Source organism: Nicotiana tabacum, chromosome 13 (assembly GCF_000715075.1).
Source record: "Nicotiana tabacum cultivar K326 chromosome 13, ASM71507v2, whole genome shotgun sequence".
NCBI lineage: Eukaryota > Viridiplantae > Streptophyta > Magnoliopsida > Solanales > Solanaceae > Nicotiana > Nicotiana tabacum.
Window position 1 is genome coordinate 102,527,506 of NC_134092.1, and position 72,089 is coordinate 102,599,594.

Sequence of the window (72,089 nt, forward strand, 5' to 3'; positions counted from 1 at the left end):
TAGACTAATACGTCTCAACTTTTGATTGCATATCAGATTATTGACTATACTTAATATAGTAATAGTATATTTTAACAACAGCTGGAATGATTGGTATCAGTTGTGGCCACAATCTTTTAATATATAACACATTTATCAATCACTCCGCCATTTTCAAGCATTTGTATGCTATTTATTCATACGCCTATATGATATGCAAATTATAGCACCTCCATTCATGAAACAAATCCAACTTGCAATGGATTTTGGTCATGTTCATCGGTTGGTTCATATCATTATAGACCAACATATTAATACATTCGTTCATGAACGGTCATGTTTATACAAAATATATAAACACACTTTTCATGAAAAGTCACAAGCTTCTAGGTGATACCCTTTCATAAAGAGCTAAACATTATAAATATTCAAGAAAGAACAAATTATTTCTGGAATGACACCTAAACAACTTTCGAATTTGTAGTTTCATCACTAGTCATCACTAAGACTGAACGAGTAATGAATTCACCAACTACCGTATCAATATCCTTAAGGATTCATGGAGTTCGAAGAATCATATCATCTAATTCTTCTAGATAATATATACATCCCGTCTAGCATTAGCTTTTGTTATGCATAAGCTAAATGCCCCCACATTTCACATGTTTCATGTGCCTTTTCTATCAACATATAATCCATATATAAACAAACAATGACTACATAATTTAGAGTATTCTTAATGTAAATATACTAGTTTGAAACCATTTGACAATATTTTCTAGTCAAATTTCGCATGCCATTGTTTGAGTGTTTGTTTTAGTCCGTAAAGTGACTTAACAAGTCGATACACCTTCTTTCTTTTCCAGGAACCACGAACCCTTCAGGTTGTTCCATATAAATCCCTTCCTCCAAATCTCTATTTAAGAAGTGCTGTCTTTTACGTCCATCTGATGGATTTTAAGGCCATACACAGTGACTAACGCTATTACCATCTGAATAGATGTAATTCTCGTTATGGGTGAGTATGTGTCAAAGTAATCAAGACCTTATCGTTGTCTTAATCATTTGGCAATCAATCTTGCCTTATATTTGTCAATAGTACCATCAGCTTTCATTTTCCTTCTAAAAATCCACTTAGAACCCAAAGGTTTATTTCCTGGAGGAAGATCAACCAATTCTCAAGTATGATTACTTAATATGGTTTTTATCTCACTATTGACTACCTCTTTCTAACATTGTGCTTTCGCGCAAGACATTACTTCTTTAAATGTTTGAGGTTCACTTTCCAACAAGAATGTCAGAAAATCGCGTCCAAAGGAAGTAGTTGTCTTTTGACGTTTACTACGACTTGGATTCACCTCATTAGGTGTACTTTCCTTTTCTTCTTCCCGAGGTCGCTTAGATATTTTACTAGACAACTCATATTCCTTTTTATTTAGATAAATATTCTCAAAGAATTCAGCATTATCTGATTCGATTACCGTATTAATATGAATGTCGGGATTTTTTGATTTATGAACCAATTGTCTTAATCCTTTGGCAATCAATCTTGCCTTATATTTGTCAATAGTACCATCAGCTTTCATTTTTCTTCTGAAAATCCACTTAGAACCCAAAGGTTTATTTCCTGGAGGAAGATCAACCAATTCTCAAGTATGATTACTTAATATTGATTTTATCTCACTATTGACTACCTCTTTCTAACATTGTGCTTTCGCGCAAGACATTGCTTCTTTAAATGTTTGAGGCTCACTTTCCAATAAGAATGTCAGAAAATCGCGTCCAAAGAAAGTAGTTATCTTTTGATGTTTACTACGTCTTGGATTCACCTCATTAGGTGTGCTTTCCTTTTCTTCTTCCCGAGGTCGCTTAGATATTTCACTAGACAACTCACATTCCTTTTTATTCAGATAAATATTCTCAAAGAATTCAGCATTATCTAATTCGATTACCGTATTAATATGAATGTCGGAATTTTCTTATTTATGAACCAAAAAATGATATGCCTTACTATTTGTTGCATATCCTATGAAACCACAATCAATAATTTTCGGTCCGATCTTTACCCTTTTGGATTTAGGAACTTGCATTTTAGCTAAGTACCCCTATACTTTAAAATATTTAAGTTGGGCTTCCTTCCATTCCATTTTTCATATGGAATGGATTGCGTCTTACTATGGGGGAACTCGACTGAGTATACGGTTATCTGAAAGAATAACTTTCCCCCCACAAGTTCTGTGGTAAATTAGAACTTATCAACAAGACATTCATCATCTCCTTTAACGTTCTATTCTTTCTTTCCGCAATTCCATTAGATTGCGATGACAAAGGGGCGGTCGTTTGGTGAATAATTTCATATTTCAAACATATTTTTTCAAAAGGAGATTCATATTCGACGCCCCTGTTACGTTGTAGAGTCAACTACAAGAACTGTTGTTTGTGTCACGACAGAGCCAGAATTAATAAATGGTGAAGTTTTTTAATCTTCAAACCAATCTGACACATTCAGAATTAATAAACGGTAAAATTTTTAATCTTCAAACTAAGTAATATGTGACACAATCAAATTTAATAAACGGTGAAGTTTTTAATCTTCAAACTGAATAATAAATTGGAGTAGAAAATCACTAAGATTTTAATCTCCAAAATGAGTATAAAGTCACTTAGACTTTAATTTCCGACAAATGAGTAGAAAGTCACGAAAACTTTAATCTCAACGAACGAGTAAAAAATACGCAAATTTTGATCTCGAAGCAGGAGTAGAAAATCACGAAGATTTTATTCTCCATAACGGGTGTTGAAAAATCAAGAGAATAATTTTATTTTCAAATAGTTTTCCAACTAAACCATTATAACACTTTAAACCGTTTGATCTCTCTCCCTAATCAAACAAATATATGTACACCTTTATATATATATTATGTTCATGATTTCAAAACTATTTTCAAGTATTTAGTGTAAGCCTAATTCATACTTACAACCTTGAAAATTCATACTTACAACCTTGAAAATAATCTTCCAAGATCATCACAAAGTTATCATCTACTAACATTTATTTCAAATGAATATCATCAATTGAAATATTACCAGACCACAAAGGTTAGAAATTCATAAACACATAAACAATAAGTAGAGTAGAAAATGTAGAACGGGATTTGATACTACTCCCTTCTTATCGTTGCATTGGAATCGACTTTGTCTTCCGTCACAATTTGTCAATTCCTTTTCAAGGAGAATTGATGGATTCTCTATTCCATCTTTCATGTTTAAGCCATCATTATGGACTTCACAATAATTTACATCTATTTTCTTTGAGAACCCATTATTTGCGACGTCAGTAATGGGATGGTTCATTGATACACCTGCGAGGAAGACATGGTATACAACATGCCATTCAACTTTATAAAATTCAAGATTTAAAAAAAAAATCTGAAACTTATCTTAGACTGATTTTTCCGGATGAATTCCCTTCTTTGAGTGAAATATTTTCCACAGAAATTGCACCATGTAAACCATGGGTTTATTTCTCTTTCACTGTAACTGGTAAGTAAAACCATAGATAAGGCTAAATGGAAGTGATGTTGAAGCACCGTTTCCAGTTTTTCATGAACATGCCGTTAGTAGTCTCGATATGGCATGGGGCCACTCTGTCACTTTAAGATGTACTCTATACAGAGAAGAGTAAATATATTTTGTAATTGTTCATGTCAAACGACTTTAATTCAATTATTATATCAAACCAAAATGATGACAGAGAAGCAGCCTTTGGTACAAGTGATCCACAAAACCACAAAACTTGATGCAATTTAATTTACTCAACAAATGATCATGATGCAAATCGATCAAGTAGATTGCATTCTATGACTTGCATTGGACACATCGTTTCATTATCATCATTGACCAGATTTTACAACATCAATTAAACAACAGGCAGAATTAGCCAAGTACCATTCGACAGTGTTCGCTTGTTCGTTTATCTCCACGGCAAACAAACAACCATAATTTTCTCATGAAGCCGTTAGAAAAAATAACAAGTTAAATTCCTTAAGATTGTTGGTAATAATCTGTATTCAAAATCAGAAAATCATGTAAAGTAAAAGAGAAATAGAAATGCATAGGAAGAATAAAATTAAATCCGAGCCCACTATCACAGTGTATCCTTAAGGAATTTAATCCCCTCACTGTTGCCCAAGGTATACGGATTAATTCCTCCCAGGATAGAACGGAATAACTATTCTGTGATAGCGGCACTTCAAATCACAGAACTTCAGCGAACTCAACAAACGAAGCAAATCACACTTGAAACTTATGTTTATTTAGAAAATAATGCAACAGTGTAGAAAAGAGGGGAGAAGTTTTCAGATTTTCCATATCTGAAAAATGAGGTCAAGCCTCTAAATTTATAGACAAAGGAAGGATGAGATGGAGAGATGCAATCCAAAAGGTGCCTCTTCCATTTCTCATTCACACCCTTTAAAGAAAAAATGCAACAAAGATTTACATGTTCATTAGTCCTTTTGAGAATCTTGGTTAAAACTTGTTGTTTTGGATTCAATGTGTGCTTCATGTATGTGCCATTGGCTTTTCTTTATGAAACTTATGTCCACAACATGCTGATTGAAAATGCATGTTTGTTTTCACGTGACTTGCTCTCACAAGCTTATACGGCCCATTAAAATTACTTGGTTGACATTCCCAAAATGATAAGTTTGTCAAGTCCTAAATTCTTAAAAGAAAAAGATGTCAATTCTTTAAGCGTGTCTGATTTTAAATGTTATGCTGCTGTTAAATTATTTGTTCTTAATATTTTTATGGCAATTTTTATCTGATACTCTTGACATCTAATCGTGCCTTTTGTTTATCAACATAAGATATTTGAAGATGGATGTTGGACAATTGTTGGGAAGATTGCAAGGATAATATTGATTTACTTGCATCGGCATCTAAAAAACCTATCCTCTAATTGAGTTCAAAATAAAATTATCCTGCTATACTCACTTTTGATAAAAGAAAAAATTGTCTTCGTTTGAAACATACAATGAGTGTCGATTATGTACATAAATATTATGAAGAGCAAAAAGACTCGAACATGTATGACGAGCCAATGAATATAACAAAACCGGAATTCTTTCATGCTCCTTTGTGTCTACCATATTTTTGAAGTAATATTTTCTTAGGATAAATTATATTTAATGCAGGTACGGATGTTAGTTTAATATAATATTCACTGATTAATGAACCATTACAACGTTTCACCTATAAGGGGTGTTACGGTCTTACGGTCCGATGCTACCTTATATATTGGGTGAAATTCAAAATATAGTCAGATTTACAAGTGGTAATCGAAAAATAGCCACAGTTTCAAAAGTAATCGAAATTTAGCCATTTTTCATGTAAAGATAAATCTGAACAAAAACATTATTCAAAATCCAAAAAATATTCCAGCATAATATATTGGAGTTCGAATTTTACATGTGAACTTCCAGCATTATATATTGGAGTTCCAGCATAATATACTAGAAGTTCATACACAAGTGCTCCAATCTCCAGTATATTATGCTGGAACTTTCCGTGTGCTGGAGTTCCAGCATAATATGCTGAAAGTTCATACACAGGTGCTTCAATCTCCAGTATATTATGCAGGAACTTTCCGTGTTGCAACAAAGTAATGTCTATTTTTCAATGACTTTGCAAACACTGACTATTTTTCAATTACCGGTCCGAAAATTGGCTAGCCCGTGCTATTTTAACTTATATATTCCATCTTTTATGGACCATTACAACGTTTCACCTATAAATGGTTAATTATGCAATCGCCTTTCCTCCGTTTGCTTCGTTACATTTTCCATTTTTCTTCCATTGCCTGACTTGAAAATCTCACCTCCACTAGGCAACTATTCATCTTTTAGCCCATCGATGATGTTCAGAGTAGGAGACAAAGAAAACTAGACATATCCTTCTAAGTCCTAAGATTGTGTGCTTATAGTTGATAAATCTTCATGAGAGATCAAGCCTTCAAGGTATAACGTTCATATGTCTCAAAATTGGATTAACTTCATACTAAATTTTCTAATGTGTAAAAACTTCTCAAGTTTGTTCCATAATGGAAACTAGAATTCAAAATATGGTCGTAGAGTGGCAAGTATACGTAGAGTGGCAAGTATGCTCTTGAAAATATACTTATTAGCACAATAGAAAAGGGTAAAATGATACCACTATTAGAGCAAATACGCAAAAGAAATAAAAATGACATTTTAACTAAAATGTTGTCATGTTTATTTCGCTATTTAAGAGTTTTTAACCAATATAATCCTTATTGTTTCACCTTACTATAATGAAAGTTGAGGTGAAATTGTCACGACCCAATTTCTCCAATAGGCCGTGATGACATCCAACGTCGCCGCTAGGCAAGTCAACGGTGAACTAACTACGTGATTACTCCTTTTAATAAGTTTTCAAGTAATCAAATTCCATTTATTAAGAGATTTAAGAAGTAGAAAGTTTAATAAATAACACGAAAGCAACAGAGTGCAATCATAGATGTATAAGTACTCCAAAACTATAAAGTCTACTAGGATGTGTGCCAAGACCTGGTGTCACAAGTGTATGAACTACTAGTAGAATATACAAAATACTAAGTTACTGTATGAAATAAAGTAAATAGAAAGTAAGTACAAAAGAAAGACTTCGGATGCTGCAGAACTGGATCGGGAAGCAGCTCACAGCTAAGTCTCGGAGTATCAGGAGTGCGCGTCGGGATAACCACCAGATGTACCTGCCTCAGAACCTGCACGGTTAGTGCAGAAGTATAGCGTGAGTACATAAACAACATGTACCCAGTAAGTATCAAGTCCAACCTCAAAGTAGTAGTGACGAGGGATCGACATCGACACTTACTATGGGCTAAAAATAAAGAAATACAAAAGTTCTAGATAAGCATGGGTTATGTAAATAATAATAATAATAATAATAATAATAATAACTCAATAACAAATAGGAAAATAATTAATCCTTTCACAACTGATACATCCCGAATCAATTTTTGTCTTATATACTTTAACCTCTCAAGTCTGAAAAAAATATCAAATATAATCAAACTCTCATGTATTATCACGTACGATTATGCCGAGGTCGTACGACCAGATCCAGAATAACGCGTACACTACCGAGGGTCATGCGGCTTGAACCATAGATGCATCTATCTACTGCCGAGGCGTTCGGCTCGCTCCACAAGAAGAGATGATACTTTATGAACATCCGATTTAGAAGTTATTACAAGGCTAATATGCAAAGAAACACAATTTCTATTAACGGTCAAGTAACCCGCCAAAACTCAAGTAAGTGAAATTTGATATTTTATAATTCCTTTATCAAGTTCCAATATAGTTTAGGCATATTAATTAACAAGTAGGGTACAAGCATTAAAAGTATTTCATGATTCGGGTCTTAAACTATCCGGACATAAGCAAAATTAGTAGCTACGCACCGATTCTCATCACCTCGTACGTACGTATCCCCCACAATTAGAAGCAAATAGCAATCTGAATCACCTATGGGGCAAATTCCCTCTTACAAGGTTAGACAGGAGACTTACCTTATCTCAAAGCTCGCTTTCCGGTCTCAAAATCACCGTAAAGCCTCAACTCGGCGCCGAATAATCTGAAACTAGATAAATATTATATAAATAAATAAATATACGCTCAAAAGATAATGATTTAGCTATTAGAGTAATTACCCAACCCAAATTGGAAGATTCTTAAAATTCACCCCCGGGCCCACGTACCCGGATTTTCGAAATTTTTGAAGAAAGTTATTACCCATGACCTCACGAACTCAAATATATAATTTTCACTCAATCCCATAACCATTTTCGTGGGTAAATCCCATTTTTATCAAAACCCAGGGTTATTCATCTAAACCCATAATTCTCACAAATTTTCATGTTAAAATCTATCCATAATCTATGTATTTAACTCACACTGGATAGAAATTACTTGCCTCAAATAGCTAGGTGGAAACCCCTCTCCAAAAGCTCCAAAATCGCCCCAAAAAATCAAATAAATGAGTCAAAACAATGGTCTAAGTCCGTCTTAAACAACCTCACTGCCTTCACTGATTTCGCTTTTGCGGACGGTCTCCCGCATCTGCGGAAGTTAGGTCGCATCTGCAGTCTACAGGCCATGTCCCAGGTCGTTTATGCGATCGAAATCCTACACCTGCGCCTTCGCAGATGCGGCCCTTGCCCCCCTTCTGCGACCACAAGACAACCCACTCCCTTGCGCTTCTGCGCCCCTGGGCTCGCTTTTGCGTCCAAAAGCTCGCAGATGCGGGCACACCAGAACTAGTGCACCAGTAGCCCTTTGAGCTCTAAATCGATTTGTGCATCATCCGGATTGTACCCGAGGCCCCCGAGGCCTCGTCCAAACATACCAACAAGTTTGTAAACATAAAACGGACTCGCTTGCACCCTCGGAATACGGAAAACAACATTAAAACCAAGAATCGCAATCCAAAACCAATAAAATCAACTTATGAATTTCAAATTCTTCCAACTTACTCTGAACGCGCCGATTCATACTTAAATTACTCGGAATGACACAAAATTTTGTGTGCAAGTCTTAAATCACCACACGGAACTGTTCCTAGGCTCGGAATCCCAAACGTACCTCGATAACACCAAAATCTACTCTAACCCAAATTTAAAGAACTTTAAAACCTCCGATGTGCCAACTTCCAATATTAAGCGCCGAAACACTCCCGGGTCATCCAAAATCAGATCCGAACATACGCCCAAGTCCAAAATCATTATACGAACCTATTGGAACAGTCAAATCTCGGTTCTGAGGTCGTTTACTGAAAATGTTGACCAAACTCAAACTTAGCCTTTTAAAGCCAAGTTAAGGAATCAAGTTTTCTGATTTCAACTCGAACCCTTCCAAATCCCAACTAACCATCCCCGCGAGACATAGAACAGTAAAAGTACATACGGGGAGTCTTATTTAGGGGAACGAGGATCTAGAAAGTAAAACGACCGGTCGGGTCGTTACATTCTCCATACCTTAAATAAACGCTCGTCCTCGAACGGGTCTAGAATCATACCTTGAGTGCTGAATAGGTGTGGATATCTGCTCCGCATGTCCTCCTCGGCCCCCCAAGTCGCTTCCTCGATTGGTTGGCCCCTCCACTGAACTTTTATCACATAAATCTTCTTAGACCTCATCTGGCGAACATGTCTGTCAATAATGGCAATCGGCTCCTCCCCATAACCCAGGCTCTCATCTAGCTGAACTGTGCTGAAGGCTCTCATATCTCCAGAGCATAGACACGTGGGAAACCGGATGAACTCCTGATAGACTGGGAGGCAAAGCAAGATCGTAAGCAACCTCCCCAACTCGTCTCAATACCTCAAATGGACCTATGAACATTTGTCTCAACTTTCCCTTCTTTCTAAACCTCATGATTCCCTTCATCGGCGAGACCTTCAAGAGAACCTTCTCGCCCGCCATAAATGATAAATCACGCGCCTTCTGATCCGCGTAACTCTTCTGTCCGGACTGTGCTGTGAAGTCGCGCCTAAATCAACTTTACCTTTTCCAAGGCATCCTTTACTAAATCAATACCATATAACTTAGCCTCGCCATGCTCAAACCATCCGATGGGAAAATGACATCATCGACCATATAAAACTCAAATGGAGCCATCTCGATGTTGGACTAATAACTGTTATTGTAAGCAAACTCAGGCAAAGGCAAGAATCGATCCCACTGCCCTCCAAAGTCAATCACACATGCTTTGAGAATATCCTCCAAGATCTGAACCGTCCGCTCAGACTGCCCATCGATCTGCGGATGAAAGGTTGTGCCGAGCTCTACCCGAGTCCCCAACTCGCTATGTACTGCCCTCCAGAAATGCGAAGTAAACTGAGGGCCTCTATCTGATATAATAGAGACAGGCACACCGTGCAACCGAACAATCCCCTGAATGCAAATCTGGTCCAACCTCTATGAAGAATATGTGGTCACAACCGGAATGAAGTGTGGTGACTTGGTTAACATGTCAACAATGACCCAAACTGCATCAAACTTCCGCAAGGTCCGCGGCAATCCAACTACGAAATCCATAGTAATGCGCTCCCTTTTCCACTTAGGTATAACCATCTGCTGGAGTAGGCCACTTGGCCTCTGGTGCTCATACTTAACTTGCTGTCTATTTAGGCACCTCGCTACATACTCAACTATATCCTTCTTCATCCGCCGCCGCCAGTAATGCTGCATGAGGTTGCAATACATCTTCGTAGCACCTGGGTGAATAGAATACCGAGAACTGTGTGCCTCCTCTAGAATCTTTTCCCTTAATCTATCAACATTAGGGACACATAGGCGACCCTGGAGTCGCAGAACACCATCCTCCCCGATGGTAACCTCTCTGGCACCACCTTGCAGTACTGTCTCTCTAAGAACCAATAAGTGCAGATCATCAAGCTGACGAGCCTTGATCTGCTTGAATAGTGAAGACCGGGCGACAACACATGCAAGAACTCTGCTGGGCTCTGAAATATCCAACCTCACAAGTCTGTTTGCCAAGGACTGAATGTCCAAAGCTAATGGCCTCTCCTCTATTGAAATGGATGCCAAATTGCCCATACTCTCTTCCTTTCTGCTCAAGGCATCTGCAACTATATTAGCCTTGCCTAGATGGTAAAGGATAGTAATATCATAATTTTTTAGTAACACAAGCCACCTGCGCTGCCTCAAATTGAGATCCATCTGCTTGAACAAATGCTGCAAGGTGCGATGATCGGTATAAACCTCACAAGACACCCCATAAAGATAATGCCTCCAGATCTTGAGAGCATGAATAATCGTGGCCAACTCCAAATCATGTACAAGGTAATTCTTCTCGTGGGGCTTCAGCTGACGTGAAGCATATGCAATGACTCGCCTCTCCTGCATCAATACACAACCCAAACCAACGTGCGAAGCGTCACAATACACTGTATACATCCCTGAACCGGATGGCAACACTAACACTAGTGCTGAAGTCAATACGGTCTTGAGCTTCTGAAAGCTTGCCTCGCAATCATCGAACCATCGGAACGGAGCACCCTTCTGGGTCAATCTAGTCAAAGGTGTTGCAATATATGAGAAACCCTCCACAAACCGACGATAATAACCTGCTAACCCCAGGAAGCTCCTGATCTCAGTTGTCATGGTAGGACGAGGCCAACTCTGAGCTGCCTCAATCTTATTGGGATCCACCTTAATGCCCTCGCCTGATACAACATGCCCCAAGAATGCCACAGAATCCAACCAGAACTCACACTTGGAGAACTTAGCATATAACTTCTGTTCCCGCAAGGTCTGAAGCACCACTCTCAAATGCTGCTCGTGCTCCTCCATGCTACGCGAGTAGATCAAAATGTCATCAATGAAGACAATGACAAATGAATCAATACATGGCCTAAACACCTAGTTCATCAAATCCATAAACATTGCCGGGGCTTTAGTCAAACCGAAGGACATCACCAAAAACTCATAATGGTCATATCTAGTCCGAAAAGCCGTATTCAGAACATCTGAATCCCGAATCTTCAACTGATGGTACCCCGATCTCAAGTCGATCTTAGAGAATACCCTGGCACCCTATAACTGGTCAAACAAATCATCAATATGCGATAACGTGTACTTGTTCTTAATGGTAACTTTGTTCAACTGGCAGTAATCAATGCACATCTGCATAATCCCATCTTTCTTCTTCACAAATAACACTGGTGTACCCCAAGGCGACACACTCAGTTTGAAGAACCTCTTTGCTAGAAACTCCTCAAGTTGTTCCTTCAACTCTTTTGGAGCCATGCGGTACGGTGGAATAGATATAAATTGGGTACCTGGAGCCAAATCAATACAGAAATCAATATCGCGATCTGGTGGCATGCCTGGAAGATAAGAAGGAAACACATCGGAGAACTCCCGGACCACGGGAACTAAATCAATCGCCGGTGTCTCTGTGGTAGCATCCCGAACATAGGCTAGACAAGCTAAACAACCCTTCTCGACCATATGTCGAGCCTTCAAAAAAGAGAAAACCTGAATAGATGTACTGACAGACGAACCCTTCCACTCTAATCTAGGCAACTCTGGCATCACCAAGGTAAAAATCTTGGCATGGCAATCAAGGATGGCGCGATATGGAGACAACCAATCCATGCCCAGTATGACCTCAAAGTCGGTCATATCGGGCAACAGAAGATCCGCTCGGGTCTCATAACCACATAAGATAATAATGCAGGACCGATAGATCCAATCCACAACTACAGAGTCACCCACTGGTATGGACACATAAACAGGAGTACCCAAGGACTCACGAGGAACTCCCGGGAAATGAGCAAACATATATGAAACATATGACTATGTAGACCCTGGATCAAATAGTACTGAAGCATCCCTACCATAGATAGAAATACTACATGTGATCACGACATCTGAGGCCATTGCATCTGGTCTGGACGGGAAAGCATAGAATCTAGCTGGAGTGCCACCTAATTGGCCCCCACCTGGATGGCCTCCACCTTTATGATAGCCCTTACCCACATGCCCTCCGCCTCTGGGCGGCCGGATGACTGGTGGGGCAACTGGTGCTAGAATCATAGGCTGCTGACCTTGCTGCACTACCTTGCCCCGAAGCCTGGGGCATAACCTCCACACATGACTGAGATCCCCGCACTCGAAATAACCCCTCGGTACGGTGGACTGTTGACCTGAAATCTGACCTTGATGGCCTAAATACACACTGGAGGAACCCTGAATAGCTGGTGGGCGGTAGGAACTCTTTGGCATGGCACAGAAATAAGGTCGCACTGGAGCACCCTGAGGAGGAGGCAGTGCTGGATATGTGGGTATGCTAGACTGACCCCTCACAAACTGGCCTTTGCCCCCAGCCGGGGCACTTCTGAACTCTCCAGAATACTGAAACCGCTTATCCCTCGTAGCCTGCTCCCGGCTATGCTGACGTATACCCTCGATCCTCTGAGCTATCTCCACAACTAGCTCGTAAGAAGTCCACATCTTAACCTCTCGGGCCATAGTGGCTTGAATACCAGAGTGAAAACCTGCAACAAACCTCTGCACTCTCTCTACGTCAGTAGGAAGTATCATAAGTGCATGGCGAGACAACTCAGAGAATCTCGCCTCAAAGTTGGTCACTAACATCTGACCATGCTGGAGCTGCTCGAACTGAAACCGCAACTCTTTCCTCTGAGAGGGCAGAATATACCTATCAAGAAAAATACAGGTGAACCGGTCCCAAATCATGGGAGGAGAATATACTGGTCTACCAAGAAGATAGGACTGCCACCATCTACGGCCCCTGCCCTCCAGCTGAAATGTGGTAAAGTCCACCCCGTGGGACTCTAATATTCTCATGTTGTGCAGTCTGTCCCTGCACCAATCAATGAAGTCCTAGGGGTCCCTGTACCTAGTGCTCTAATACCATGTTGTCACGACCCAATTTCTCCTATAGGCCGTGATGGCACCCAACGTCACCGCTAGGAAAGCCAACAGTGAACTAACTACGTGATTACTCCTTTTAATAAGTTTTCAAGTAATTAAATTCCATTTATTAAGAGATTTAAGAAGTAGAAAGTTTAATAAATAACACGAAAGCAACTGAGTGCAATCATATATGTATAAGAACTCCAAAACCATAAAGTCTACTAGGTTGTGTGCTAAGACCTAGTGTCACAAGTGTATGAGCTACTAGTAGAATATACAAAACACTAAGCTATTGTCTGAAATAAAGTAGACAGAAAGTAAATACAAAAGAAATACTTTGGGTGCTGCAGAACGGGCTCGGGGAGCAGCTCACCGCTAAGTTTCGGAGTATCAGGAGTGCGCACCGGGATAATCACCAAATGCACATGCCTCAAAACCTGCACGGTTAGTGCAGAAGTGTAGCGTGAGTACATAAACAACATGTACCGAGTAAGTATCAAATCTAACATCGAAGAAGTAGTGACGAGGGGTCGAAATCGACACTTACTATGGGCTAACAATAAATAAATACAGAAGTTCTAAATAAGCATGGGTTATGTAAATAATAATAATAATAATAATAATAATAATAATAATAATAATAATAATAATAATAATAATAATAATAATAATAATAATAATAATAATAATAATAATAATAATAATAATAATAATAATAATAATAATAATAATAATAATAATAATAATAATAATAATAATAATAATAATAATAATAATAATAATAATAATTAATAACAACAACTCAATAACAAACAGGAAAATAATTAATCATTTCACAAATGATACACCCCAAATCAATTTCTGTCTTATATACTTTTAACCTCTCAAGCCATGAAAAAAATATCAAATATAATCAAACTCTGATGTATTATCAAGCACGATTATGCCGAGGTCGTACGACCCGATCCAGAATAACGTGTACACTGCCGAGGGTCGTGTGGCTCGAACCATAGATACATTTATCTATTGCCGAGGCGTTCGGCTCGCTCCACAAGAAGAGATGATACTTTATGAACATCCGATTTAGAAGTTATTACAAGGCTAATATGCAAAGAAACACAATTTCTATTAACGGTCAAGTAACCGGCCAAAACTCAAGTAAGTAAAATTCGGTCTTTTACAATTCCTTTATCAAGTTCAAATATAGTTTAGGCACTTTAATTAACAAGTAGGGTGCAAGTATTAAAAGTATTTCATGATTCGGGTCCTAAACTATTCGGACATAAGTATAATTAGTAGCTACGCACAGACTCTCGTCACCTCGTGCGTACGTAGCCCCTACAATTAGAAGAAAATAGCAATTTAAATCACTTATGGGGTAAATTCCCTCTTATAAGGTTAGACAGGAGACTTACCTCGTCTCAAAGCTCGCTTTCCGGTTTCAAAATCACCCTAAAGCCTCAACTCGACGCTGAATAATCCAAAACTAGTCAAATATTGTATAAATAAATCAATATACGCTCAAAAGATAATGATTTAGCTATTAGAGTAATTACCCAACCCAAATTGGAAGATTCTTAAAATTCACTCCCGGGCCCACGTACCCTGATTTCGGAAATTTTCGAAGAAAGTTGTTACCCATGACATCACGAACTCAAATATATAATTTTCACTCAATCCCATAACTATTTTCGTCGGTAAATCCCATTTTTATCAAAACCTAGCGTTATTCATCTAAACCCATAATTCTCATAAATTTTTATGTTAAAATCTACTCATAATCTATGTATTTAACTCACATTGGATAGAAATACTTACCTCAAATAACTAGGTGGAAACCCCTCTCCAAAAGCTCCAAAATCACCCAAGAAAATAAAATAAATGAGTCAAAACAATGGTCTAAGTCCGTCTTAAACAACCTCACTGCCTTCACTAATTTCGCTTCTGCGGACGGTCTCCCGCATCTACGGAACCGCTTCTCCGAAAGCTAGGTCGCATCTATGGTAAGGCCTGGCCAACCTCTAAGCGCACCTGCGATCGCTTCCTTGCAGAAGCTAATCCACTTCTGCGAAACGTTCACCGCTTCTGCGGTGTACAGGCCACGTTCCAAGCCGCTTCTGCGATCGAAATCCCGCACCTGCGCCTTCGTAGATGCGGCCCTTGCCCCGCTTCTGCGATCACAAGACAACCCACTCCCTTGAGCTTCTGCGGCCCTGGGCTCGCTTCTGCGTCCAAAAGCTCGTAGATGCGGGCACACCAGAACTGGTGCACCAGCAGCCCTTTGAGCTCTAAATCGATCTGTGCATCGTCTGGATTGCACCTGAGGCCCCCGAGGTCTCGTCCAAACACACCAACAAGTTTGTAAACATAAAATGAACTCGTTCGCACCCTCAGAACATGAAAAACAACATTAAAACTAAGAATCGCAACCCAAAACCAATATAATCAACTTATGAACTTCAAATTCTTTCAACTTACTTCGAACGCGACGATTCATACTTAAACTACTCGGAATGATACCAAATTTTGCGTGCAAGTCTTAAATCACCACACGGAATTGTTCCCAAGCTCGGAATCCCAAACAGATCTCGATAACACCAAAACTTACTCCAAACCAAATTTAAAGAACTTTAAAACCTTCAATGCGTCAACTTCCAATATTAAGCGCCGAAATGCTCCCGGTTCATCCAAAACCCGATCCGAATATACACCCAAGTCCACAATTATTATACGAACCTATTGGAACCGCCAAATCCCGATTTCGAGATCGTTTACTAAAAATGTTGACCAAAGTCAAACTTAGCCTTTCAAAGCCAAACTAAGGAATCAAGTTTTCCAATTTCAACACGAACCCTTCCAAATCGCGAACTAATCATCCCCGTGAGTCATAGAACAATAAAAGCACATACTAGAAGTCTTATTTAGGGGAACGAGAATCTAGAAAGCAAAACGAACGATCTGGTCGTTACAGAAATATTAAGGATGATATTAAAAACAACTTTTGACAATAAAATATCAACTTACTGTAGTTTTGTTATTTTGTCTTTGAATATTTAATATTTCATTAATTCTTAATTGATCTAGTCTAATTTATATTTTAAAAAATTTCAAATTGGCTCGATAAATAAATAGTTCATACAAATTTAAAAGAAATTTATAATTACAAGTAGATAAGGGATAAAAAACGGTGAAATTTAATGTAAAATTTACACAAAGTAAATGAGTTACTGAAAACTGAAGTTAGATATATCGAACTAATATTTTTCCTATTTTACTTGCGTACCATATGACAAATGAAAATGTCAGTCGTTAATTAAATTAAGGTATCTAAGTAAATACGTTTTAAGCTGATTATTTCAATATCTATTGAGCGTAAAAGCTAACAGAAAGAATTAGCACCCTATGCAAATTAACTTGTTTAGTGTTGTTGGATCAATTATGTCAAATAATTACTCTTTATGCAGAGTTATCCATATAAAAGAATATTTCTTAGTCAACTTATCCATATAAAAGAATATTTCTTAGTCAATGAAAACTTAGTACACTATAATTAAATTGACGATACTCACTAGTCACTTGACTATTTGGTGATAGTTACGTACATACACCATCCTTTGAAAGAACTTATCTTTTGATGATCACGATTTACGATTATTATACTTTATTTTATTTATTAAAACAAGAGCATAGATTGCTAATCAATGGTCCAACAAGATTGATCAACGCAGATCTAAATAATATTTTAATTCATGATAATGACTTTCACTATCTACTAGCGACTTATTAGATTGTTTGACTTTATCCACCTATTTCATCATAAACAAGTTATGCAACGCTTAATGGTTTTCATTACATTTTGATAATTAGTTAGTTCCCCAAATTCTAGAGATAACTCTTAAACTATCACGTTTTTACAAGTTTTATACTTAAACTAAATTTTATTTCTGTTATCCTCCTGAAATATAAATTCAAGGGTTAAATTCTCCCTCCGCGGCTAAATTTTGTTGGTATGCATGGTTCACACTCCTAAAACACTTTTAAAAAATGACAAGTGTCACTACATATGTCTTTTATTTTTTTCCCCAATGCCATTTATACTTATTAGTTAATTTTAATTTTAACTTAATTTAATTGAATCTATCTATACTATATTAAAAGACGAAACTCCTGAGGAAAATATCGTTCGCCTTTTCTACCCTTTAAAAAAAAAGTTACACTTGATAATATAGTCATTTAATTATTTTTCTAATATTTAGTAATTTTAAGTCAACTAAAATTTTGCTTATTACAGTTTTCCTTATTTAAACTACTACATAGGAAATCCTAATATTTAGTACATCAAAACAAATCAAATTGAACAAATTGTTTATAGAATTTTCTTTTTATTATACCTGCATACAAACAAATTAGAAACGTACATATCAAATTTCATTAAGAATTTTACGATTCCATTAAATGCATACTTTTCTCCCTAATTAAATGATAAAACTATCGCATATACGTCAAAATCTATATAATTATTTTCTTGAAAAATATACTTTTGTCATTAAAATGTAGTCTATATTTTACCTTAAATAAATTCTTTCCTTATTTGGACTATGCAACATAACTATAACACATTGCATGTTAATCATAATTTTAAAACTTCAAAATCAACTTAAATTTTATTTATTAATTTTTTATAATATTTAAAATTATGCTCAGTAATTATTTTAACTTGCAAAATCATAAAGAAAAATGTATTCTAAATGAGTATAATTTACTCAATAATAGCAGAATATCATACACTCAATAATTATTTTTCTATTAATATTTGCAGACTTGGAGCAATAAGGATGAAATAGTAAAAGATAAAAATTTATTCTAAATGAGCTGTCATTAATTAATTTTCTTTCTTTTCATAAATATTCCAATAAATGACAACTTCATATATTATTATATATTATGTTATTTGTTATAAAATATTAATTAAATATTAGTCATTTTTAAAGTTTATAATGCCACTTATAAATTTGTATTATTTGAAAAATTATCGTAATAAAAGTATTTTTTTTTACTTGTTTAACTATAATTTTTATAAGTTATTCTTATTATTCTTTGAAGACTTCCATTTACATGATTTCATCCTTTACTGAGCCTGTTAAATTGGATCAACATTCCTAATTTTAGAAAGTTATCTAATTTATTTTTATTTTATAATTCAATTATATTATTTAATACTATTTAATTTATGTAATTTTTTAAATAAAAAAATTATTCATTGACATATGAAATATGCAAAAAACGCATACCTTAAGACTAGTAGTTAAAAGTATATAAGAAGATGAAAAAGTTAAAATCGAAAGGGACGATTATTTTTTGTCACGTTTCGTTGAACCCCATCCCCCTGGCTCTAGAGAAAGTAAAATTTCTCATAATAAACACTATTTCCATCAAGAATATGTGAGGATGAAGAGGATGGGGAAGAAGTCCTCGAACTAAAGCGAAAGAAGAAGAAAAAAAGAGAAAAAAAGAAAATCAAATTTTGTGACTTAATTAGTGTTAGATTATGCCCTGAATTTTTAATCTATTAGGACTTTCTTTCTTAAAGAAATGGAAAAAGATTCCTAAAAGGAATAAATCTCTTTCATATGCGTTATCCTTTTCTTGGAGGAGAAGTTTTACACTTCTATAAATTGAGAATTTCTGCTTCTCACAACAAAAATAACCTCCACAGTGTAGTCTTTTAGAGAATTTTGTTTACGGGAGACTATTCTCTCAAACTTTATTCTCTTTTTATTTTAGTAATGAATCATATGTTGGTCAATTGACCAAACCATAATAAATTACTATGTCTAGCTTAGTATATTTTCTTTGTTGCATGATTTAACATTATCAAAGTTGTCTTTTTTGACTTCTGCATGCACCATGTTATTTAGATCCCAACAAGTGATATCATAGCCAACGGTTAAGCGAGGTTGAAGACAGGTTCAAGGCGAGTTGCAAATCAATATGCAATCAATTTGATAATAATGAAGATTTATCCAAAAAAAAAAGTTTGAACGTGATGCTACATGTGAAAATAAATTTACAATTACGAGTATTCAAAACCCCTGCTGCTGCATCTTTACAGAAATAAAAACTCTTGTTAACCCATATTTCACTTTTAACTAATGCAGTTTTAACACATGTCTATTATAACACATGAGCAGCAATGCTAGTTTTAACTCATGCTTTTTTTTTTAATACATGAGCTTCTTTTAACCATGCTAGTTTTAACCTACATTTAGTTTTAATGCATGGGCTCCTTTTAACCCATTATTGGATTTCTTTCAACCAATACCAAACTTTTTTCAATCCATACCTATTTTTAATCATGACAAGCAATAATGATGAAGATTATACGAACAAGGTGAATCAAATTTTGTCAAGAAAATTTAGGTCAAGGGGGAAATTGTTAGGATTTTGCCCTGAATTTTTAATCTATTAGGACTTCTTTCTTAAAGGAATGGAAAAAGACTGCTAAAAGGAATAAATCTCTTTCATATGACTTATCCTTTTCTTGGAGAAGAAGTTTTACACTTCTATAAATTGAGGATTTCTGCTTCTCACAACAACAACAACCTCCACAATGTAATCTTTTAGAGAACTTTATTTGCGGGAGACTATTTTCTCAAAATTTATTCTCTTTTTATTTTAGTGATGAATCATATATAAGTCAATTGACCAAACCATAATAAATTATTATGCCTAGTTTAGTATATTTTCTTTGTTGCTTGATTTATTATCATTAAAGTTGTCTTTGTTGGCTTCCGCATGTACCATGTTATTTCAATTCCAACAATTAGTTGTATAAAAAACATGTGTATCACGACCCAAGTTTGTGACATGTATTGTCCGCTTTGGTCCAACATGTCTCACAGATTTGTCCCTTGGGCTACGCCATCATCGAGTCTCAAAATGTGCATACTATGTGAACTTTTGTTGTGCTTTATAAAGCTCTACACTTTTATTTTTTCTTCCGATGTGGAATTTACCTTACGTGACGTGTGCACCCCTTTTTCATAAGCTTGCCAACCTAGAAGCATGCAAGTCATGACCTTCCCTCATAGGCTCGTCTTCTATCATGGCATCACAATGTGGATTAGTAATTTTATCCCCCACGCGCCTCTATGGTAGTGTTAACAAATACTTTGCCGTGTGTCTAGGTGGGTATTTTTAAACCCTTGAAAGATATAGTTACAATGGATGATGGAATTAAAGCATATATAGTTTAAGTATAAAACTTGTAAAAATTTGATGGTTTAAGGGATTTCTTTTTAGCCCTTTCTCTAAGTCCTAAGATATGGTTTACTTTTTTATTTGTCATTTCAACGAGTTATGTTTTTAAGAATTCATCATGAACAGAGGCGGATCCAAGATTTGATGAGTACGGGTGTCACTGTATTTAATATGAACTTATCACTAGTCAAGGAGGTTATATTATATCTGGTCGGTTCGCTCTATTTTGATTTGATTCGATTCATTTTATATTAATTTGGTTAGCTTTAAAAGTCTTTTTATGTATAAATAAACACGTGATAAGCAAACTCAAAATGACTGGTTCTTTAATTGAAATCAAGAAAAAAATAACATTAACTAGATAAAAACGAAAAATAATTAAAAGTATATTCAAAATAATTATTTTGAGGTCTATAAAAAGAACTAGAAGCAAATATACTTTTATAATTAAAAGAAATAATCGTACATGATATACAACAATTGAAATAAAAAAGTAAGAAAAAGAAAACGGAAAGAGGGAACAAGTAGGGCAAAGAGCCAAATAAAAAAAAATTATGCACCAATACGAGTAAAGTCAGTTTCGATAATGGGCCTTGCACCCTGGCAAAGATTATTTTGACCATGGCACCTACAGTGACTTTGTGACTTGGGGTGACATATTAAATAGATACATCTTTTGTAATCTTTTAAACGTGAAATATACATGAAATTCTGTTCGAGCGACGGGTGGTGTACCACCCACTCTCCTCCATATAGATTTGCCCCTGATCATGAAGTAACTATTGCATATGATGTGAAGTATTACTTCTTTATCCGTTTAAACTATATTCAGTACAGGAGCTCGTATAAAAAGAGTGTCTTTTATCCCACAAATCAGTCAAATAATACTACCATTCTTATTTTTTTTCGGCAAAAGAAAAAACCAAATAAGGACAGTTAAATAAGTAAAGAAAAATTCAAAATATAATGCACTACAGCAAGACTTGAGGTCAAGTTAACCACTTCAAAATAAACGCTTCCAAATCTATAACACGGTTTGGAATGATGAGATGAGGTATACTGATGGTGGGACTTATTTCCTAGGTTTGACTCAAATTTGAAGGTTTTTGTTTGCATAAACAAAAAGCATGCACAAAGTGGATAAGACTGTTATAAGAAAATTAAATTATGGTTGATGTCTACTCTTCTTTATTATTTTCATAACTTTCAATACTCTAATAATTATGGAGTTATGATTGTAACTCCATAACCTCCTCCATGATCTTCCCCTCAAATACTTAATGATATGTTCAATGACATATTTTACAATAGTGATTCTTCACTTTTCATGCCTATATAAAAGTCTTGTAATAGATAGAAAAATACACACAATTGAAGAAGAAATAAGAATCTCTCATCTCTTTCTCTCTATATCTCTTAACTTGTTTTTTCTTGTTTTATATTATTACTTTTAGCTATATTTCATAACACGTTATCAGTACGAGTTTCTACTAATTGAATTTGATCTCTTCCTTCTTCAGGAATTTCCGTATAGAAAATAGAAGAGACGGTATCATCATAAATTAAAGATGTGATGGAATGGAAACTCAAGCAGTATATTTGATATCACAATATTTGTTGGTATAGCTTAAAGGTAACATTGGCATAGTTTACAGCTTATGGTAACTTTCATTGAAAATTAGTATTGCTTCGAAATTTTTGGTAAAGGAACAAATATTTTATTATCTTTGGTTAAAATATAATCGCTACTGATTTTAATTCAAAGTTCACCAAAGTTTTGCTCCACCTGCACTTCAAGTTTTTGCTGAAGTTCAAGTAATTATGTTATATATATATATATATATATATATATATATATATATATATGTGTGTGTGTGTGTGTGTGTGTGTGTGTGTGTGTGTGTGTGTTCTTGGGCTAGCTTTCTCTTTAGTTACTGTCGCCATTTTTTTTAATCTTCAGTTAATTAGATAAATGAAAAAGGTATTCCCTTGTCTTTTAGTTTCTATAATTTTATCAATAAATTGGATTTTATCGAGGCAAGCTGTAGATTGATATAAGAAGTGGAATAAGAAGATAATTAGGTGATGTAATAAAAGAGCCCCTAATGGTTACTAATCAGTAGCATGCTATTACTGAAGTTGACGTCAAGTTATACCTCACAATCTAATGTTCGAATTTGATTTTATTGATGGTTCTCTGTTATTGTTTGATTATAATTTATAATCTCTTTTATATGTGATTTAAAACTGGTAAAATTTTTAAAGCTCGAGAGCGTCTTTGTGCACTTTGGCCTGTTTGATTTTATGCCATTGGTTGAGGGTAAGACGATAAGTTTAAGTCCCAGCGCATCATGAAGGTAACACTTCGGATTGGAGTCCTCATGCACCATGATTGTAAGAGTTGGGTTCAAGTCCCAACTCATTATGGCCTAACATACATTTATAGAGGTAAAACATTGGGTATGAGTCCCAATGCACCATATTGATGATATAATGATGGCTAAGAAAAATAATATATTTTTCATTAAATAGCATGAAACGTGTCTCATTTAATTTGCTCCATTCTTGAAGTGAATGTGATAGTGATGCATAATAAGTCTAAATAAAGACAAGTGGTTGACCAATGAACGCGGGCGTGCCAAAGACCAAAATAATAATAGTCATCATTCTGGTAATTATAAAATGGAGAACAATAAGAGTTCTCATAAAATAATCCTTCATAAGGTGAAGGAAATATTTGCCATTAATGTGATCTGTAACTATGAGGCACATTCAGATGATTATGGTCCGTTCTTTGAAAATGTGACTTGTGATAAGCATTGTAAATGTAGATCCATTTCTCAAAGTGAATGTGAAAATATACATGTGATACAAATTATGCATAAGAATGTATTTATGCATGGATGAATAAATACTACAACTCACCTCTACGGGAGGTTTGAGAGAAGGAAATATAATGAACATTACTGTATGGTTACATGAATATGTCATTGGTCGCGTACATGTGGTACACCAAAAATATTTTGCCATGTCTTATAAAAAGTTATTAAAGGCAAATTAAAGCAATAAATGATTTTGCTTATGATGATTTTGACCATGACAATTATTATGATATGATTTTCTCTGTGGATGAGATATTCACCATTTGGATGGTGTGACAAAAAATCTTGTAGTACAAAATCAATTAAGAGCTCCGGAAGAGCTAATTTTGTTACTACGCGGATAGGTAAAATTGTTCATGACATTAATATTGTAGTAAATCTCAAAAGAAACTTTTTGAGTTTCAAATATATTAACCAAAGTGGTTGGCATATTGAGACTATAACTGAAAGGAAGATTGAATGTCTTCATATTTCTATAATCATACCGGGTAAATATGAAAGGTTACCCGATTTCTTTCTATTTGTACTATACAAGTATAAGCATGATGATGGAATAATATGCCACAAGTAAACTAGAGGTTTACTGAAACAAATATTAGTTGGTATGACCGGTTGACCATCCCGGTTCAATTATGATGCGAAACATTATTTGAGAATTACATTGGCATATATTGAAGAAATAAAAGATTCTTCAAGAATTCTCTTGTGCTGCTTATTCTCATGATATACCAGTTAAGGTTGGGATTGAATCCCTTGATTTATGGAGCAAATAGGTGATAAATATATGGGCTCAATCACCTGCCATGTGGACCTTTTATTATTATATGATTTTGATAGATGCATCTATTATATGGTCACATGTGCATTTGTTCAACTTGTAGTTTGACTTTTACAAAGTTACTTACTCAAATTATTAGAGCAAAGTTCCAGAATATAAATTATAATGACTTATCTTGATAATACTAGTTTAAATCCAAGTTGGTTTAGAAGAAATTGTATGCCTCTAATTATAGCTAAACCATTGATTATGAGAACAAAACTCCCAAAACGAAATTTGGTATGAGATGTATTATTTAATATACATCAGCACTTGTACGTATTTAGCCAAGTTATGAAAATTTCTCCCTATCACAATCGGTTCAGAGTCAGGAACTAAATAATTTCCATCTAGAAATATGGATGTGCTATATGATTTAATTATGCCACCACAATGCACAAAGATGGGTTCCCAAAGAAGGTTGAGAAATGTGTTGGTGATCCCAACATTAGGAGGAGAAAATGAGCAGCTGAGAAAGTGATACGTGGAATAAATTATTATTAATACATATAGATCCTCGTACGAGAAAGTATGAACTTGAAGTTCAAGTGATAATTCATTTGCAAAATATTGCCAAGCCTATTTGCTGACCCAAAGCTAAATGCCATATTCCAGCTGCTAATGCTCCAAATAAAATAAAGTTAATAATGAATAGAGTCTATGGCATACATGAAGCATAATAGACTAATCGGTTCTAAAGATAAAATTCCTTGAAGAAGGAGAGGAGCAGATGTTCAAGATGGTCATAATAAGGAGGCAAGTGCGCTAAAAGAGCACACAACATAACACTTCATAAGACCTCATGAGAGAGGCTCAGGTACCTGAAAATAATGAGATAAATAGATCTCAATAAGTTATGTCTTTATTGGGCAATAATAGAATCGATATAAAATGATCGTCGACGATATTGTTAATATAATGTAGCGCTCAATATTATTAATATTGACGAGGATCTTGAGCTCAAATCTGTCATGAAATTTGGACAGATAAATGATTGGCCAAATGAAAATTACGCAATGAAAATTCATTTCACCTGAAAAATATGAAGTTGAATGGATAGTCCAAACACCTGAAAGTATAAAGCCAGTGGAGGTATAAATGTGTTATTGTGTGGGGAAAAAAATCAAGTCGATAGACATAAAGACGACTTGTGTCACAAGAAGATTTGTAAATATCCTGGCATTGATTATATAGAGACATGTTCCCATGTGGTGGATGTAGTCATTTTAGGTTTTAATCTGGCAATACATGAAAAACGTGATATGCTTATAATGGAAATCATTGAAGGATTTAAATTGTTCTGAAGTATATTGAGGTTTCCAAGAAATTTATTAAATAAAGCTTCAAAAATCCTTATACGGATTGAAACAATCAGGGCGCATGTAGTATAATCGCCTGAGTGAGTAATTGTTGAAAGAAGGGTACAAGAATGATATAATTTGTCCTTGTGTCTTTATAAAAAGATCTGGATCTGAATTTGTTATAATCGATGTATATGTTGATGATTTAAATATCATTGGAACTCCTGGGGATCTTCCTAAAGCACTAGACTGTTTAAATAAAGTATTTGAAATGAAAGATCTTGGAAAAATAAAATTTTGTCTTGGTCTACAAATTGAGTATATGAAAGATGGAATTTTTGTCTATCAATCAGCATACACTAAAACGATTTTAAAGCGATTCTATATGGATAAAGCACATCCATTAAGTACCCTGATGGTTGTGAGATCACTCGATATAAATAAAGATCCATTCTGACCTCATGAAAATAATGAATAGCTTCTTGGTCCTGAAGTACCATATGTTAGTGCAATTGGTGCACTAATATATCTTGCTAATATTACAAGACGTGACATAACTTTTTCAGTTAATGTCTTAGCAAGATACAACTATGCTCCTACAATGAGACATTGGAATAGAATCAAACACATATTGCGGCATCTAAAAGGGATTACCGATATGGACTTATTTTATGGTAATGATTGCAATCCCGATCTTGTTGGTTATACCGATGCTGGGTATTTATCCGATCCACACAAGGCTTGATCTCAAACATACTATGTGCTTACATGTGGAGACACTGCCATATCTTAGTGATCGACTAAGCAATTAATCGTGGCTACTTCATCTAATCATGCTGAGATAATTGTTATTTATAAAGCAAGTCGAGAATGTGTATGGTTGGGGTCTATAATACATCTTATTAGAGATAAATGTGGTTTGAAGTGTGACAAACTACCCACAATTTTGTATGAAGACAATGTAGCATGCATAGCCCAATTGAAGGGAGGATTCATAAAATAAGATAGGACAAGACACATTTCACCAAAGTTATTTTTCACACTTGATCTTTAAAAGAATGGTGATATCAATGTGCAACAGATTCGTTCAAACGATAATATGGCTGATTTGTTCACCAAATCTCTACCGACGTCAACCTTCAAGAAACTAGTGTATAAGATTGGGATGCGAAGGCTCAAAAATGTGAATTGATGCTCTCATGAGGGGGAGTTAATATGCATTGTACTCTTTTTTTCTTACAAGGTTTTGTTCCACTGGGTTTTCCTTGAAGGTTTTTAACGAGGCAACCAAAAGGCGTATTTCTAAATATGTGTACTCTTTTTCCTTCACTGAGATTTTTTTTCCCATAGGGGTTTTTCCTAATAAGGTTTTAACGAGGCACGTTATCTATGGACATCCAAGGGAGAGTATTATAAGAAAATTAAATTATGGTGGATGTCTACTCTTCTCCATTATCTCCATAACTCTTAATACTCTACTAATTATGGAGTTATGATTGTAACTCCATAACCTCCTCCGTGATCTTCCTCTCAAGTGCTTAATGGCATGTTCAATGACATATTTTGCAATAGTGATTCTTCATTTTTCATGCCTATACAAAGGTCTTGTAATAGATAGGAAAATACACACAATTGAAGAAAAAATAAGAATCTCTCCTCTCTATATATCTCTTAGCTTGTTTTTCCTTGTTCTATATTATTTTTCCTTGTTCTATATTGTTACTTTTAACTATATTTCATAACAACGATGACTTATTTCTAATTTTCTTGACTTCTCTACTCATTTGGCTAACAAGCGTTTACATATATAATATGCACGACCCTTGATTAATCATCGCTTAACTTGGATAATTTCATTAAAGGACAAGAATTTCAGTAGATTCAAATTAATAGGTAAATTCATATAAGATAAATTTAGCATTTAGCATGAGACATGAGTCATTTCATTGTTAATCATTTTTTTAATCTCTTCTGGTTTCAGAATAATTCCTTTTCGAATTTGAGACTTCTTTTCTCTTGGACTCGTGAACAGATTTTGTTATACCTCTAGCATAAGTAGTTACATGTGCGGAATAACTGCTTCACTATCTTTGATTAGAACTACGGTCAAACCTCTCTCTAACAGTATGTTTATTCCTAATATTTTTGGATGTTATAACGAAATGCTGTTATAGAGAACATATATTATAACATAACATGAAAATTGGTTTCGAAAAAAACTTGGCTTTTATAGTGAAATATTGTTATATAAGGATGCTATTATAGAGAGGTCTGACTCAATATAAAATTAATTTCTCTTTAAAGATACAAAGTACAAACGGCAAGAGCACCTCAATAATGATTAATACTAGCTTAATAGTGACAATCTTAATCCAATGTGCAGACTAAGTGGGAGGTGATAACACACAACCACTACTTTTGGAAGATCTTTTTTGTCTATGAATTAATTAACTGTCAATATACGGCCATATAGCTATACTCTGTGAATCTAATTTTTATAATATTCTCATGTTTTTTTAAAATATACAACAACAACAATAACATACTCAGTATTATCACATACCATGAGATTTGGGGAGGGTAGTGTGTACACAGATCTTACCCCTACCTTGTGAGGATAGAGAGATCGTTTTCAATACGTTACTAAATATATGTAGAATTCTTAAATACCCCGATTTATTATAAATTATTTATCAAGATTAAACTTTGACTAATTACATTTTTAAATATATTTTTCTATTATCACTAATATAAAAAAATAGATTAATTAATATCTTAAATTTGTCCCCAATCAAGCACTATATCTCATATTTTTTGGAAGGGAAAATGTGTTATGCAACTAGAACGTAGAGGGTACTACTTTTGTTACACGATTTCCTACATCCTACATAGGCAGTTGAGGTCTTGAGGGGCTTGGGGTAAGCTTGAAGGAATATTGTTCGTCCATTGATTAGCTCATTATTACTACAATTGACATCATATAGAATAAGTAAATAAAGGGTGCAATTGAGCTATTTTGCAAAGGCCAAATAATTAGCTCTACTTTGACCGCATGTACATCGGTTTAGTCATTTATTCTCCAGTAAGCCACGTGAGATGGTACAATTTATAAAGATTTTCATCTTTTTGTATAAAGGGATGCGGATAAAATTTTTAAGATTTTCTATTAGGTCCCTTCGTATACTCTGAGCAAGGTAAATTATAGCCCATTTTTTATTGTATATACTGTTTAATATGTGCTCAATAATTTTAAACGTTGTAGAAAAAAATAATTTTTATACTATGCTCGAAATGTAATCTAGAGCATTTTAAGTCTTTTAAAACTCAGTTGAGAGCTTTGGAGTTTCTCCATTTTTTAATATTCTAAAACTACTGTTTGTATTGGTAAAATTTGATTTTTCAGGAAGACTTTAATGTAGAACCCATTGTTAATAATTAATATAAATTCAAAGCAAAAGAGCAAGAACATAAAAATATTATCCTCTCGTGGTGGTATATAATCCTGGAAACTTCACCTATATTGGTACTGTGTATAATTCGTCTCTTGTATTGTGTACTATTATATTGGTACTATGTACTATTATATGCATAAACCATAGATAAAAGAAAATACTTCTGTCCGGGTATATATGCAATGTTGCAAGTTATCACTTGTTCAGTCATATTGACTAACTGAACCTGGAAATAATCTGGTCTCCAAGAGATCCAGATCCTCCCATTATAATGTGACTCCAAATTAGTAATATACTCCCATCCCCCAAACATATTTCTCGCAACCTGCTCAATTTTATTCTCCTTCACTTTGGTTTCTAACAATCCAATCAATCCTGTAGACTGACTGTTGCAGAGGAGCTTTACCTCTCTCTGCTTATTGGGGCTGTTTAGCCCCCTTACATTCCAGCATAGGATAATATCCATTCCCTGAGCTGGGAATGATAGGTCCTTCCTCTTTTCCTCTTATCTCCTCCTTGGACTTGTTTATTTGGTCCAGATTCACCCAACACATGAAATGAATTCAATTCTTTCCCGTGAATGTGCTTCTGATGTGATTGTCTTCGAGAGTGTATTGGTGTAATCCAGGTCTCTTGAGATTTTTCCTTTTGCTTCCCAACATCTGGAGAAGGTATACCCCTTTCATCTGTTTCCTTTTGCTGTATTCCCGCCTTTGGTGGCACAATACCATTTCCATTCTGCCTCTGGTTAGCTACATCATTCTGTTGTTCCTTCTTATCCCCTTCCTGTTGCGCATTGTGTACTTTTGCTTCTTGTATCTCTCTTCTACCTTGTGTATTCCCTTTTTTCTTTCTACGGTCACCTTTAGAATGCCCATATTTGTTACAATATTTGCACAATGAAGGATTCCAGTCATATAAGACTTTTTGCTCAATTAACATCCCTTTCTCATTTCTGAACCATATTTTCTCCGAAAGTTCTGCATCCATCTCAAATTCAATCAATAGACGTGCAAAACTCAAACCTATCTTCTTTTATGTGTGTTGATCTACCATGAGAGGCTTTCCCACCAAACTTCCAATCTTGCTAAGCCCTTTTTGTCTCCAGTATTTGAATTCTAATCCTGAAAACTTCACTCATATTTGTACCATCGCGGTTAGGATAGGAATATACCTAACAATCTTGCTTAGTTGAATATCGTATTATATTCATTCATGATAGATTTAAGACCATAGGAATATAAGGTTGATATATTATGGATAGACGAATAGTATTATGGGAACATGCTATTTATATAAATGATCCGTTCAACTAGTAATCATAGATAATTTGGATTAACATGTGTAATTACGAACTCAATAGGATTGATAAACCGACCACAATCCTGGAATATATATCTCCCTTGATTATGTATTTGAATTTTGCAATAGCAGTTGTAATAGAAAAGTTAAACTTTTGGTCATCTTGGACACTAAGTTGATTTTAGTTTGCGAACAATGTGTACTGCCAGGCCCAAAGGTCGAATGTTGCACCCACATCTTCTAGCCAACAAGGGGATTCTAGTGGCTTCAGGGTGAATAGGTTTCTGCAGTTGGATCCCCCGTGTTCACGGGTGCTAATCCCGAGGAGGACCCACAAGACTTCATTGATGAGATGCATAAGACTCTCCGGGTTATGCGTGCTACTGAGACAGAGGGAGTGGAGTTGGCCGCCTACCGCCTGAAAGGGGTGGCCTATTCTTTGTTTGAGTTGTGGGAGGACTCTCGGGAGGAGGGGAGCCCTCCAGCGAGGTGGAGTGAGTTTGTTGATGCCTTTATAGACCATTTCTTACCTGCCGAGACTAGGGCAGCCCGTGCCGCAGAGTTTGAGAATCTTAAGCAAGGGAGTAGGAGTGTGTGAGAGTATCACATGGAGTTCGTGCGCCTATCAAAATATGCTATTCACATGTTGCCTACTATGGAGGCTAGAGTGCGTCGGTTTGTTGAGGGCCTTAGCCCTTTGGTTATCAATGAGGCCGCTACAACTGCCTTGAATTCAGACATAAACTATGAGAAGATAGAAGCATTTGCTCAAGCTACAGAGGACCGTAAGTTGAAGAATAGAAGGGAGCGAGAAGGTACCAGCAATTCCTGGTCCGCGGGCAACTTTGGGGAGTTGCCCAAAGTTACTTGTGGAGCTGAAAGTAGAGCTTGTGGAGTTACTTGGCTAACATAAGTAGGTGTTGTCATTTATCATGGTTAGTTGCTGGAGACTTTAACTCTGTATTGAGGATTGATGATCGAGTTGGAGGCAATTCAATAAAAGTGGGGGAGATCATGGACTTCCATGAATGTGGGAAGAATGTGAGCTCATAGAACTGCCTCAACAAGGAAGTAGATACACATAAAACGATAGGCATGGTCGGGAAAGAATTGATTCAAAGATAGACTGGGTGTTTGTTAATAGGAGTTGGCTGGATAACATGCCATCTTATATAGCTAATTTCTTGTCGAAAGGGATCAGTGATCACAGTCCAGTAAGTATTTCTTTGTTAAATTTGAAGAACAATAGATATAAGGCATTTAAATACTGTAATACTTGGTCACAATATCCACAATTTCTGGTCAAAGTAGAGGAGGTGTGGAAGCAGTCACTGGAAGGGCATATGATGTACCAAGTAGTAAGCAAAACGAGGAGTTTAAAGAACAGTCTTAAAGATTTGAATAAGCAATATTTCAGGAATATAGTTACAGATGCTAATGAAGACAGGGATGCACTAAAACAAGTACATGAAGCATTACAGCAGCACCCAGGGGATAAGAAACTACAACAACTTGAAAAAGAGAAGTACCAACAATTTAGAAAGAGTTCATATCTTGCTGAAATTTTCCTACAACAAAGAAGTAAGGCAACGTGGATTAGGCTAGGTGATGATAACACGAGATACTTTTTCTTGGTGATAGACCATAAGAAATTGCAACAAGCAATCACACAACTGCAAGACAAGAATAGAATCATATGCACTAATTCAGAGGATATTGCACAGATATTGGTGGAGTTCTATCAAGATTTACTTGGTAAAAAGTCTTTGAAAAGGGTAAGAGCTTTCAAGAGTTTCTTACACAATGATCCTAGATTAATACTTGGGCAACAAGTTGCCTTAGTCTAGCCCTATAGAGTGAAGATATGATAAAGGCTATATTCAGCATTGACAAGAACAAGAGTCCAAGTCCCGATGGGTATGTAAGTGACTTTTTCAAAGCAGGGCGTTATAGGTAATGATATAACTCAAGCAGTACTGGAATTGTTTAGCAATGGGAACCTATTGAAGCAACTGAATGCAATAATTATCTCATTAATTCCTAAAGTTTCAGTACCTCCAAATGCAGGGCAGTTCCGACCTATATCATGTTGCAATGTCTTGTATAAGGTTATATCAAAGATGATTTGTGGGAGACTTAGAGAGGCAGTTGGATGTATAGTTGCATAGAATCAAGCAGCCTTTGTCAGGGGAAGAACCTTAGTGCATAATGTGTTGATATGCCATGACATCCTTAGGCGCTACAACAGTAAAACATCGCCTAGGTGTATGATGAAAATAGATCTAAGGAAGGCATATGACATGGTTAGTTGGGAATTTCTTAAGGAGACATTGATTGGGTATGGCTTTCCATAAGCATTTACTAATCTGGTCATAGTATGTGTTACTTCCACAAAATCTTCAATCAAGGTTAATGGAGAAGGATATGGATGCTTTGAAGGAAAAAGAGGTTTGAGGTAAGGAGATCCAATGTCACCAATGTTATTTGTAATAGTCATGGAGTATTTTTCAAGGATTTTGAAAAAGATGGGGGAACTGCCTGACTTTAAGTTCCATCCATTGTGTAAGAATACTAAGCTGACTCACTTAGTGTTTGCTGATGATTTAATGTTATTCTGTAAGGGAGACCTAAAGTCTATTGCGAGGATGATAGAGGCATTAAATCATTTCAGTGATGTAATATGAATGGAAGCTAACATGGACAAATTTAGTATCTTTATAGCAGGGGTTGAGGATAACCTAAGAGATCAAATGGTACATATGACTGGGTTCTCTCTTGGTACTTTGCCAATCAGATACCTGGGTTTGCCTCTCTCTTCAAAAAAGTGGAGCAAAATGGAGTGTTGTCAGCTGGCAGAGAGAATAACTTCCAGAATAACAAGTGCATACTCTAAAAACTTGTCCTACGCAGGCATGCTGCAGATTATCAATGCAGTCCTATTCTCAGTGTACAATTTCTGGGAGGCTATTTTTATAATGGCACAAAGCATTTTGAAAGAAGTGGATAGGAAATGTCGGGATTACTTATGGGAAAGCATAGATGAGAAGAGAAAAGTTGCACTAGTCTCCTGGGAAAAGATATGCAAGCCAAGAAAGAATGGGGGTTGAATATCAAAAGCTGTAAATTGTGGAATATTTCTTCAGTTGGAAAACTGATTTGGAAATTGGCAACCAAAGCAGATTCACTATGGATTAGATGGGTACATGAAGTGTATATGAGAGGGAACCACGATATATGGATTCACACTCCACCTGTTGACAGCAGCTGATACTGGACGAAGCTTAATTCCATTAAAGTAGCTATGATAAATTGGTACAATAATGACACCTACTGTTTAACAACAAATGGTGCATATTCTGTCAGTAGAATCTATATTAGCTTACTGGGAAGCATGGGAAAAATGTTAGAAGCTGATTTAGTATGGAACAACATTATGCTACCTAGACATATGTTTATAGTATAGTTGGCTAATCAAGAGAAGTTATTAACAAAAGAGAGGTTGATCCGACTCCATATACCAGTAGATGATGGAATGTGCTGCTTATGTGATGAGAACAAGGTTGAAAGCCAGTTACACCTCTTTACTGAGTGTAGTTGGACAGTGAAATTGTAAGGTGAACTGAAAATATGGTCGGGTATCAGAATGCAGAGGAAAGGGACAACTCAATGTATGAAATGGATCAAAACCAGACATTGGAAGCAGTTCAAGAAGGAATTAGCAGCAACAATATGGGGTGCAAAGCTCTACCACACATGGAAGGCTCGAAATTGGAAACTTTTTAGAGGGATAAATGTAAATACTAAGGTTGTGTTTATGGAGATAAAGAAAGAGATTGTAGAGAGGGTAGAACACTTGAAATACTCTAGGAAAGCAAGTAGATATAGTTATTTGAGGCATCAACTATGTAATTAGTTGAGTGATGTTTTTCCTTGTTCGAGGCTTTAGAGATCTCTCTGAAGTGCTCATTAGGTACAAACATTTGGTTGTCAATGGTAATACTTCACTGTTTTACCAAAAAAAAAAATATTATCAAAATAATAGTGACTTTTACATGGTTATCTAGGCAGAGTACCCATCTATATTTATAAAACTTATCCCTTAAAATATTACATAAAATAATTAAAGTAATATTTTAGAAAAAGTAAAAAGTAAAAAAGGCGCGTCATATATTGCATAATTCACTTACTACTAAAGTATACAACAATATAAATAATCGAATCAGTTGTTAAAATAACATAGCAAAAGCATAAAAGTAGACGTACCACTAAAACTCTTATGACTATTTTGGTAGTTCAAATATTTAGGATTTAAATCTTACTTGATATTATCTAAAATAAGCACGAAAAGATATTAGCTTTTCCTTCCGATAAACATAATAATAAAAGCCAAACACTCATTAGGATTATTCTAGATGTTAAGATGTATTACAGAAACCTACGGCCATTACAATTTTTAGAAACAAAAATTGATGTCACTAACATATAGGTGACAAAAAGGAAATGATAAAAACTAATTATCAAAAATCACACAATTACAATAAGCATGATCGAGTTTCCACATTCAAGAAGTATGCACCTTCATGTAAACTTAGTTTGATTACAACTTTTATCATAATACTTATTTTTAATGACACCTAATATTTTGGACACTCGGGGTGATTTCCAGTGTACTGATGATAGTCTTGAAAAATTAAATATCGCATTTTTTATTTTAGATTGGATAAGAAGAGAATTATATGTGGTTGGTAAAAAAATTACTATTACATTAATTGGACGTTATAGGGACATGAGAAAATAATATATAGGTGCAATTGTCTTCAAAAATATCGACGGCAAGTATATACTTTTCCCAGCCAAATATAAAATAAATCATGCATAAAAATTTAAAAAATAAAAATTAATTTATCAAAATGAAGAGTTGTCGAGATGTCATCATTTTAATGTACATTTTAGAATTTTAAATATTAGACTGATATATGCTCATCTTACAATTGCTAAAAGAGATAACACTTGCTCAACAAGCATATGATAATGTCATTTTCGCTAAAAGTATTGGTTTGATGTATATGAAGATTTGCATCACTATTATATGCCTACTACTTTAGTTGTCCTTTAATTTGCTAATTGCATTTTTTAGTCCATTGTCTAGGCTCATCTTGATAACTATGCTTGGAATTAGTTTTGTTAATTGGCTAAGTCTGTAAGTTTACTATTAATTAATAAAATCCCCACACCCCCACCCACCAAACCCAACCACATTTTACTCATATAATTTTAGAAGATCTCATAATAATTTTGTAAATAGGGTTTTTTTTCTAACTTTTGTAACATGAACCCGCCACTAAAGATAAATTAGGATTATATATGAAATATAGCACACGGACTATCCTTTTCTTTGGGTCAATGTGGGAAGAACAAACTCCAACTTAATAAATAAATATGATATAAATAAAGCTAACAAAGAATTGAACTAAGGAGCTTCCAAATGTTAGACCCGTGTCTGGGCTTGCGTACTGTTGGTGAACGTACACTTTGATGTAAAACAAATAACTTTTGTCTTGATATTACCTGTGACTCACGACTACTAGCTCTTATAGTTCCTTATCTCCATATAAAATCTTTTTCAGATGTGCTCATTCTATACAAACATTTAGTTAATAATTCTGCTACTCATTCTGATAATTTCGATAGAGATATAAATGTCCATTATATATGCTAATCTGTGAGTGTCACTTTAAGTGCACAAAAAGTGACATAGTCGGGGTAAAGCTTCATTGTAGCGTAAATTATCAAAAGGATTAGGTATAGCTTTGTTTGGTTCTTTGCATGTACTTTGGTAGCGTGAAAATATATGTAGCAACTCCTTTGGGAGGGTGTTACTTACGAAACAAATCTAATTTACAACTTATAACATTAAAAAGATATTAGTTTTAAAAACAATTCAGAATAATTTAGTAGTGAAAATAGGCTCATGCGATAAGGTTCAAAGTGCAATATTTTTTATTTTTTTTTGAAATACACTTCATAATTTTTCTTTTAAAATGAAATACAGTGTCAAAATATCAACATAAGGTGATATAACCCTTATTGAATAATCAACACGTTAAAGCAACTTCCTAACAAAATTATAATTTCATTCAACATCACTGCAAGTTTGTATTGTACATAAATTTCAAACTATCAGGTATAAAAAAGAAAACTAGTTTTCTCCTTTGTACATAATTATAAGACAAAGTGTAAATTCAGTATATTACAAGACTTGAGTTATTAACACACCCTAAAACAACAAAACAAGTTATCAAATTCAAGTTACAAGATTTTGGTTTTAAGATCAAACAAGCCTCCAAATAACATACATAAGTGTGACATATATATATCATGTACATGCCCCAAAACTATACAAAACCAAGGTGCATATGCAAATGTGATCTCCATAATTGCTTTTAAAAAGACTACTTCATAAGGCCGTCTTCAATTTTCATCCCGTATATTACCTACGATAGAAAATAACTTTCGCTAAGCATAAAGCTTAGTGGCGTATAAACTTTGGGCTTGGAGTCATTAAATTTTTCAATTTCCCATTTTTAGTTACAAGTAGCTCAAATTTAACATAATTTAAAACAAGTGAACTAATATATCAAAAGTATCAAATATCAAACCTTGAAGTGTTTTCAAATATCAATAACAATGTTCAAGAGTCGAGAAAGCGTATACTATCAATCCAAGAGAGTTTGCCAAATATCCATTTTTCACCCAATATGTACGTCGTGCCATCACACTAAGCATAATCAGATATCAAGATGGGTCGAAGCCCCAAATCAAGTAAGGTCAAAACCCAATAGTCAAGAGAATCAAGAGCCATATTAAAAATGACTTCCTAGTTCGTACTTAACACGGACAAGCTCTATAATTTAAAACGAACTACAAATCCAAAGTCAAGATGACAAAAGATCCAAATCAAGAGGCATGCCAAGATGAGTGACAAAGTCACTGCCACGAGAAGGACAAAGTCCCAACAAGAATGCAAAATGATCAAGCAAATCCGTACGAGTGGGTGATTTAGCGAATACCTTACAATACTTGATATAACACAAATACAACGATATAAATTAAAGAAAATAAATAAAATCTCAAGTTATTTCAAACAATTCCAGCAAGAAAAAATAGTACAAAATTTATACACAAACCTTGGTGTTTTACCACAAAACAGTTCAACCACACCTTGAGGACAATCGAATCGTCTACGCCATAGACAAACTAAATCCGTCCACTTCCTCAAACACTTTCCCTTAGATTTTACAAGGGTATATATATACCTTAAATACATAATCAATATCTATGTAAGTTCAGTGATTTAACTTGTCAAACTAAACATGATATTGGTGAAAATTGCCCAAAACTTTTGAAACAGAAATTCTGGACAATATCACTGTCTTGTGTTATGACTCAGTTTTGAAGATGAAAAAGACAAACTAGACTGTATGATCTTCACTACAGTTGTAGATATATGTCTTAGCGTTTCAGAACATCTTGAATCACCCCAATATCAGTTTCGTATAAAAAATTATGCTAAAATTACTAACAGTAGTACAAAGAGTATTTTTAAAACTGAAAATCTGGACAGCACCTGCCTTGTATTTTATAACTCTTTTCGGGTAAATACAAGCAAAACTAAATTTTGGTTCCTGAATAAGAGTTATAGATCTATGAAATAGCTTTCCAGAAAGTCTTAGATCACTTAAAACAGAGCTCTATACAAAAAGATATGAAGAAAATACTAATAGTTATCTAGTGTAAAAACGGGTTTAGTAACTTACCACAAAAGAGAAGAGCAACTTGAGCTTCACCAAGAACGAGTTTTGCTGGTTGGTTTAGTGGAAATTTTTGATGGTTTTCATGAAATTTTTCAGGTGATAAGAAGGAGAGAGGGTAGGGGTTTTCTTTGTCTTGAAAGAATGAATTATGAGAAGAGATTATGGAAAATCAAGTCAACCAAAGTAATAGCTAAACTTTGGAGAAATATGAAAGACGTGACTGCCCAACCTACTAAATATCTCTAGATAAATACAAAAGGGTGGCAGCCAAAAACCTTAATAATATATTGTATTTAATAACAATTCATCAAAATAATATTAAGTGTTACACATAGCAACACCATGTAACTTCTTTGTCAATATTAACACAACATAAAGTAAAGAATTTTCATGTATTGTCAATTTCACTTTTAGGAAGTGCGAAATAAAATATATCCTCATTATAAAGATGCTCAATCGAAAATGCAAATATTAGTAAAAATTTAGGGTGTTACAATATAGGTTTATATAACTACAAGACAAATTCAACATTCTTGGATCTCTTGTCGAACTACATCCTTTTCTATTTAATATGGATACCTTTAGTACAAATTTACCTAAGCGTTTGTATTATTTTCTTTTGTCACTTGCATTAAAGTAGTGCTTCCATTGGCAAACCAATTAGAGAAAATAAAGTAATTGTGATTTACAAATATGAAATATCTTATTTTTTCAATGTATTACATTTGCAGTGTATATTTATCACCATCTACATAATTAACGCGACGAATTTAATGCAAAAGTGTGTGACATCTAAAAATAATATTATTAGTAACAATACTAGATAAGTGTTGCCCGGGTACACCCTCACTAGTATATAGAATATGAGTTAGTTACACCCAATCTAAATTCCCGCAGGAAATAAAGTTGCCAATAAGAAATACACTATACATATAGTATTACGTATTTACTGTCCAAAAATCACGTTAAACATTGACCCAATTCTTATGAGTAGTACCTGTCTGAACTCAAAACTGTATTCCATTTCGGCGGCCCCTTTTGCTCCAATACCCCAACCCCTTCAAACACCCCCCCCCCCCCCAAACCTCGCACCTTCCATTAACCACCTTTCTCCGTTGTTTCCTATTTTCTCTTTTAATCACCTCTTTAACCCATCTGCAGTTACTCTCTTTCTTTCTTTTTGACCAAACCCCAGTTCAGCTTGAGAATTTCTTTTACCAACCCCAGTTCTCGAAAATCTTTTCTTTGGTTAATTCAATTGCTGATTCAAGATTTTAAGTAGTGTTTAGATCGGAGCTAGTTGTTTGTGTATGTGTTCATGGCTGACAGTAGGCGTTATGGTCTTAATGCTCAATTAGGTCAGTAATTTTTGGGTAAATTGCTTTGGCTTTATTAGATGCATTAAATTGTTATTGATTTTATTCATATTAGTTAATTTCCTTGCATATGAAGTTCTTGAGTTGTGATAGAGCTTTGGTTCACAAGAATCCAACAGGCATAACTTTAAGTGAAAAAGCATTAGGTGATTGATTAATCTTGGTATTTTTTTACCCCCAAAAGCCAAAACTACTAATATTGTCACTCTCCCAACATGGTATCGCTGGATATTGTCATAGAAGAGAACATGAAAAGAGTAAGCTAAGATTAAAAAGACACTTTAGAGCTAGGAACACTAGTGAAGAGATCAAATATTGATTAGAAAGTTACTAGATGCATAGCGGCTTTTCTTTGAGCAGGTTTACCATAATTTTCTGTATTAGTTTGTCTAGCATACTGTTTGGCTTTTAAGTGTATCTCCTGTGACTGGAGGATTGGTTGGTCTTGGTTCACGTATGTTGAGAAAGTTTGTGGTTGAATGCAGATATTGATCAGATACTCTTAGAAGCACAACATAGATGGCTACGCCCTGCTGAAATTTGCGAAATTCTTAAAAACTATCAGAAGTTCCGGATTGCTCCAGAGCCTCCAAATAGGCCTCCAAGTATGATCATTAGCTGAATATCTTTTTTCTCTTAAAACGTGATCGGTGTAGTTTTTGAATAGAGTTCTTCTTTTCCTTTGCTACACACTCTTCCTTGATGGTGAATTATCCTGTGTGCTATCTATATCTATGTGTATGTGTCTGGGAGGAAATGTAGTTATGTCACATATGCATGTCTCTGCGTGTACCTGGGGAGACATGCTCAACTTTTTTCTCCTCTAGTTTACTCTTCCTCCTTCCTACTCTCAGATATAGGCTATTTGTTAAATGCATGTTTAAAATACTTGTTGACATCATTTTTAGCGCCAATTACTAGATTCCAATGTGTAGTCTTTTTATGCACAATGTTTTCTCTGTATAACTTTATTTCACTTATGTGTTTCCCCCTTCTTTAGACCTCTGCTTAGATGCTTTACTGCTTGTTTTATCTAATTAGTTTTCCTCAGATCACCCTCGGTAAAAAGGACATGTTCCTGTGCCATAAAGCCTAAACTCAACGCCCTTCCACCTCCTTGTATAGTAATTGTTGCTGCCCAACGCACACGCAAGTATACGCAGTCGATAAGTAATAAAATAGCAAGTAGAGCATCGTTCCCACGAGGGCTTGTTATCAACTATTAACTAGATTAAACGATCTTAATTATCGAACAAGAATTAAAACCAAAAGAGCTTGAATCCAAACTAACTAAAACAAAAAAGAAAACAAAGAATGAACTCTAGACAAAAGAAGAGCAGATTCTTATGTTTTCAATGTGATGAAGCCTATTCAAGTCAATCTAGCGCCTATGTTCCTATGGAATTAGAGTTAACAAGAACGCTTTTGTAATTCCTGTATAATGACTAAGCAAGATTATTATGTTATATCCTTATCCTAATTGCGAAGTCATTCTCTGAGGCCAAGATCAGAAACTTGCTCTACTCAATCCTATGTGCTTTTAGAATTCTCTCTCCCTAGTTCAACCCTAATTCGTAGATAGTATTCAATTGGTGATAAAAAAATCAGATAATTAACCACAAGATTGAGTAAATAAACTAATATGATTATCAAGAAACCAAAATCAATATTCAAACAACAATAGACATGAAGGAACTATAACACTAGAACGTAAAGTCTAGCTCCACATAGACATGGTAGCCAAACGACAAATCATCCCAAAAAACATAAAAACTCCAGGTTTGGAGGAAGAAAAGATGAACTTGAAGCTCCACGACCGTTCCTTACTCTCCCTCGGTTAAAAGTTGTGTAAAAATCGAGTTTAGGGTGTAATTATAGGTGTAGGAGATGTTTTGGTCCAATCTCAACTCAAATTGGAAAACCTGGAGCGCACGTCTTCTGTGCTCGCAGAACGCGAGAACCTTGATGTCCACCTCTAAGCTTCTTTTGAGCAGGTCTGGTGATGGGGCTCACGATGGCTTCGCTTCACTGGATTGCAGGATCTCTCAACACATTTGGAGGCCAAGCCTGCTCGCGAAGCGAGCCAGGCTGACGTCTTCTTTTCAGCTTATTTTCTCTTATGCCTTCAACTCCAATTTGTGCCGAAAAACTCCCTTTTTATGCCGCTTTCATCCAAAATCACTCGTACACATATAAAGCACGTAATGAGCTCAAAATACACCAATAATTGTTCAAACCACAACAAATATTCACAAGATACGGGCGGAAATGCACTAAATATATGAACTTCTAGCCGAATATTAGTAACTTCTTGAAAATTGCTTACAAACATCTTCTTTTTTTAGTTTCCCCTGTCAATATAACTCTCATGGGCCTGCCGGTTGATTTTAAGACTGTTAGTTTGTCTCACGTATGTGTAAGTACCGTCATCTTACGTAATCAAGATTATGTTCTACGTACTCTTTTCCCCGCTTTTAGGACTTCTTGAGTCTATTTACTGGATGATGGGTAATGTTTGGAAGCTGCTAAGCCTAAGTCTGATGTGATGATATGTAATTATCAGGATTAACCTGCGTGAGAATCACCTATTAATTAACTGATGGCATGATAGTGATAAATAAGTTTACATTTCTTCATTAAACTTGTTTTCACAGCTGCTTCACCAGCTCGTATATGGCTTTTTATGTTTGTATAGCTTTTGAGAGTATGTAGCTATTCCTGGAATCCACAACGTTTTTATTGTATTTTATTTTAAGTTGACTTGTATGGCCCTTCCAGGTGGTTCACTGTTTCTTTTTGATCGGAAGGTTTTGCGGTATTTTCGCAAAGATGGCCATAGCTGGAGAAAGAAAAAAGATGGGAAGACTGTGAAGGAGGCTCACGAGAGGCTCAAGGTAAAACTGATGGGAACCTTATGGTTGTGCAGAAGCCTATTAAATTTATATGTCCTTGATTTGAAAATGTTAGTTTGGGATTGAGGCGTACTTGTTGCACTTAATTCGAATGCTAGACATTCACGGAATTATCATTCTATTAGGGCTTTGTTCTTGTATTACGAAGCTGATCAGAAATTAATGTTCTTACAGGCTGGAAGCATTGATGTATTGCACTGCTACTATGCCCATGGAGAAGAGAATGAGAATTTCCAAAGGCGCAGCTATTGGATGCTCGAAGAGTAAGTGAAGAGATATAATATTTGTTTTAGCACACGGATTTGCTATTATAGGTGTATTGCTCTAACCTTGGAGCTAAAAGTCAATCCAGACTTTTATTCATGTCTAACAATTATGATCAAGTTAGACATCTTTAATTAACATTTACATGCTAATTGCAAGTTAGGTTGGTAGGAGTTTAGGTTGTTCATCCCTATAATAATAGGAATACTGTTATGACACTGTAAAATTATTTGTTATTATGCTTGATGGGTGTCACTTCTATATGATATTTGGCTTGCCTTTTTGCTTTCGATATTTTGCATGATCTAGGTGATTAGATGCTTTTGAATGTTGAGAGGTCATTATTCCTTTAAAAGGTTGACAGATGATGGATGATTAATCTATTAAAGGGTATTTTATGCACACTTTGGATCTAGACCAAATAATCTTATCTTTGTTGAATAGCATGTACTCCTTATTGAAAAGTTCAAAACGTTAGAGAGGGACACATTTATTTGTTTATTTTAAGTCCTGTCACAAATGTTTTTATTTATGGATGGCGGTGAGACTTGATCCAGGACTTTTGCTTGCTCTAGTGCCATGTTGAATAGTATGAACTTTTTCGTCTGAAAGCTTAAATGGTTAGATAGGGGACACTTATTAATTTATTTTAAATATTTATATCTTGTATATTTTCTTAAATCATAAATAGCATGGGCTAGCAAGAAAGGTGTTACGATTCCATTAAAAATTCTGTCGGATAAATGACACAGTATAACTTGATCAATTCATTCAGGGATGTTTTATGCACATTTTGCATCTTTATACTAATAATTTTCCTGTTATATATTGTTTTGAATCTTGAATAGCATGGACTAAAATGCTATCTTGTCTACAAGTTAGGTATCGAGCTCTCATACTTGAATAGATAAGCTAAAACTGTCAAAAGAATCTGCAATTAAGTTTACTGTAGTCTCACTGCTGTCGCTGTCAACCAACGTGCCTAGAAGTTAGTTTTGGTTTGCACATCACTCACTTCATTTTCTAACCATCATTGTTTCTTCTAACCATTGCTTAGCATCCTCATTCCTTTTTTTTTTTTCCGGGAACACTTATGCAGGGAAATGTCACATATTGTTCTTGTCCACTACAGGGAAGTTAAGGTATATGCTTGCCATCCTTAACTCTTTTCCATTTTGCTTCTTTTCTTTGACTTTTTGTTCTTTCTTCAACAGTTGGTATAATACTCCCTCCGTTCCAATTTATGTGAACCTGTTTGACTGGGCACGGAGTTTAAGAAAAAATGAAGACTTTTGGAATTTGTGGTCCTAAACAATTCAAAAAGGGACCCAGAGTATTTGTGTGGTTATAAAAGCTTCTCATTAAGGGTAGAATTCTAAGTTTAAGCAAAATTATTTCCAAATTTAGAAAGGGGTCATTCTTTTTGGAATGGACCAAAAAGGAAATAGGTTCACATAAACTGGAACGGAGGTAGTAGTCAACTTACAGCTTAGAAGTGGTTATATTTCCTTTTCCCCGGTTGCCCAAGGCAGCATAGTATAGAAGAAATTTGTATGAGATGATTTAAGGGCACAATTTCAAATATCTATATTATATTAAAAGCACGAAGACCCTTAGCGAAATGTTGCTCACCTTTTTTACCCTTAAAAAATATACTTCACATTGGACAAAACAGTAATTTAGTTATTTTCCTAAATTTTAGGACTTCAAAATTATTTAAAATTTTAGTTATTAAATTTTTCCTTATTTGACATATGTATCTCTTTGTATAACGATATTAGATGCACTAAATCTCCTTTTATAAATAAACTACTACTATTATTTATGAGTTTGAGATCATTAATGAATCTACTATTTCTATTCTTAAATAAAGAAAGTTCAATGTAAAATCTATATGAATGGAAAATATTTAAAGCCTACGAACACCAGGGCTTCCAAAAATCCTACCCAATCTGGTGGCTATTCACCTAAATATAAAAATTTACCAGGGAAAGTTTTTTCTTTTTCCATTGATTCCAACAAATGGCTCAATGTAGTTTTTCATATATTAAGTTATTTATATTAGTTGATAAATCTTTGAGAAATTGTGATAAAAGAATATGGATTAACAAATATCCATAATTTTAAGATTTAATATTAGGCCACACAAATAATAATATTTTTTAAAAGATATGTTCAAAGGATATTCTTTGCAAATTCACGTGAAATCGATAGATTAAATCCTTATGTAAAGTTGAATGATGTAAAGTTGAATGACCTTTTAACCTTAAAAACGGAAGTCCAAAATCATCGCCATTTAAGTTTTAACTTTATTAGAACAATAATTGGAACTATAAATTGCGCGTTAATCAGTAATTATATACTCACATCATTTGTCCAAAATTATCATTTAAATTTTCCCTAACATTTCCAATTTTTTAATTAATTAAATTTTGTGCATTTAATCCTTACTTATGTGAATTGTATATAAATTTTTAATGTTGAATATATTATATACATTTTTTTATTATTTGAATTATGTAAACTTTTATTTTGTAACTCATACACAACTTTAATATAATATTTATATAATTATTTTAAACATATCATCAAAAGATGTAATACACGCGCAAAGCGCGTACCCTAAGATTAGTAATAATGAAATAAATAAAGTAGCTACAAAATGATTTGCATTGTAAGGAGACCTTGTCATGTTCAAACAATTTTTGGAACCAGCTGGTGCATATCCATTTGTGATGTTAGTAAGGCATCTTAACATCAGAGTTGTTTACTGCTTGTAATTGAAACGTGTTCAGAAGTTCCTAACCTTTATTTGAGAGATTCATCTTGACCTCAGTAAAGTAACGCGAGTCTTTGTTGGTCCAACATTTTATTTTAAGAAAGTGAAACTGAATTCATCATTAAAATAAATTTCCTCATTTTACTGTAAATAGATTTGATTGTCATGTTCTTTTCCTTCTGCAGGGTAACAGGACAAATTTTAGCCGTACCAGAGAACCTCAAGAAGCTGCTCCTCGTTTCCAAGAAACTGATGAAGATGTACACAGCTCTGAGGTGGACAGTTCTGCATCTACAAAATTTTATCCAAATGATTACCAAGTGAACTCACAAGTCACTGACACGACCAGTCTTAGCAGTGTGCAGGCCTCAGAATATGAGGATGCTGAATCAGGTATTTTGTTTAATCACATGTTTCTGTACCAGGCTTCAGAATAAACTGCTCTGGTACATTGGGAGATATTTTAGACTTGTCATCTATGGATTGAGCTTTCCATTTCTCTAAGAACTTTTTAATTAATTTTTGTTTGGAACCACAAACTCACCAGCGTACAATCAACATCCAACTTCTGGATTTCACTCATTTCTTGATGCTCAGCCAAGTATGACGCAGAAAGCTGGAGAGGGCCTTGCTGTACCTTATCATCCGATTCCCTTCTCAAGTAATTGATTCTTGTCCTTCTATTTTCATTTGTTATTAGCATTTGTTGCTTCTCTTAAAAATGCTTTCCAAATAGTTCAGTGCTTATATGAATGTGGTGTGACAAATCCGAAAATCTTGTTTGTTTATTTAGCAGATGATCATCAAGTACAGTTTGCAGGAAGTTCTGATATGGATTTCTTCTCGATCGCACCAGGAAATAAGAGTGGAAACACAGCAAATACATATATACCCAGCAGGAACCTTGACTTCCCATCATGGGAGACAACTTCAGTTAATAATCCTGCTGCATATCAGTCTTACCATTTCCAGCCTTCTAGCCAGTCAGGTGCAAATAATATGACACATGAACAAGGAAACACTAAAACGGGTCAAGTATTCTTAAATGACTTCAAAAGACAGGAACGTCAGAACCGCATTGACGGCCTGGGAGACTGGCAGGTAAATAATGCTAAAGGAGTTCACTTGTGCATCATTATTTTGTAATAAATTTTGCCTTTCAATTTCATGCACATTGCATTGTTATATCTTTGAGGGAGAGGACGAAAATTAGCCCCTGCATGCATATTCTGAAGTTTTCCTTGCAATTATCATGTAGTCCGTCATCACAAGTACTGCTTTAGTCTGCACGACCAATTAAAAACATGGCTTAAGCTACATGACCAGATGCTCTGGAAATTTAATATCCATGACTTAATATAGGAGTTAGGACTGATAAGGGCAAGCAGTAGCAATAGGAGGAGCATGCCAATTTATTATCTCTGGACCTTGTTTCTTTTGACGGCATTCAGCGGAAAAGCCTTCTAGCAGTCATACAGAACTCTAAGGGCCTGTTGGGCATAAATACTTGTTTGGCCTTAAATATTTGCAAATACCAACTTTAAATATATGAACTTCAAGTGAGATATTGAAATAGTGGTTCGAGGTGTATTTCAAGTAAAATATTGGTTTTCACTCACAAATTTTTGACATTTTTTTCCAAGTAAGTTCATGTCCAGACATAACTTCAGCTTCCACAAACTATTTTTCCGGCTTCAACTTAAAAAAAGAACACCTTTTTTTTTTCCAACTTCCAACTCAAATATTGTCTAAATGCCAGTAAGGGAACTGGGGCCTTGCCATCCTTCATTTGCGGCGAGGTTCCGGCTTTGTCTGTCGACAGCTGAATGTTTCGATCTGGTTTGATTCATGATCACATCTCCAAACTTATCCCGTGGGCTTTAGCGGAGAATTTTCATCTCTTTGAAAGAAATTTGAAAGCATCATAAAATCCTTATTGTGTATGTCTTATGGTTCCATTTGATGTCCTATTTATAAGTGAAAACATAAAGGTGGCGAGTATATCCCCTTCAATCAATCAATCAACTGCACTAGAGAGGGAAAAAAGAAGAAGAAAAGTTGATAAATACTGCTTTGACAGACAGAATTTATGTGGGCATTAGAAGCCCAAGCAAAGCTCAATAAAATGCCAAGCTGTTTTTTGATAATGTGATTAAGCAGTTACCACTAACGGTATTGAGTTTGTTTCACTAGAGAATTAGTTATTTTTTTCTAGAAGAGAGCTTTCTATTGCATTTAAACTTCAATCATTTGTGGTGCTCACGACCTCACGTCACTTCCGCTTCCAAACTCTTGTGAACTTTACTATCTTGATGTAGTGGAAAGCAGTTCTTATAACTTGTCGGTGATTTTGTAAGGATTTGTATCAATTAGTCTCCTAAATTGAAGTCCATGGTAGCCATCTTGTGGAAAGAAAGAAGTAAGCTCTTATTCTTAGTTTTTGGTGCACCCTTGAGCTTCCTGTCTGTATAGAATATCGGGTAGCATTTGTACAGAACATATTATTGCATAGGTACTCTACTTCTTGCTATACGTCATGTATACGAGAGTTTTTCCCACGTTAATTGAATTATTAACTTTATTAAAAGAAATTGAGCCGCCCGTTTGTGGTCTTCTTTCTGATTCTCGAGTCTGACAGATGTTGAATATAGTAGATTTTGGAAGTACGGCACACGATTTCTACAAGAAAGACATCACAGGGGAAGAGGGATGAGACATGACATAATTGGTGTGTGTCATGCACTTTCCGGGAGGAAGTGGTCTTGGGCTATTCACGGGGATTTTAGACACGGACTTACAAGTTAATGTGTGTAATAAGTTGCCTGCAAAGAAAAGGTGCATAAAAGGAATTTTTGTGCATGTTGGGAGGAGGAAAGTACATATTAATCCACTTGCTTTTGCAAATGTTGGTTTTTTCAGGAAAAACTGCAAACTAAGCACATGCTTTTGGAAAGCTTTTCTTTGCCGCAATAATTCTCTCTCTCAAGTGCTTTGAGAATCTCTTAGTTATTTGATGTAATTGTTTTTAGTATAAATTATTGATTTTTTGCTGAACCAGCACTATGATAAATTGGCGATGACTGATATTTAAAATCAGCAGGACATTTATTTCCTGTTTGCATGTAAACTAAGTACAGTGATGTTGGCTAGGTTTTCTTATTAACTGAAGTTGTCAACTTTGAGATGCAGACTTCTGAAGGTGATGCTGCATTTATATCGAAGTGGTCCATGGATCAGAAGTTGCATCCGGATTTGGCATCTGATCATACCATCAGGTCTAGTGCTGCATATAATGTAGAACTTCACAATTCCTTAGAGGCTTCTCATATACTTCCTTCCCACCAAGATAAACATCCAATGCAGAATGAACTTCCATCACAACTTTCAGATCCAAATGTTGGAGGCTCTCTAAATGCTGATTTAGATCACAATCTAAGCATAGGGGTCAGAACCGATCATTCATCTTTAAAACAACCTTTGTTAGATGGCGTCTTGAGAGAAGGTTTAAAGAAGCTTGATAGCTTTGACCGGTGGATGAGTAAGGAACTTGAAGATGTAAGTGAGCCACATATGCAATCCAATTCTAGTTCCTATTGGGATAATGTCGGAGATGACGATGGAGTTGATAATTCCACAATTGCTTCGCAAGTGCAGTTAGACACCTACATGCTAAGTCCTTCACTCTCCCAAGATCAGTTCTTTAGCATTATTGATTTCTCACCAAGCTGGGCATTTGCTGGGTCAGAAATTAAGGTGAACTTTTTATTATCTATCCTGCACATTCCACATTGTAAAGCCAGGGTTCTGTTTAAGATTTTTAATGTCTCAACTCTTTTTTTTATTGCTCTAAAATAATCTGATCTTCCATTCAACAACAACAACAACAACCCAATATAATCCCACTAGTGGGGTCTGGGGAGGGTAGTGTGTACGCAGACCTTACCCCTACCCTGGGGTAGAGAGGCTGTTTCCGATAGACCCTCGGCTCCCTCCCTCCAAGAACTCCCTACCTTGCTCTTGGGTGACTCGAACTCACAACCTCTTGGTTGAAAGTGGAGGGTGATCTTCCATTCATGTATGGGTAATAACTCTTGGTTGTTTTGTTAACAGGTTCTCATCACTGGGAAGTTTTTGAAATCCCAGCCAGAAGTGGAGAAGTGTAGTTGGGCATGCATGTTTGGTGAGTTGGAAGTTCCAGCAGAAGTAATAGCTGATGGTGTTCTACGCTGCCATACACCTATTCAAAAGGCGGGAAGGGTTCCATTTTATATAACATGTTGCAATAGGTTGGCATGTAGTGAAGTAAGAGAATTTGAATTTCGGGTTACTGAGGGCCAAGATGCTGATGTTGCAAATGCAAATAGTTGCAGCTCCAGTGAAAGTCTTCTTCATATGAGATTCGGAAAATTATTATCTTTGGAATCCACTGTTTCCCTAAGTTCTCCACCTCGCAGTGAGGATGATGTTTCCCATGTGTGCAGTAAAATCAATTCATTGCTAAATGAGGATGACAATGAGTGGGAAGAAATGTTGAACCTTACTTATGAGAACAACTTTATGGCGGAGAAGGTAAAAGACCAGCTCCTACAAAAGCTTCTAAAAGAGAAGTTGCGTGTTTGGCTCCTCCAAAAGGTTGCTGAAGGCGGGAAAGGCCCTAATGTACTGGACGAGGGTGGTCAAGGAGTCCTACATTTTGCAGCCGCTCTTGGTTATGACTGGGCTATACCACCTACTATAGCTGCAGGTGTAAGTGTCAATTTCCGAGATGTGAATGGATGGACTGCACTCCATTGGGCAGCATCATATGGAAGGTAATTTGTCAGATTTTTGTCCCTTTTTATCATCAACTGTCTTCTGATACATTTTCTAGTTTTGCCTTTTCATGTACTTTTGTGGTGGCTTTCACCAACTTTAATGGACACAAGGATATTAGAACTTGCAAATAGTTGAATTCTGTGCTCTTCAATTTTAGTGGATTCAAATATTTTTGATAAATAGGATGATGAGATGGCTTTCATCAAATGTTGCTCGAATACTGATTAGCTCCCTCCTTTTTCTTTTTCTTTTTTCCTATTTGATGTATCTTGAAAATTTGCAACGTCAGAGAGCGGACAGTGGGTTTCCTCATCTCCTTAGGTGCAGCTCCTGGAGCATTGACAGATCCTACTCCTAAACATCCTTCAGGAAGAACACCTGCTGACTTGGCTTCTAGCAATGGACATAAAGGAATTGCTGGTTATTTAGCAGAGTCTTCCTTAAGCTTCCACCTTTCTTCTCTCGAGTTGAAGGAAATGAAGCAGGGTGAGAATGTGCAACCCTTTGGAGAGGCTGTTCAAACAGTTTCTGAACGGTCAGCTACGCCAGCTTGGGATGGTGACTGGCCACATGGAGTCTCATTGAAGGATTCTCTAGCTGCTGTTCGTAATGCAACTCAAGCAGCTGCTCGTATTCACCAAGTCTTCAGGGTGCAGTCGTTCCAGAGGAAACAGCTAAAAGAACACGGTGGCAGTGAATTTGGACTATCAGATGAGCATGCTCTCTCTCTTCTTGCTTTGAAGACAAACAAGGCTGGTCAACATGATGAGCCGGTACACACTGCTGCGGTGCGTATACAAAATAAATTTCGCAGTTGGAAGGGAAGAAGAGACTATCTTCTAATCCGCCAACGAATTATTAAAATTCAGGTATGGTACTTGCTTTTTGAACCTTTATGCATGCATAATGCATCTTTTTGCTAAATAATTTCTCAACACAACTTTGTCTTGTCATTTTTTCTTAGCCATTTTCTTTTTTCTTTGGTTGTTGAAAGGCTCATGTAAGAGGACACCAGGTAAGGAACAAATACAAAAACATAATATGGTCTGTGGGGATCTTAGAGAAGGTAATTTTGCGATGGAGGCGGAAAGGAAGTGGATTGCGTGGGTTTAAACCAGAAGCAACACTTACTGAAGGAAGCGACACGCAAGATCGACCAGTGCAGGAGGATGACTATGATTTTTTAAAAGAAGGCAGAAAGCAAACTGAGCAAAGGTTGCAGAAGGCTCTGGCAAGGGTAAAGTCGATGGTTCAATATCCTGAGGCCAGGGATCAATATCGAAGGCTGCTGAATGTTGTGTCCGACATGAAGGACACCACGGTAAGCATTGTTAGATTTCTGATGCTACACAAACGACATATGTTGATCCTGAAAATGCATTTCATTGTTTGGTGCAGTAATTACTTATCCAAATAGTGCAATATTTCTTTACCAAAATAAAAAAAGAAATCATCATTTGGTGCTTTTGATAGAGAGAGTGTAGCTGTATGTAAAATCTTCTTTTTTCATTAAGCTTCTAATTATTTTTTAATTGTGATGTTTAGTATCCATTTTAGATGCAATGGGTATTTCGACTTTTCTTCTTCTGCGCTCTCTGATTTATAATTAAGAAGTTAAATTGAATTCTTTCATTACCTTATTTAGAATGTAAATTTCTTCTTTGCTTTCACTCTTGGCGTCCAAGCGTAAGCAAAACTTCTTCCCACCCTGAATGGGTGAGAAGCTTTTTTTTTCTTGGGGGGGGGGGGGAGGATTGGTGTTTCGTGAAACGGTGAACATGGCCATGCATACCCTTGATAGGTGGTCAAGGTTTTATAGATGTTTCATGATATTTTTATCAACCAATTCTAATTTACACATCCAGCATCGTCAACCTTTCTTAGCATGGCTTTACCAGGTATAATTGGCAATTCACTTGGTGAGTTTGACAGTACTATTCAATACTCAAGTTTCTTTCAGTGTGAAACTTTCCTATTAGTAGCTGGATTTCAGGCTTGCATTTTTCAATGTGAATGGAGTTTTTATGGAAAGCAAGACACAAAATTTGACATGGTCATCTCTCTCTGTCATGCAGACTACGAGTGATGGTGCACCAAGCAACTCGGTGGAAGCAGCTGATTTCGGTGATGATTTGATCGATCTTGACGATCTATTGGACGACGACACTTTTATGTCTACAGCACCTTGAATTCTGTGTTAACAATATGTGTGAATTTGCATTTGTTACATGGCTATTAGAGTTGTATAAATAGGCTGCACTAACTAGTTTGTAAATCTGAAACCAGACCCATTGTGCAGAGTGACAAAGGTATTTGAGATTTAAAGGTAGTGCAGATTGTCAAGTTCTATCTCCCCCTACTCTCTCTATTCTTCAAATCCGATATGTTTGAAGTTGCCTTTTCGTTTTACATTGACAGTTGTCTTCTAGTGCTAGTACTATTTATTTATGTTATTTTCTTTTAAATCTGGAACCAGTTCTTGTATGCCTGATTGAAAAAGGAATTAAATGTTCATTCTCCATAGCTTGATCTCTCAAACCTAGGATGCAAACCTTGTAGTGTTTAGAGGGTGAAAAGTGTGAAAAGGAATTTACCATTTTTTTTGTTAAAATCTTTAGAAAGATTGTTTTGGTTTAAAAGTGCTTCAAGAGGCACCTTTTTCCTAAAATAACTTTTTGCGACACCCCAACAAATGACTAGATTATTCAGACATTTTTATGTACAATAAAAATGTACAAATTCATTCCTTGAAGATATTTTTCGAAATAATAATCAAATGCCAAGCGAGGGCCCTTGCCTTAGGCCCCCAAATATAAGGCCCAAAAAATATGAAGCACTACTATATTATCATATAATATATACTCCATAATTTATATTTATATAATTATTACATAAAAGATTTCAAATTTTAATAATTTTTAAAATTTGATAGGCGTTGGATTGAGTGAGTTAATAGGATAAATTTTTTTTACTAAATTAAATAATATATTTACCTTCTCATCAATTCTATTTTTCTTCCTTTATATATAGTCTTTTTTCATGTTTCTCGCGATTTTACTTTCTAATTTCAACTCAAATTTTCTAAATTAACTATTCCTCTTTGTCACATTTGATTGATCCACATAACAAAGATAGCCCCTCACTGACCAACCCTAAAAGAAAAAAAAATCTCCGGCAGAAAAGGAACCACGCGCCGTCATGCGCCACCGGAAGGAGTTTTCCGGCGGTCCACGCGCCGGCGCGTACCACTGTTTCCGGCCAGATTTTGGGAAAATTTCTTCAGAACAACCTCTTCTCCTCGCAAATCCGAGCCTACCCATCCAATTAAAATCAAATTCCGACCACTTTTATATTTTTCCGGTGTGAACAATGTGTTTTCTGGCATTTGAGTACTGCAGAACCTTTTCCGGCATCGTTTAGTACCGAAAAATACATCTTTCCTTCCTACACCCGATTTTCATCCACTGTGATTACTGATATACTATCCTTTCCTTTAAATTTTCTCTTAAACAAAAGTTATTTCTTATGGGGGAAAATATAATTTATGTTAACGCTGGTTTTAAATCTTTTGATATCACCAGATGGACATCCAACAGTGATACATGGTTCGATTGGGTGGAGAGAAGTCGCAATATGATGATACGCTCCACGTTAAGCAAAAAGACTATGGAATAGGTCTGTAAGGTGCTCAAAGAAACTTCTAATGACCAGAAGAATGTAGTACATAGATGGAAGAATAAGGACATATGTAATGATCCGACCGGTCATTTTGAGTATTACATCCCCGTTTCTCCATTTACTGCTCAATTTATGCTTTATAGTTGTTTTATGACTTATCGGGTTAGTTGGTTCGGGTCTGAAAGGATTTCGGAGTAAATTGAGACACTTAGTCTCATAATCTAAAACTTAAGTTGAAAAAGTTGACCGGATGTTGACTTATGTGTAAACGATGCCGGATTTGAATTTTGATGGTTCTGTTAACTCCGTTGGGTGATTTTGGACTTAGGAGCGTGTCCAGATTGTGATTTGAAGGTCCGTAGTGGAATTAGGCTTGAAATGACGAAAGTTTAATTTTTGGGAAGTTTGACCGGGGAGTTGACTTTTTGATATCGGGGTTGGAATCCGATTCTGAAAATTTTAATAGGTCCGTTATATCATTTATGACTTGTGTGCAAAATTTGAGGTCAATCGGACATGATTTGATAGGTTTCAGCATCGAATGTAGAAGTTGAAATTTTTAAGTTTCATTAAGCTTGAATTGGAGTATGATTCACGGTTTTAGCATTGTTTGACGTGATTTGAGATTTCGACTAAGTTCGTATGATGTTTTAGGACTTGTTGATATTTTTGGTTGAGGTCCCGGGGGCCTCGGGTGAGTTTCGGAAGGTTTACTCATCAATTTTGGACTTGGAGGATTGTTGAAGAATTTCTTGTGTCCAGCTCTGGTTTCCTTCTTCGCGTTCGCGAGAGAGGTCTCGCGTTCGCGAAAGGGGAACTGGAGGCAGGCAAAGTCGCATTCAATAAGGGTAAGGGCCAGTGTCGGGCCAGTGTCGCGAACGCGAGAGAGGAGACGCGTTCGCGAAGAAGAGTGAGGGCTGGGGTGGACGTCACGCGTTAGCCTACGCGTTCGCGAGTGAGGCATCGCATTCGCAGAGGCCTGGGATCCCTGGTCATCGCATTCGCGAGAGGACCCTCACGTTCCCGGAGAGTAAATTTTTGGCAGCACATTTTTGTGCTTCGCGAACGCGAGGCAAGGGTCGCGTTCACGAAGAAGAAACCACTGGACATAAAGTTTAAGTTCTGAAAATGGGACTTCGTCCAATTTTTTATTTTTACCGATTTGGAGCTCGGAGAGAGGCGAGTTTTGGGAGATTTTCAAGAAAAATTACGGAGTAAGTGTTCTTAACTCAATATTGGTTAAATTACCCGAATCCATAGTTGTTTTTAACATCTAATGGGTGAATTAAGTTGGAAAATTTAGAAAAACCTCTTGGTTTAATTTGAAGAGTTGAGGGTCGAGTTGATGTCGGAATTAGGTAAAATTGGTATGGTTAGACTCGTGGTTTAATGAGATTTCAGATTTTGTAACTTTTGTCGGGTTTTGAGACATGGGCACCACAGGCGATTTTTGAGATAAATTTCGGATTTTTGTTGGAAAATTTATATTTTCATATGGAATTTGTTTCTATAATTTGTATTGACTGAATCGAATTAATTGTGACTAGATTCGAGCCGATCGACATCGAAAAATCGAGGGAAAGGCACTCTTATTGACTTATTGAGCTTGGCTTGAGATAAGTGGCTTATCTAACCATGTGTGGGGGAAATTCCCTTAGGATTTGATATTGTTGTATCATTTTATGATATGTGAGCACCATGTACGCGAGGTGACGAGTGCGTACAGGGGCTAAATTTGGAAATATCGGTTCTTGCTGAGTAGTCTTCTTTTAAATTCTTTAACCGAGTTGCTTTAGTATATGTAGTGATCATGTTTAGTTTAGTATCATATTTCTACGTGCCCTAACTCTTACTTGCAAGATGTGTAACATGCTTAGTTGAAATACCTCTTATTTGATTTGATTTAAATCTTTAACTGTGAGATTCTTGCTGTAAATTCGTTGTTTTCTTCGGATATCTGTTGCATATTTTACTTTAGGACTACGAGGTAATTCCTCGGGAGATCCCCATGTGCTGCATATTTACTTTTGGGACTACGAGACATTCCTCGGGAGATCTCCCTGTACTGCATATTTACTTTTGGGACTACGAGGCGGTTCCTCAGGAGCGCCCCTGTTGTTTACCTCTAATTGATGTGTTGTTCACTTCTTAGTCATTTCGCTATATTATTATATTCTTTGTCTTAATTTTCTATTATTTTCAGTAGGGCCTGACCTGACCTCGTCACTACTCTACCGAGGTTAGGCTTGGCACTTACTAGGTACCGCTGTGGTGTACTCATACTACACTTCTGGAAATATTTTTGTGCAGATCCAAGTACTTCTTACCAGCCCAGATATGAGTGAGCTACTTGTGTGCGGAGACTTCAACGTACATCTGCCAGCGTCCACAGACCTCGGAGTCCCCCTCTATCCTTATCATGTTATTTTCCTTATTTTAGTAGACTCTGATGTATAAAGACATTAGTATTTCTCTTAGAAGCTTGTGACTTATTTCTACCGGGTTTTGGGAGATTGTAGTTCTTTGACTTGCAGTTTTCATTTATTACAACTATTGAGGTTTGAGTTTCAGACTCTTATTATATTATTCCGAAATTTGTTAGACTTACCTAGTCTTAGAGACTAGGTGAAATCACGATATCCTACAGAGGGTGAATTGGGGTCGTGACAAGTTGGTATCACAGCTCTAGGTTCATAGGTGTTATGAGTTACAAGCAGGTTTAATAGAGTCTCGTGGATCGGTATGGGGACGTCTGTACTTATCTTCGGGAGGCTATGGAACTGTTAGGAAAATGTTCACTTCTTTGATTCCTTATCGTGCGCATTTGTTGACTTCGAAATTCTAAACTCTTGTCTTTTTATTCTCTCACAGATGGTGAGGACACACACAACTGGATCCGATGATCAAACACCCACGCCCCCTATTGGAGCCGCAAGAGGCCGGGGCAGAGGCCGAGCTAGAGGACGAGAAAGACCTCGTGGTGCAGCCAGAGCACCTGCACGAGCTGCTGCAGCAGAGTCACCAGTAGCTCCTGTTGGAGATCATGCACCCGAGACGCCTCTTACTACCCCTGCACTTCAGGAGACTCTTGCTCAGCTTTTGAGCTTGTTTGGCACTCTAGCTCAGGCAGGGTTGATTCCACTTGCTCCTGCCACATCTCAGGCCGGGGGAGGAGCACAGACTCCCTCCGCCCGTACCCCAGAGCCACTGGCCCAGGTTGACCATGCCACAGAGGTTATACTAGTGCAGCCAGTTGTCCCAGTTCAGCCCGAGGTTAGGGCAGTAGTTTTGGAGGGGGAACAACTCAAGCTCGAGAGGTACAAGAAGTACCACCCTCCCACTTTCAACGGTTTGGCTTCATAAGATGCTCATGGTTTTCTTGAGAAATGTCACCGTATCCTCCGTACTATAGGTATTGTGGATTCTAGTGGGGTTTCTTTCACGACATTCTAGCTTAGAGGAGCGGCCTACTAGTGGTGATGAGCATACGAGTTGGATAGTCCGGCTGAGGCAGGTTCACTCACTTGGACTTAGTTTTCAAATATGTTCTTGAGGGAATATGTTCCTCAGAGTCTTAGAGATGCATGGCGCGCAAAGTTTGAGTAGTTGCGCCAGGGTTCTATGACCGTGTCAGAGTATCGGTCCGATTCAGTGATTTAGCTAGGCATGCACCAGCCTTGGTTGCTACTATTCGAGAGCAGCCGATTTATTGAGGGGCTCCACCATAGTATCAGATTCAGTATGGCCTAAGAGTTGGAGATGGACATCGCATACCAGCAGGTGGTGTCAATTGCTAGGATATTGGAGGGTATGTGGATCCGAAAAAGAAAAGAGAGGGAAGATAAGAGACCTCGAGATTCTGGCATGTATAACAGTTCTCGTGCCCCATCTATAACCCGTCACGGTAGGTTTATGGGAGTCGTCCTGTTCATTCATCACTTCCAGCCGCCAGCGGTACTCCGGCCATTCCTAGGCCGCAATATCCCTATTATGCACCGCCAATGTCTAGTGTACCTCCTGTACGGGGTGCTTCCAGCGGTCAGTCCAGTCGATCAGGCTTGAGCCAGTCACAACAGACACGTCCTCCGAGAGCTTGTTTTGAGTGTGGTGACACTCGTCATATGGTGAGGGATTGCCCCTGATTCAGGAGGGGTGCACCTCCACAAATTTTGCAGGCTCCACCTATTCTACAGGGCCCTCAGGTTTCTCAGGCCATGGTTACTGCACCAGTTGCCACTCCACCTGCACAACCAACCAGAGGTGGAGGTCGGACAGGTAGAGGTAAGGCTGTCCAATGGGACGGGACGTCCCGTCCCGTCCCAGTCCCAGTCCCGTCCCGCATCCCATCCCGTCCCGTCCCGTCCCACTTAATTCTAAATGAGATGGCCCCATATTAAACGGGACGCGGGATAGGAGGGGATGGCTATTTCATCCCGTTTGTCCCATCCCGTTTCATCCTGTTTTGTCCCGTCCCATTCCGTCTCATCTCGTCTGTCCCGTCCCGTCCCATCTCATCCCGTCCCGTCCCGCTTCCTTTTTTTTTGAATTCTAGTCGTTGGGCAACGACTCCAATTGCTTACTAAATTTCAGAAAAAATTTATTATGCTACAAAATAATTTTCTGGTATATATTATCCTACTGTTACACAAATATTATGGTATATTTGTGGAATTTCTATTGTATTTGGTAAGTATAAAACTAATCTAACTAATGCACCAACCATTAATGAAATAATTGCAAAATTTAAAAAGTATTTTTTCCCTATTCCCCAAGTTTATTTAATTTTTACTATACTTAGCTCATCTTTAAAACTAAGAGGTACAAAGGGACTTATTCGTAAAATTTATGAGAGTTTAGCAATTCAAGAAAATGAACAACCATCTCTCGAAGGCTGCCAAGCTAACATATATTCTTATGTTAGATCAATGTTTGATATATATAAATCTATGGAAACAACAGGTGGTGAAACTGATCCTTCTACTTCTAAGTCTAGAGTAGAAGTTCTATGGGAAGATATGAATGATATAACAGGTTTTGATTCCTCTATTGATGATGAACTTGATTCTTATCTTAATCAAGGATTGGAAAGTATTAAAGACGAAGAAGGCAACAAACAACTTTTGGCATGGTGGAGGGAGCGTGGCAAGACTTTTCCAACACTTTTAATAATGGCCCGAGATATCCTTTCTATTCAAGCATCATCAGTAGCATCGGAGAGTGCTTTTAGCGCGGCAAGATTTCAAATCGGAGATCATAGACATTCATTAGCGGAGGACAGCCTAGAGATTTCCGTATTATTCAGAGATTGGATTAATTCATAAAGAAGAAATCTTGGTTTTGAAAAATTAACCACTAGGGAAGAAGAAGAATACAATGAGATACTTAGCACTGGGAGCGATGATGGCATGGAATTCATGGAATATCAATCAACATTGCCAATTCCAGAACAATGTCCGAGAGAAATTATAGATAAGTTACAACGAAGTTATATATGAGCTTACAAATATTAATAGGATAATTTGTAATTGCCTACTAAGAGTCCTAGTTCAAACAGAACCCTTCCTAGAAAGTGGCTGCGTAGATTAGGTGCTCTTCAAAAGAATTATATTTGTATGTGAGATTTGAAAGTTCTATTAATAAAATAAAAGGCTCTAAGCGTTGAATTATTTTTTTATGAATTGTCTTACACTCTTACTTAGTTACTTAATGGCTTAAAATTATATTATATAAATTATAACTCTATTATAAATTTATAATTACTAGAATATTTCATTACAAGTCTTTTATTTTAATATTTTATAATTCTTTAATTAGTTTCCTAATTTTCGTTTAATTTTTAAGTTTATTAAATAAGTCAAAAAACTAGCTGTTGCAAACTTTAAAAACTTAGTCATTGTCAAAAGAATAGCCGTTGCCAAACTCAATGCTTAAATAATTATTTTTTAAAACGGCACTTAAGGCCCGCGAACCCGTCCTGTCCCGTTTGTTAGCGGCACGGGATGGGCCTACCATTTTGTCCCGTTTGTCCCGTCCCGTTTCGTCTCGTCCCGCTACCATCCTGGCTAAATGTCGTCCCGTTCCATCCCGTCCCGTTAATTTTGTCCCGTCCCGTCCCGTTGGACAGCCATTGGTAGAGGTAGCCCTAGAGGGGGAGGCCAGGCCAGATGTTATGCCCTTCCTGCTAGGACGGAGGCAGTTGCATCCAATTTTGTTATCACAGGTAATATTCTGGTCTGTCATATAGATGCATCGGTCTTATTTGATCCAGGCTTCACTTATTCTTATGTGTCATCTTATTTTGCCCCGTATTTGGGCGTACCTCGTGATTCTTTGAGTTCTTCTGTTTATGTATCTACACGTGTGGGTGAATCTATTATTGTTGACAGCGTGTATCCGTCGTGTTTGATTGTTATCAGTAGTTTTGAGACCAGAGCTGATTTATTATTGCTCAGTATGGTGGATTTCGATATTATTTTGGGCATGGACTGGTTGTCTCCCTATCACTCCCTCCTTGATTATCACGCCAAGATGGTGACGTTGGCTATGCCAGGTTTACTGAGGCTAGAGTGGAGAGGTACCTTGGATCATGTTCCTAGCAGGGTTGTTTCATTTCTTAAGGCTTAACGAATGGTTGAGAAGGGGTTTGATGCGTATCTATCCTATGTGAGAGATGTTAGTGTTGATACTCCTACTGTGGAGTCAGTTCCGGTAGTAAGGGTTTTTCCCGATATATTTCTGGCGGATCTTTCGGGTATGCCACCTGACAGGGATATTGACTTTGGTATTGATTTGTTACCGGGCACTCATCCCATTTCTATTCTACCATATCGTATGGCCCCAGTAGAATTAAAAGAATTAAAAGAGCAGTTACACGAGCTTCTTGATAAGGGTTTTGTTCGGCCGAGTGTATCGCCATGGGGTGCTCCTGTCTTATTTGTGAAGAAGAAGGATGGTTCTATGCGAATGTATATTGATTACAGTGAAGAACATGTATCCATTACCTCATATTGATGACCTATTTGATCAGCTTCAGGGTGCCAGAGTGTTCTCTAAGATCGACTTGCGTTCATGCTATCATCAGTTGAAGATTCGGAGCTAGATATCCCAAAGACTGCTTTCAGGACTCGGTATGGTCATTATGGGTTCCTTGTAATGCCATTTGGGCTGACCAACGCCCCAGCATCATTTATGCACTTAATGAACAATGTATTTTAGCCCTATCTTGATTCTTTCATCATTGTGTTTTTTGACGACATTCTGGTGTATTCCCGGAGTTGGGAGGATCATGAGCAACACCTGAGGACCATGCTTCAGACTTTGAGAGAAAAGAAGTTATATATAAAATTTTTAAAGTGTGAATTCTGGCTTGATTTAGTGGGATTCTTGGGTCATATAGTTTCGTGCGAAGGGATCAAGGTAGATCCGAAGAAGATTAAGGCAGTGCAGAGTTGGTCCAGACCATCCTCAGCTACGGAGATTCGGAGTTTCCTTGGTTTGGCCGGGTATTATCGCCGATTTGTAGAGGGTTTCTCTTCTATTGCTGCACCCATGACCAAATTGACCCAGAAGGGTGCTCCGTTTAGGTGGACCGAGGAATGTGAGGAGAGCTTTCAAAAGCTCAAGACAACTTTGACTACAACCCTAATATTGGTGTTGCCTACAGGTTCAGTGTCTTATACTGTGTATTGTGATGCATCGCGTATTGGTCTCGACGCAGTGTTGATGCAAGACGGTAGGGTGATTGCCTATGCATCCAGACAGTTAAAGGTACATAAGAAGAATTATACTGTCCACGACCTTGAGTTGGCGGCATTATTTGTATGATGCCCATTGTGAGGTTTATACCGATCACCAGAGTTTACAATATCTGTTTAAACAGAAGGATCTTAATTTGTGGCAACGGAAGTGGTTGGAGTTACTTAAGGATTATAATATCACCATTCTCTATCATTCCAGGAAGGCCAATGTGGTGGCTGATGCCTTGAGTCGTAAGTCGGAGAGTTTGGGCAGCTTAGCATACTTACCGGTAGCAGAAAGGCCTTTAGCCTTGGATGTTTAGGCCTTGGCCAACCAGTTCGTCAGAATGGATGTTTCCGAGCCGAGCCGAGTTTTGGCTTGTATGGCTTCTCGGTCTTCTCTGTATGATCGTATCAGTGAGCATCAATATAATGACCCCTATCTGCTTGTCCTTAAGGACACATGTCAGCACGGTGATGCCAAGGAATTCACTATTGGAGATGATGGTGTATTATAGATGCAGGGTAGGCTATGTGTGCCTAATGTAGATGGTTTACGTGAGTTGATTCTCCAGGAGGCTCACAGTTCGCGGTGCTCCATTCATCCGGGTGCTGCAAAGATGTATCGGGACTTGAGACAACACTATTGGTAGAGGCGGATGAAGAAAGACATAGTGGAATATGTAGCTCGATGCCTAAATTTCCAGCAGGTGAAGTATGAGCATCAACGACCGGGTGGATTGCTTCAGAAGTTAGAGATTCCTGAATGGAAATGGGAGCGAATCGCTATGGATTTCATTGTTAGGCTCCCACGGACTCATAGGAAGTTCGATACAGTTTGGGTGATTGTGGATAGATTGACCAAGTCAGCTCATTTCATCCCTGTGGTTACTACTTACTCTTCGGAGCAACTGCTCAGGTTTATATTTGCGAGATTGTCAGACTTCATGGCGTACCAGTATCTATCATCTCTGACCAGGATACACAGTTTACATCACAATTTTAGAGGGCCGTGCAGCGTGATTTGGGTACTCGGGTAGAGTTGAGTACATCATTTCACCCTCAGACGGACGGACAATCCGAGCACACTATTCAGATATTGGAGTATATGCTTCATGCGTGTGTGATAGATTTTGGGGGTGCTTAGGATCAGTTCTTTCCACTTCAGAGTTTGCTTACAACAACATCTATCAATCAAGCATTCAGATGGATCAATACGAGGCTTTATATAGGAGACAGTGCCAATCTACGGTGGATTGGTTTGAGCCGGGTGAGGCTAGGCTTTTGGGTACTGACTTGGTTCAGGATGCTTTGGAGAAGGTTAAATTGATTCAAGAGCAGCTTTGCATGGCGCAGTCTAGACAGAAGAGTTATACGGATCGGAAGGTTTGTGATGTTGCGTTCATGGTTGGTGAGCGAGTCTTGCTCCGAGTTTTGCTTATGAAGGGTGCTATGAGGTTCGGGAAGAAGGGCAAGTTGAGCCCTAGGTATATTAGGCCTTTTGCGATTCTTGAGGGAGTTGGAGAGGTGGCTTACAGACTTGCACTACCACCTAGTCTCTCTGCAGTTCATCCAGTGTTCCATGTTTCCATGCTCCGGAAGTATCACGGTGATCCGTCTCATGTGTTAGACTTCAGCTCAGTCCCGTTGGACAAGGATCTTTCTTATGTTAAGGAACCAGTGGCCATTTTGGAAAGATAGGTTAGAAAGTTGAGATCGAAGAGCATTGCTTCAGTGAAAGTACAATGGACGTGCCATCCAGTCGAGGAGGCAATCTGGGAGACCGAGCATGATATGCGCAACTGTTATCCTCATCTTTTCACCACTCCAGGTATAATTCTAAACTCGTTCGAGGACAAACGTTTGTTTAAGAGGGGGATGTAACGACCCGGCCGGTCATTTTGAGTATTACATCCCCGTTTCCCCATTTACTGCTCACTTTATGCTTTACAGTTGTTTTATGACTTACCGAGTTAGTTAGTTCTGGTCTGGAAGGATTTCGGAGTAAATTGAGACACTTAGTCTCATAATTGAAAACTTAAGTTGGAAAAGTCAACTGGATGATGACTTATATGTAAAAGACCCCGAATTTGAATTTTGATAGTTCCGTTAGCTTCATCGGGTATTTTAGACTTAGGAGCGTGTCTAGATTGTGATTTGGAGGTCCGTAGTGGAATTAGCCTTGAAATGACAAAAGTTTAATTTTTGGAAAGTTTGACCAGGGAGTTGACTTTTTGATATCGGGGTTGGAATTCGATGCTGGAAATTTGAATAGGTCCGTTATGTCATTTCTGACTTGTGTGCAAAATTTGAGGTCAATCGGACTTGATTTGATAGGTTTCGGCATCGAATGTAGAAGTTGGAATTTCTAAGTTTCATTAAGCTTGAATTGTAGTATGATTCATGGTTTCAGCATTGTTTGATGTGATTTGAGGTTTCGACTAAGTTTGTATGATGTTTTAGAACTTGTTGGCATTTTTGGTTGAGTTCCCGGGGGCCTCGGGTGAGTTTCAGAAGGTTAATAGATCAATTTTGGACTTGGAGGACTGCTGAAGAATTTCTAGTGTCCAGCTCTGGTTTCCTTCTTTGCATTCGCGAGAGAGGTCTCGCGTTCGCGAAGGGGAACTGGAGGCAGGCGAAGTTTTTTGATTCGCGTCCGCGAAGGGTTAGGGCCAGTGTGCATCACAAACGTGAGAGAGGAGACGCGTTCGTGAAGAAAAGTGAGGGCTGGGGTGGACTTCATGCGTTAGCCTACGCGTTCGCAAGTGAGGCGTCGCGTTCGTGGAGGCCTGGGATCTTTGGTCATCACTTTCACGAGAGGACCCTCGAGTTCGCAGAGGGTAAATTTTGGGCAGCACATTTTTGTGCTTCGCGAACGCGAGGCAAGGGTCGCATTCGCGAAGAAGAAACCACTGGACAGAAAGTTATTTCCATTTTTACCGATTTGGAGCTCGGAGAGAGGCGATTTTTGGGAGATTTTCAAGGAAAACATGGGGTAAGTGTTCTTAACTCAATATTGGTTAAATTACCCGAGTCCATGGTTATTTTTAACATTTAATGGGTGAATTAAGTTGGAAATTTAGAAAATCCTCCTGGTTGAATTTGAAGATTTGAGGGTCGAGTTGATGTTGGAATTAGGTAAAATTGGTATGGTTAGACTCGTGGTTGAATGGGATTTCGTATATTGTAACTTTTGTCCCGTTCCAAGACGTAGGCCCCACGGGCGATTTTTGAGTTAAATTTCGGATTTTTGTTGGAAAATTTATATTTTCATATGGAATTTGTTCCTATAATTTGTATTGACTGAATCGTATTCACTGTGACTAGATTCGAGCCGATCGTAGTCAGAAAATTGAGGTAAAGACATTCTTATTGACTGATTGAGCTTGGCTTGAGGTAAGTGGCTTGTCTAAGCCTGTGCGAGGGGAAATCCCCTTAAGATTTGATACAGTTGTAACATTTTGTGATATGTGAGCGTTGTGTACGCGAGGTGACGAGTGCATACATGGGCTAAATTTGGAAATATCGGTTCTTGCTAAGTAGTCTTCTTTTAAATTCTTTAACTGATTGCTTTAGTATATGTAGTGATCATGTTTAGTTTAGTATCACATGTCTACGTGCCCTAACTCTTACTTGCAATATGTACAACATGCTTAGTTAAATTACATGCTTATTTGATTTGATTTAAATCTTTAACTGTGAGATTCTTGCTGTAAATTCGTTGTTTCCTTCGGATATCTGTTGCATATTTACTTTGGGACTACGGGGCAATTACTCGGGAGATCCCCCTGTACTGCATATTTACTTTTGGGACTACAAGGCAGTTCCTCGGGAGATCTCCATGTACTGCATATTTACTTTTGGGACTACGAGGCAGTTCCTCGGGTGATCCCCCTGTACTTCATATTTACTTTTGGGACTACGAGACGGTTTCTCAGGAGATCCCCCTATACTGCATATTTACTTTTGGGACTACGAGGTGGTTCCTCGGGAGATCCCCCTGCACTACATATTTACTTTTGGGACTACGAGGCGGTACCTCGGCAGCGCCCCTGTTGTTTACCTCTAATTGTTGTGTTGTTCACTTCTGAGTTATTTCGTTATATTATTATATCCTCTGTCTTACTTTTCTATTATTTCTAGTAGGGCCTGACTTGACCTCGTCACTACTCTACTGAGGTTAGGCTTGGCACTTACTGGGTACCGCTGTGTTGTACTCATACTACGCTTCTACACATTTTTTGTGCAGATCCAGGTACTTCTTACCAGCCCATATATCAGCGAGCTACCTGTGTGCGGAGACTTCAAGGTATATCTGCCTGCGTTCGCAGACCTCGGAGTCCCCTTCTATACTTATTATGTTGTTTTCCTTATTTTAGTAGACTTTGATGTACAAAGACATTAGTATTTCTCTTAGAAGCTTGTGACTTATTTCTACCGGATTTTGGGAGATTATAGTTCTTTGACTTGCAATTTTCATTTATTACAACTATTGAGGTTTGAGTTTCAGACTCTTATTATATTATTTCGAAATTTATTAGGCTTACCTAGTCTTAGAGATTAGGTGCCATCACGACATGCTACGGAGGGTAAATTGGGGCCGTGACAATAGACTAACTGAATATTTTTGTACTAGGAAGTAAAATGACCATGGGAGATACATGAGTATATTGTCGCTGAAAAGAGACAATCGTGAGGTCATTATAATCCCTGAACTTGCTTTGAATGCAGGATGGAGAGACATTGCATTTAAGATAGAAAGGTTTATTAAATGCTTATGCCAACTCAATTTTACAGGGCCACCAAGACTTTCTGAAGAAAATTACCCTTATACCAAAGCAGTACAAGAGAGTAAATGGCAATCAAACAACCTTCATGAAGCAGTTGTCAGTACTAATAAAGGAGGCATCACGATCCTGGAGCCAAATGAGATGAAGGATAACGGACTTCTGACAAGATGTATCATTGGGTACTTTAGGAAGGAAACAACTGAGAGACCAACACAATCAGACATTCGAAGATGGGCATGTATAACGTGGAAAATAACATTTGAAGTGAACATGTATACGATGGCTGAGAATCGTTTTCTGTTTGAATTCCCCAACAGAAACATGGCTGAGCAGATTCTCCAAGGAGAATGGTGGTGGAAGAAATTCAAGTTTTATCTCGAATGGTGGAGCCCCATCACCGGTTGTCTTTCCAACTCCATATCTGTAAAAGGTACCTGGATTAGAGCCATGGGAGTTCCCCTACATCTGTGGTCACAGAAGATTTTCAAAGAAATAGGAGACCTTTGTGGTGGTGGAAAGCTACGGAAGAAGAAACAAAACTCAAAAACCATCTCAAGTGGGCAAGAATTAAAGTAGCAGGAGATGGCTGGAATATACCAAACGAGGTAGTCATTGAGAGAGAGGGGGTCGAATTTTTCATACCAATATGGGCTGAAAGGAAAACTCACTTTGAACTAGAGCCGAAGATTTCCAGGGAGATAATCGGAGATGACACAAGATTAAAGCCTCTGAAGAACCATCGGACAAAAATAACCTATAAGGTAGAAGGGGTACAAGATAGCCTTTCAACTGTAGATGGGACGTATAAGTACCACGTGGGGTGTACTGAGTACAATGAAAAAAATAAAGGAAAGGCACGTGCAATGCAGGAGGATGGTTTGGGAGAAAAAGCATTACTTTTGGGCCAATCTAGCGTGCCCGGCAATGGGCCAGCTATTAAAAATACAATTGCGCCTGACTGTGCAGCCCAAGTCATCTTTAATGAATCATATATGGAGCCCACAGAGATCACAAGGTTTGACTCTTTTCTAGAAGAGACGAAAGCTGTTTTGCATTCACAATAAGAAGCCAACCAGGTAAGTCAACAGAGATTCATTGATGTAGTTGCAAACTTGGAGAGTTCACCACATGCGGAGATGCTGATGCTAGAGGAGCCAAGATAAGAATAAGGGAAAGGGTTACAAGAGATGAAGGTAGACGATGCTCTGCCACTAGTCGTAACTAGGGAACCTCATCTTATTTATGAAATTGAGTGTGAGAACCAACTACATCTCAATTCTAGTGGGAAAAATTGGGAAGTCGAGTATGCTGAACCCCTTCTGGTTCAGCATCAGGAGTCTTTTCTGGAGAAAGAGATGGATGTGGACTTATGGGTTCATCAAAATTTGCTCAAACTGAGCAAAATGATTGGGGTAAATTTTTAGGGACATGAAGAAGAAGCTTTGGAATTACTTATGCAGATATATAGTTGTAGACAAGCTAGATGGATGGAGCCAGCACTGGACATCAAGAAAACCAGATTCAAAGGGGCATACAAGCTGAAAGGTTTGGTTTCCTTTGATGTTAAATTCCAGAGCATCGGGAAAAGATTTAGGGGAAAAAGCCTGACACTAGTTGATCAATGAAGTTCAAACTAGTTTCATGGAATGTAAGGGGACTTAATGATTTGGCTAAAATAAGGATAGTAAAGAGTTCAGTTCAAATCTGAAACGCAGATATTATCTTTTTTAGGAGACTAAACTTGAGGGGGAAATACAAGAGCTTGTTAAGTAGATTTGGGGACGGTGATGGGTGAGGGTTACTTGTCTGGAGTCTAGTGGTACTAGAAAGGGCATTATGATAGAATCTGGAAAATGGAAGTCAGTCAAATTAGAGGATATACACTCACATGCAAATTTGAGGCACTCCTGCAGAACTTTGAATGTCACATAACAGGGGTGTATGCCCCAAACTGTAATATTGAGAGGAGGAAAGTTTGGTGGGAGATAGGAGTTGTGAGGGGTTTGGTGGAGGGCCCATGGTCTGTTTGTGGTGATTTTAACGTTACCATATTTCCTTCTGAGAAAATAAACTGCCTTAGGAGATCCAGAGCAATGGTGGAATTTTCAGATTTTATAGATGATATGAATCTGATTGATCTCCCACTAGAAGGAGGTATCTACACCTGGTTCAAAGGGGATAATCAAATAATCTCCTCCAGAATTGATAGAATCCTGATCTCTGAAGAATGGGATGACACTTTCAGGAACATCAACAATATCTCCTCTAACGACTAATCTCAGATCATGTTCCCGGGTCTTTACAATGTGGTTATTGGGAATACACCAAGTCATACTTCAAGTTTGATAACTGGTGGCTGAACACAAAAGGCTTCATAGATAGAATCAAAGAATGGTGGACATCTTTTGAATTTTCAGGGAGGCCAAATTTCATCTTAGCTTGTAAAATGAAATCACTCAAAGGCAAGCTGAAGGAATGGAGTAGAAGTAGCCAGGGGAATTTGGGATTGCAAAAGACCAACATGCTAAATCAATTAGCAATGTTGGACTCTACTCTAGAATATAGAGCCCTAACAGAAGAGGAATCAGTGAAGAAGGCCTCTCTTCTCATGGAATATGAGGAACACCTGAAAAATGAAGAAATTGAATGGAGGTAGAGATCTAGAAATCTTTGGCTTAAGGACGGGGACATGAATACAAGTTTCTTCCATAAAACTGCTAATGCACATAAGAGAAGCATTAACATTGATCGGTTAGTTATCCAGGAAGAAACAATTGTAGAGCCACTAAGAATTAAGGCTAAGATAATTGACTTTTACAAAGAGTTATATACAGAGAATGAAGAGTGGAGACCTGTGTGCAACTATGATATATGTCCTAAAATATCTGAAGAAGAAAATGAGTTCTTACAAAGAAGCTTTGATGAACAAGAGGTGTTGGGGTGTTTGAAGATGTGTGCAGTAGACAAGGATCCTGGACCTAATGGTTACACAATGGATTTTTTTATCAAGTGTTGGGATGTATTGAAGTAAGACATTATGGAGGTTTTCCATAATTTTCACTCCCACAAAATCTTTGAAAAAAGTTTTAATGCATCATATATAGCCCTGATCCCCAAGAAGGTAGGTGCAAAGGAACTAAGTGATTTCAGGCTTATAAGCTTGATAGGCAGTGTATATAAGCTAATTTCAAAAGTTTTGACAGAAAGGCTTAAAGGAGTGATGGAGAAATTGGTGGATTCACAACAGATGACTTTCATCAAAAGAAAGGCAAATAATGGACGTTGTTGTGATTGCCAATGAAGTTGTAGATTCAAGAACTAAACAGAAGAAGCCATGAATGCTTTATAAACTAGACATCGAAAAAGCATATGATCATGTAAACTGGAACTTCTTGTTAAATATGCTATGCCAAATGGGTTTTGGGGTAAAATGGATCAATTGGGTGAAATATTGTATCTCCACTGTCAGATTTTCAATCATCATAAATGGATCTCCTAAAGGTTTTTTCCCTGCCCATAGAGGTTTAAGGCAGGGTGATCCTTTATCTCCCTTTCTCTTCATAATAGTCATGGAAGGTTTGAATAACATGGTTAAAACAGCAAAAAGTAATGGGTGGATCAAAGGGTTTGAGGTAGCTAGAAATGGAAACAATAGTCTCGAGATCACACACCTTCAATATGCTGATGACACATTAATTTTCTGCGACGCAAAAAAAGGAGTAGCTGAGGTTTCTAAGAGTTATTCTAGTATTGTTTGAAGGGATTTCAGGACTTCATGTTAATTGGAAAAAAGCCATCTTTACCCAATAAATGAAGTATCTGATATGGAACAATTGGCACTAATCTTGGGAGGTGAAGTAAAAACTCTCCCTACTGTCTATCTTGGCATGCCTTTGGGTGCCATATCTAAATTCAAAGATATATGGAACAATGTTATTGAAAAGTGTGAGAAAAAGCTCTCTAGATGGAAATCTCAGTACCTAGCAATGGGAGGAAGACTAAACCTCATTAACTCAGTTTTAGACGCACTCCCATCATATATGATGTCACTCTTCCCTATTCCTTCAGAAGTCATACAGAGATTGAAAAAACTAAGAAGAACCTTTTTGTGACAAGGAAACAGAGAAAAAAGGGTTTTTCACTTAGTCAAGTGGAAATCTCTTATAGTTGGCCAAGCTCGTTGTGGACTACGCATCAGGAATTTGAAGGATCATAGCAAGGCTCTCAAGATGAAATGACTATGGAGGTATTCTCAAGAACCCCAAACCTTATGGGGTAATGTGATCAAAGCCAAATATGGCGAGGAAGACAAGTGGTTAACAAATGAAGTAAATACAGCATATGGAGTTAGCTTATGGAGATCCATCAGGTCACTCTGGCCTACTATAAAGAACCACTCATCCATCAAAGTGCAAAATGACAATAAAACCTCCTTCTGGAAAGATAACTGGTTGGGAGATGGTTGCTTAAAGGGCCTCTACCCTGATATGTATGTCCTGGCACAACATCAACATAACACAGTAGTTGAAATATGGTCCCCCCAAGGATGGACGGTTATTTTTAGAAGACGTTTGAATGATTGGGAGGTGGCTAGAATGATTAACTTCTACAAACATCTGGAAAGATCCATAGGTTTACAGAGTGGGGTAGACACAATAAGGTGGCAAGGATATAACAATGGCATCTATAAGATGAATGCAGCATACAAGATCCTGAATCAAGCTAACCAACATATTAACAACTGGCCTTGAAAGCATATACGAAAAACAAAGATTCCCTATAAGGTAGCATGTTTTTCTTGGTTACTAGCAAAGGAGGTTGTTCTGACACAAGACAATCTTATAAAGAGAGGGATTCAATTGTACTCAAGATGTCACTTATGTGGTGAAGATATTGAGACAGTTAGCCATCTATTTTTACATTGCAAGATAACTGACCAGTTATAGAAGATCTTTATTAATCTCAGTGGCATAGCTTGGACAATGCCTAGTAAGATTACTGAAGTTCTTTTTAGTTGTGATAAAGCTGGAACTGGAGCAAGAGATAGAGATATATGGAGAACTATCCCAGCATGTATTTGGTAGACAATCTGGAAAGAAAGAAATTCCAGATGTTTTGAGGATAGAAGAAACTCTGTGCAGAAGATCAAGCTTAATTGTGTTTTGCTTTTTTACTTTTGATGTAAACAGATCTACGCAGAAGATACAGTTTCAATCCTAGATATCCTAGAATCTTGTTAGGCCTGAGGACCAAGTTTTTTTTTCTTTTGGCTACTCACTTGTAAATATGGTTTCAGTACAACCTATGTACTTATTTTAGTATAATATACAATATGTTACCATCTCAAAAAAAATATATTCGATTGATCCACACACCAGAAAGCAAGTTCTTTTGTGTCTTATCTTCTTTAGCTAAGAAATCCCCGAAATTAATGTCGCAAGG

General features: G+C 36.9%; 2 protein-coding genes and 1 long non-coding RNA gene across 5 annotated transcripts; 2 read left to right on the forward strand and 1 right to left on the reverse strand.

Moving 5' to 3' along the window:
• Positions 1–31,643: 31,643 nt before the first annotated feature.
• Positions 31,644–32,330, forward strand: LOC142168277 (uncharacterized). The gene has a single exon (XM_075228938.1). The coding sequence runs from the start codon at positions 31,644–31,646 to the stop codon at positions 32,328–32,330; it is 687 nt and encodes a 228-aa protein (XP_075085039.1).
• A 4,340-nt stretch (positions 32,331–36,670) lies between these two features.
• On the reverse strand, positions 36,671–38,479 carry LOC107777268 (uncharacterized). Its single transcript, XR_001646158.2, has 2 exons — positions 38,301–38,479; positions 36,671–36,977 (listed from the first exon to the last, which is right to left on the reverse strand). It is a non-coding gene; the product is annotated as an uncharacterized LOC107777268 (long non-coding RNA).
• A 792-nt stretch (positions 38,480–39,271) lies between these two features.
• On the forward strand, positions 39,272–52,786 carry LOC107777284 (calmodulin-binding transcription activator 3-like). Of its 3 annotated transcripts, none has more exons than XM_016597284.2 (13): positions 39,272–39,655; positions 40,159–40,278; positions 42,452–42,567; positions 42,760–42,848; positions 43,949–43,991; positions 45,814–46,021; positions 46,176–46,289; positions 46,422–46,729; positions 48,818–49,381; positions 49,739–50,439; positions 50,733–51,312; positions 51,438–51,764; positions 52,519–52,786. In XM_016597284.2, the coding sequence occupies exons 1-13, from the start codon at positions 39,616–39,618 to the stop codon at positions 52,630–52,632; spliced, it is 3,324 nt and encodes a 1,107-aa protein (XP_016452770.1). In that variant the 5' UTR covers positions 39,272–39,615; the 3' UTR covers positions 52,633–52,786. The 3 variants fall into 3 exon arrangements, with proteins under 3 accessions (XP_016452770.1, XP_016452774.1, XP_016452780.1); XM_016597288.2 differs by having other exon boundaries at positions 46,425–46,729; XM_016597294.2 differs by having other exon boundaries at positions 46,485–46,729.
• The last annotated feature ends 19,303 nt before the right edge of the window (positions 52,787–72,089 follow it).

Bases quoted from the DNA above. Each gene is read 5' to 3' on its own strand.
- LOC142168277 (XM_075228938.1), top strand. From the start codon at position 31,644: ATGCCATCTTATATAGCTAATTTCTTGTCGAAAGGGATCAGTGATCAC.
- LOC107777284 (XM_016597284.2), top strand. From the start codon at position 39,616: ATGGCTGACAGTAGGCGTTATGGTCTTAATGCTCAATTAG. The intron at 46,022-46,175 runs GTATTTTGTTTA...CAAACTCACCAG, and splicing joins ATATGAGGATGCTGAATCAG to CGTACAATCAACATCCAACT. The intron at 50,440-50,732 runs GTAATTTGTCAG...TTGCAACGTCAG, and splicing joins TGGGCAGCATCATATGGAAG to AGAGCGGACAGTGGGTTTCC.